Source organism: Adiantum capillus-veneris, chromosome 10, assembly GCF_014529385.1.
Source record: "Adiantum capillus-veneris isolate H3 chromosome 10, ASM1452938v2, whole genome shotgun sequence".
NCBI lineage: Eukaryota > Viridiplantae > Streptophyta > Polypodiopsida > Polypodiales > Pteridaceae > Adiantum > Adiantum capillus-veneris.
In genome coordinates this window covers 105278148-105350236 of record NC_140940.1, presented here as the reverse complement: position 1 = coordinate 105350236, position 72089 = coordinate 105278148, and the positions used below count along the sequence as shown (strand labels likewise).

At 42.2% G+C, this 72089-nt stretch overlaps 2 protein-coding genes and 1 pseudogene across 2 annotated transcripts; 2 read left to right on the top strand and 1 right to left on the bottom strand.

The window, feature by feature from the left end:
* The first annotated feature begins 1098 nt into the window (after window positions 1-1098).
* On the top strand, window positions 1099-1947 carry LOC147449407 (pentatricopeptide repeat-containing protein At2g33680-like; annotated as a pseudogene).
* A 32476-nt stretch (window positions 1948-34423) lies between these two features.
* Window positions 34424-39002, top strand: LOC147449406 (pentatricopeptide repeat-containing protein At2g33680-like). Its single transcript, XM_086521849.1, has one exon. It carries the CDS (start codon window positions 34661-34663, stop codon window positions 36788-36790), a length of 2130 nt encoding a protein of 709 aa, XP_086377975.1. The 5' UTR covers window positions 34424-34660; the 3' UTR covers window positions 36791-39002.
* Window positions 39003-39709: 707 nt separating this feature from the next.
* LOC147449405 (proline-rich receptor-like protein kinase PERK15) lies at window positions 39710-45686 on the bottom strand. The gene is made up of 8 exons (XM_086521850.1): window positions 44566-45686; window positions 42727-43197; window positions 42565-42654; window positions 42277-42347; window positions 42104-42180; window positions 41880-42027; window positions 41026-41187; window positions 39710-40696 (listed from the first exon to the last, which is right to left on the bottom strand). Exons 1-8 carry the CDS (start codon window positions 45227-45229, stop codon window positions 40283-40285), a joined length of 2097 nt encoding a protein of 698 aa, XP_086377976.1. The 5' UTR covers window positions 45230-45686; the 3' UTR covers window positions 39710-40282.
* Window positions 45687-72089: the final 26403 nt, after the last annotated feature.

The following is a 72089-nucleotide window of genomic DNA, read 5'->3' as shown; positions in this document are numbered from 1 at the left end:
CACCTCTAGGAATGCATTGATTGTGGGATGCGTGCAACAAGAGCAAGGCTGTTGAAGAAAGATGTCCTGCTTGGCATTGCCTTGGTCGATGTATATGCCACATGTGTTGCGGTTGAGAAAGCACAATTGTCTTTCTCAATGTGCTCATTGCATGGATTGCTGCTCAACAGCTCTTGGAAACATGTTGTGCTTGCCAATTCTTTGCCTCATATGTATGTTTTGGTGTTCATATGTATGTTGTGGTGCTGTTGGTCAACATGTATGCCAAATGAGGGACGCCATGGAGCCCTGGGCTGTTTCCAACAGATGCAAAGTGAGGGCACCTCTCCAAATGCAATCACCTATGCTTTCATCTTGAAGGCATGTGACACTTCCTTGAAGTCTGGAATGTCGTATCTTCAAGTGCATCTGATTGCGGGATATGCCCAACAGTGAGACAGGACTAGGGAGCTCTAGCTGGCTGGCTATTTTCAAGATGCAAAGCGAAGACATTTCTCTTGATGTAATCACCTATGCTTGCATCTTGAAAGCATGTGGCACTACGTAGGAGCAATGATCACATATGCGAAATGTGTTGTTCTTGGGAAAGCACCAAAGAGAGCTTGAGGAGCTTTCTGTCCTAAATGTCGTCTCTTGGAACACAGTGACTGTGAGATATGCTTAACACAGAACACTTTGGGCTGCTTTCAGCAAAGCGAAGTGAGTGTCTCTCTCTAGATGTGCAATCACCTATGCTTGCATCTTGAAGGCATGTGGCAATTTGGAAGAGGCTAGGATGGACAGAAGAACTCACGACGATATCGTTAGTCAGGGGTTGTTGAACAAAATGTTATGGTTGGCACTGCCTCGGTTGACATGTATGCAATCACCTGCACCTTTATCTTGAAGGCATGTGGCATTACGCAAGACGCTGATATGGGCAAAAGAATTGTTGATGATATTTTTAGTTAAGGGCTGTTGAAAAAAGAAGTCATGCTTGTATGCTTTTCAGCGGTGCTAGGCCATCGTCCTCTGGTTTTCTTCTATTATTACCTTGCGGCTACCTGCACCCACCTTGGAAGTGGGAAGAAAATCACACAAAAAGGACAATTTTCGCGCATGCATTTGTGCTTTGTTGGCTCTAGCTCGGCATGCAGTGTTGCAACTAAAATGATGCATGCTTCCTTTGCAGTTACTTGCCAGTGGGTGGATGGAAGTGGCAGAGGGTCGTTTCCAATCCTTCTTGACCTTGGTAATTGCTTGGATTACCCAGGGCTTCTTAATGAGCTTCAGAGTCAGCTTCAGAGCTGTACAGATGTGCGTAATTACTTAGCTAGAAAAGCACTTCAGAAGTTCATATTACAAAATGATCAGGTCCCAAATATTACATTGGTAAATTTATTGATTTGCATGCATGCGTCCTTTGGGAATATTGCCCAAGCTAATCAAATTTTCAGAAGTTTAGAAAAAATTGCTGCTTCTCCCTAGGGTGACATTATTTCAACCCATCTGTGAACGACCAAGCTATTGCCCTTCATCATGAGATGCTCAGCTCAGGAGTATTGGCAGATGATCTTTATACGTGACAGTTCTTAAAGCATGCTTTACTGCTGGAATCCCTTTAGAGACTGGCATGCAAGTGCATGCTCATATTATCAAGAATGGTTTCGAGTCAAATGGTTTTGTTGGCAGTGCGCTAGTTGACATGTCTCTAATGGCCTAAAAGCTTAATGTTGCCCGGTTGCTCAGTAGATTGCCACACAGAAATATTGTAACATGGACTACACTGATCACTAGGTATGCACATCATGGTCAACCAGACAAAGCACTTCATTGCACAAAGCAAATGGAGTGCGAGGGTCTTCAATTGAATAAGTCACCTTTGTTGCGATGTCAAAGCATGCTCTAGCATTGTAGCTGAAGAGCAAGGCAAATGGGTACATGACCAAGTTATTAGGAGGGGCCTAGGTATCAACCCATTTATTGGCAGCTCCCTTGTTGACATGTACGGCAAGTGCGGCAACATGGAGGTGGCTCGTGCAGTATTTCATAGACTGCCTTACAAAGATCATGTGTCATGGAGTGCCTTGATTTCCGGTTATGCACATAATAGACAGGGTGAGGAGGCTCTTCAACTATTTGAAGGGATGGTGCAGAGAGGAATAGTGTAAGATAGGGTTACATTCATTTCTCTGACAAAGGCTTGTACCAACCTTGTTGCTTTAAAACATGGAGTCAATTCATGAACACGTAACCGACAAAGGGCATGAATGTGATTTCCATATATGTACCACATTTATAAATATGTACCCAAGTTGCAGGAGTCTAGAGGATGCTCACATGCTATTGCAACGGTTGCCAGTGATAAATGTTGTTACCTGGAGTGCAATAATTATTGGATGTGCTCTTATAAGAGGGTAAAGGGCCCCCTACCACAGTAAAAGAGCCCTCTCGGCTCTTCCATACCAAAGCTTGGTGATGCAGCTTCAAGATTTGGAATATCGACTCCGCCTCCACTATCATGTTTGTTCATAGTAATGTGGTCATACGGAAGGTTAAATGCAACTTGCGTGCATCAACGATAATCACACGCTGAGTAAGCATTATCATTTTTTGATTTTTGACATTGAGAACGCAGTTAAGGAACGCATTGAAAATTGCACGCTACCGTGAGAATGGCACGTTCCCTCGTATTATAAAAATTGGGGAAGATTGTGCAAACTCCCCTATGCAAGGAGACTTGCATGTTTGTTTTTTTGGAAACATAAAAATGGAACAACAAACAATAACATTGACATCTTGTACGATCATGAGCATTGAGCTTGACAAAACTCTTAACACTCCTTGTGGTTTTTGGCGAGGTACCCCTCTGAAGCATTACAATCAGTAACCAATTTTTGTGGAGGTACACCATTGAACCACGACGATCGGTATCCCAAACACTCTCAGGTAAAAAAATCTAACACTCTTCATGAAATCTCTCTCTCTCTCTCTCTCTCTCTCTCTCTCTCTCTCTCTCTCTCTCTCTCTCTCTCTCATCGTAGTGTGCAGTGCGTAGGAGCAGATATGAAGATGACATTCTGAAGCAGATTAATACTTCTAGTTTGTGTCTTGACACATTTATTGCGAGAGAGAGAGAGAGAGAGCGTTCCAAGAGATGACATTCTGGACAGCAAGCTCGTCGAGCACTTTTTTGAGCTTCGTAAGTATTTGGCGTACATGTCAACTAAGCCATTTCCAAGCACAACGTGTTTTTTCAATAGCCTTTTCCCATATCAACATCCGCATAATGCCACATGCCTTTAAGATGCAAGTGTAGGTGATTGCACTTGGTGAGATACCATCTCTTTTCATTTGCCAAAAACAGCCCCGAGCTTCTTGGCCCTGGGCATATTCTGCAACAATCAATGCACTCCAAGAGACGACCTTCCGGAAAACAAGAGAAGCTTCCAAAGCAAGTTTTGTGCTTTGTGAAGTACACCACATCATGAATTTTTGTGTCCGTATCAGCATCTTGTGTAGAGCCACATGCTTCAAGATGCACGCATAGTTTATTGCATTACTTGCAGTGGTAGAAATTCTTAGCAAGCAACCGAGCCCGGTAGATTCGGATCTATTCGCACGTGCGCACACACACACTCTCATGCAGGCAGAGAATAGATTTAGTGAATTTATTTGCAGTACTTGCAGTGGTAGAAATTCTTAGCAAGCAACCGAGCCCATCAGGATTGAATGTCTTCGTAGAGGGCTTGCAAGGGTTCTTTACTATCATTTCTCCTATGCTTACACATGAAGACTTATGGCCTAATGCAAGACACTTACATGTGGGAGAATTCACAACAAGGTTGTTGGCTGTGCAAAAAGATGTGATTGGTGATACTATGGTTGACATCATAGACAGACAGAGCGTCAAAAGCGATGAGCTGTCAGAACCAATCCAACAGGACAAAGAGAGCTTCAACAATTTTTGGGGAACACATTTTTGAAATTCGTATGCCAAATCCAGTACCCGAATGAAAGCATGAGAAGTTCTTTTTCTGGAATGTTATCTCTTGGAATGTGTTGATTGCAGGATATCCTCAACATGGATGTGGCAGACTCTTTATCTTTCTTGCTATTTTTAACAGAGGCAAAGACGTGCAGATTTTTGTGAGACAAATGGTGTGATCCATGGAAGCATCAAAGACAAGGATACTCTTTGGAAAGGAAGCTTTAGCTGACATCAACGTGTTGGTTACGACAAATGAATGTAGAAACAGAAGGTATGTAAATACTTTGTATTCTTTATGAGAACACAGTGAAACGAACACAGTGGAAATTGCATGCTGCCGTGGGAATGGCACATTCCCTCGTATTATTAAAATTGGGGAGGACTGTGCAAACTCCCCCATGTTAGAAGATTTGCATGTTTTCTTTTTCTTCCAAACATAAAAAGGGGACAACATCTAAAGATGAACATATTTTAACTTCTAACCCTTCCTATGGTTATTTTGTGAGGTACACGACTCAAAATTGTTGTATCACAATCGTAACGCACTTGAGACAGTACCAATTAAGAAACAAAAAAACTTGGTTTGACGAAAGGTGACAAGCGCTCTCTCTCTCTCTCTCTCTCTCTCTCTCTCTCTCTCTCTCTCTCTCACCCTCCATTTCTTCTCCAAGAATATATACACTTGTTGAATCTTCGAATGACGCAACCATGCTCACACAAATAACAAGAATGCAAAAAATAAAGCGACATTGAATCAAAGAATTAATACAATTTAATAGCTAAGGGCATATTTAGACAAATCAAAATTGAGATACCAAGATCGTGGCATTGTAAACACAAGAAAACAAGAACATAGAAGAGAAAAGCTTGAGAGAGAGAGAGAGAGAGAGAGAGAGAGAGAGAGAGAGAGAGATTGTGCTTTGTTTTCCACAAATCCTATTACCTTAAGGTGACAAACTTCACATCGATTCAATACAAATGCGGCTAACAAAGCACTCTAGTTACATTCACTTAGTACTTATGGGTTGTATAGAGCTCTTCTTTTTCTCATTACTAAAATTGTACAGTATAACAAAACTCTGACATAACATTTTCCAATACGCTTGACAAACCTACTTCGCTCTTTTTAATTGAGAAATCTCTAGAAACATAGGTTTTCTATGATCTCTGCTTAGTATAGGGGAATATTGAGTGTAGGGTTTTTGTATGGCTTGTTTTCACTTTAATGATTGGTTTGCTTTTCTCCCATAAGGATTAGATGGGCTCTCCTATTGGAGCCAGCATGCAAGGAAATAACCTGACTATTACAGTATGCAACAAAGCTCTCATTTACTATTTGTATTGTCATTGGTTCAATCCAAAATTCAATTATTTCTACAAGGTTTGTTAGCATGGGGAGTATTGGTAAGGATACCTACTAAATGCTCTTGGTGATATGCCTTTTGATTTCTTGAAACCTTGGACAAACATGGTTCCTTTTGGATCTTATGGACATTGCAGTATTTGGAATCTTGTTAAGAAAGGAATGCACTTGCTAGAGTTAATATGCTTTTTGCTCTGACTATTGATAGATCTAAGATTTTTGCTTAGTTTTTGACCCAAAAAAACTACTTTGATTTGATTTTTTGACTCACTATATTTCAAAGTTATGGCACCCTTGCATAACGGCTAGCTTGTAATCTCCACTACAAGAGGTTCCGTGCACGTTGTGACGGCTGTAGCGACAAAAATACACGGGATATTGTTTTCCCTTGTGTCACTATAAGCGTCACTAAGAACATCGCTATATTCCTAGCTACAAGTGTCGCTATGAGCGTCTCTATATAGTGACAAATATATAGACTTTGCACTTTCCAATTTAGCGATGCTCATAGAGACACTGCAGGACCTAAAATAGAGACACCTATAGCGGCGCCCAAGAATTAAAAATTTGGGTGGCAGGGCATTCATTGCCTTGCCATCCCATCAACCATATTGAACATAAAGTTTCCACAATAAAGATGCAAAATTGAAAAAGTATATTGATTAAATTGAATTGGCAATAGTAATACACTGACAAAATTATACACATCATAGGCAAAATCACTTGATTGTTAAGCTTTGACCAAAATGTAATAGTTCAACACAATTGTCATTATTGAGAAAATACATCGTTGACCAATAGTTACAAAAATGATGTACACATGTCATCTCATTATACATGCTATGAGAAAATAAAACTAGTGCTATTTGGCTATGGCTAGATTGACGTCGACTAAGTATAAACATATAACTATAAAAGAATCTATTTTTAAGCTTATTATTAAAATACAAAAAATGTAAGAGAGTAAAGTTAAATACTAACCAAGCCGGAGTGAGAACTGAGAATGTCCATAAGGGCGTTTAATCCCTTTCTGTCCGCATACTCGTGCTTGTACGGTGTGGGGTCATGTCTTGTCATCAACCATTGTTCAAAACATACAAAGAAAAATTTACGTTAGAATTTAAAAGTACAGTTATCAAGGGCAATGCAAAAACACTTATAAAGTCGGCCTCAAATGATGCTCATCCGCGGCTCCCCAAGTGGTGTGAGCTCCCTGCCTCTACTCATTCTCTGGATGCCTTTTTTTGTTGCTTCCACTTGTCAAGATTCTCGCATGCTGCTTGCTTTGCATTCTTCCACTCTTCTTTGGCTAGCCAATCTGGAATGTTCCACCCATGCTTTATTGCTTTTTGCACTTCAGAATGCTTGCGCTTGCAGTATTCGCACATCCGCACCTTCATCGGGTCTTCATTGAAGTGCTCATCCCGATTTGACAGGGAAAACTCGTCATGCAGCATGCTAATGACTCTGTCTTCTAATTCATTTAGCACTTCACTTTAGGTGTTTATTATATACTATCGAAACACCGGAGAGCAACGGCCGTATCTGCGCGAGATCACCTTCTTGCCGTCGTCATCCAAGATGATATTGTCGCTTATGTCGACCAAGTATGGCAAACCCTCTCACTTGTGACGTGTTAACCTAGGTGTCTTGGTAGGGTTCTTGAGTGGCGTCTCGATGGGTGTACTAACAACAGGTGTCTCCACTCGAGTCTAAGCCCTGAAGCGAGGAGTGTTGAGTGGGGTGACTCTTGGAATGGATTGTGCCTGTTATTTTCACCTCATCAACGATGAGAACAAGAAGATGTACTTGAATGGTTAGCAATGGTAGTAGGAAAGTGTTTCTTGAACATGCATACAACCTCCGCAGCGTTTAGTTTGGTGGATGGTATGGAACCTACATGGATCTCCTTTTGGGAGATCCATTGCACCAGCTTCGCAAGTTTGTAGATTGTGGTACGGACGCTAGGAGACAAACAACCCTCAATGACCGCTTGTAAAATAAACTGCAAAATACGTCTAGCAATGGTATTAAAGTCCACACACGGATATGCTACACAATTCAAACATAGCTGACACATTTTATGACAGTTGTGTGACTTCAAACCAGTAAGCTTTTCTTCTTTAGTGAAACATGTTCGGAGCGAGTGCATTACGTCAATGGGCATCCGTACAAATCGAATGATCTCTTTTACTTTGCGTTCTTGGCCTCCTCTCAGAATTCATGGTTCTTTACGGAGTTTTATCGATCCATTGGGTGTTGTCTACGGCCAGTATTGCCCCATTCTTGAATATGTGCATTGGATCGAGCAAGTGATTGATCATGAGTCTGGGGTGACCCAAGTAGTATCCAAGCTGAGCCATTTATCTGGCAAAAGACTAACCTTTTGAAAAAAGATTGTTTTAAGTTTTTCAGCAAGATCTTGTAGGATTTGCTGCTCTAGTTGGAGCTTTAAGGCTAAGTCATCCAGACAGTCCAGTAGTGCGGACAGTGTCATTCTAGGATTTAGAGGTTCTATAGGTATGTGATTCAAACCCATACCAAGTAAATCTCAAAGAGAAGAAGTCTTAATAATAGTTAGGTTTGTCGTATAGACATGCACACCAAGTAAACCAAAATCCTTGCAGTAAGCGTTAAAATTATTGCATTTACACTTTAAAATATGTTCGTGTCTCAAAAATTCATTTGAGTCTACAAAACACCTAATAGGGTCAGAATATATCCAACCAAACATCATTTTTTTAATCACAAAAATGATTACCATATATTAAATCAAAGCATTCAACAAAAAATTATTTTGGTGAAAAGAAATCCAAAATTCTATTGGGGAAATGACAATGAATGTAATTTGCACTCCAGTCCCCAGTTTTGCTTGGTAGACAGCGCCTCCCGATCTCATTGACCGCTACCTGCACAATCACATTTCCAAAAGATGTTTAATAGGCAACCCCCGACCCCTTCCTCTTGTAAAGCTTCTAAATTTTTCTCTTCCAAATTTGGAGTCAACAGACGATGAGGGGGTAAGAAAGGAAGTAAACGTGGAGTTTGGAGTTAGCAGTGTGTTGGGTCTTTATTGAGAAGGGCACTCATCATCTTCAAAGTTAGGCTTCAAAAGTCCTAGAATAGTTTTTATCCCTTTGTAAGAACCCAAATAGTAAGGAGCATCCCTGGTTCATTTGCCCCAAGCTCTTGGAGCATGTCAACCATTAATAAGAAAGGAATTAAACGTGTTCATGTGCACAAAACCCACCAAGACACTAGCGAGCACTACAAGAGGTTCTTCATAGTAGCAACGCTAGTAGTGTGACGCTCAAATGTGAAAATTCACGGCGTTGCTATGCAACAAATAATATAGTGATGCTCATACACTCATAGAGACGCTCATAGCGATGCCAACCATGTAAAAAAATAATCCGCGATCACCAAAAACTCAGATCTCATATCGGAGTTTCGGTGCTCTTGCAAAACAGGTATACCCGTCTCTCTCTCTCTCTCTCTCTCTCTCTCTCTCTCTCCCCCCCCCCCCCCCCCCCCCCCCCCCTCCCCACACACACACACACACACAAACACACAAAAGTGTGGATGTGAGAATTTTTTCCTATTTTATAGGCTTGTTTAGCTCACAATTACATTGTCTTATTTCCTTGACCAGCCATGTTCTCTTTTCCTATAGGTCTTTTTTTTGCCTCATTATTAGTAGCATTATTGTATGGCTCTGTAGGGTTAAGGTCAAAACAGGAAACTTCACTTGCTTGCACATGTATGTGCGATAAGCTAGATCTGCAAGTTGTGGATTCTATCCTATTCTAGAGGTCGTCTTCTGGCATTACACATGGCCCCATTTATGACAAATTGTCTTCCAACTAATGTGACTGGCCGAGGATGAACAGTGTAGTTGCATTCAGCAATAGTTTACTCTCAGTCTGATCCATCAATCCTATATAAAGGTGAGGGTCTTCCTCACTTAGCAAGCTTGTGTATACTCTGTTGGTAGCCGTTGTGGTGAGGAAGAGTTGTTTAAGTGAATTTTCTCTGAGTGTGTGACACTATGGCTAAAGGAAAAGAAAATCAACAAGCTTTATGAACAAAGACACTCCTATTTGGATGTGTGGAGCTTTAAAAAATGGGAGTTTAAAACCAGAAGAATGTAATTTAAAAAGGGATTGCACCAACGAAGCCTATGTACCTGAACCCTTTCCATAGCATTCCATTTGAGTGGACTCAAATTTTAGCAACAATGGATGTATGTGTGAATACATCAATGCCTACTCAATTCTGCAATGAGGACGGCTATGACATAATTCCCATCCAAATGATTTCAACCCTCAACATTGAAGATGAAATTGAGGAACCCAAGGACTTGATGAAAGCTCAACAAGTCTTTTCAGACCTCTACTACGATGCAATAGATGAGTTAGACGAACATCAACTACCTCAAAAGATTCGGGGTCAGAAAAAGAACATGTGAGACTAAGCTACTCATAAAAGGAGGGGAGGAAAAGTTTTTTGACTTTAATTTGTAACCAGAAACCAAGAAGACAAAAATGGTATAGACAAAAAAGAGACACCAGCAACGTGAAAGCTAGACCTATGCCACCAGTCTTCAGTAGAACACAGTTCTTGATGCAGATAGATGCACATGATTGTGTCAAGGAAAAAATCACTGAGAGATATCCTTCAAACGAAAATCTAGGAATGTCAAAACAGCGAGAAAAACGAGGAAGGATACTCAAGCAAAACCAAAAAAAACAGGAAAAGGAGTCAACCATGACTCAAGTTGAGCGGAAAAAGAGGTATCAAGAGTTGAAAAAAGCTCTAAATGAGATATATACAACCGAAATGGAAACCACAGGAGAGGATGGTAAAGATGTAATGAGTGTTCTGTCCCATTACAAAAAAATATACTCTCCAACATCAAAAAATCAATGTCGAAAAACCTATTAGAGAACTACAAAAACAGGGCGAGACCTACGAAGGGCCTGAAAACATGAAAAAGATAGATTTGGCTAAACCAGGAGAAGAGCCTAGGCTTGCCTACATTGCAAATGACCTAACAGAAGAAGAAGAAGAGCTTCTGTTAAGCTTGCTAAAATAATACCGAGAGATCTTTGCTTGGTCTTACAAGGATCTCAAGGGTGTTGATCCAAAAATATGTCAACATACTATACCCATGAGAGATGATGCGAAACCAAGTAAACAAAGTCCATACACATATAATGAAACATTTGCTAAGAAGATTAAAGAAGATATTGAAAAATTAAAGGAAGCCAAATTCATTTATGAATATAAACACATAGATTGGGTGTCTTCAATTGTGGTAGTATCCAAAAAAATTGGAAAATTACAAGTGTGTCAATCTCAAGAAAGTGAATGCAGCTACTATTAGAGACAACTTTCCTCTTCCAATCATTGAGCATGTGTTAGAACGAGTTGCGAAAAAAGAAGCTTACAGCTTCTTAGATGGCTTTTCGAGATACAGTCAACTTTTGGTTGACCCAAAAGATCAGCATAAAACTGCTTTTGCAATGGAATGGGATATTTTTGCTTATCGGGTTATGCCTTTTGGGTTAACAAATGCTCCTGCCACTTTCCAAAGATTGATGAGCCACGCTTTTAAAGAATATCTTAGGAAATTCTTGGAAGTATATATGGATGATCTTTGCGTACATTCATCAATTCGGGCTAATCATTTTGAACACCTCAAAAAGGTATTCAAAAAATGTAGACTTTATAGGATTTGTTTAAATCCTGAAAAGTGCACATTCATGGGTAAACAAGGAAAAATTCTTAGACATATAGTGTCAAAAAATGGCATAGATACTGATATGGATAAAATTCATGTTATTGCTAATTTGCCAAGACCAACAACAATCAAGGGGTTGTTTAAGCCTTCATAGAACATTGTGGATATTACAGACGGTTCATTTACATGTACGCTATAATTGCAAAACCCATGTATAGCTTGATTACACACTTTGAATGGACTGAGGCATGTGAAGAATCATTCATGAAGCTTAAGCAAACTCTCACTTCAGCTCCAATATTGAAAGCACCATATTGGAATAAGATATTCCACATACATGTAGATGCTTCCAATTTTGCCATCAAATGTATACTAGCTCAATCGAGAGACGAGAAAATGGATTTTTCTATTTCTTATGCTAGCCGATAGTTGAACATGGCAGAAACGAATTATACCACCACTGAAAGGGAAGGATTAGGAATGATCTATGCCATAAAAAAGTATAGACATTACCTACTAGCAAACAAATTTGTGTTCTTTGTGACCACCAAGCCTTATTGTACTTGATCAATAAGCCATGCAACACAGGAAGAATAGTGAGATGGTTCATCATTCTTCTGGAATTTGATTTCACTGTGGTTGTAAAAAAGGGCACTACTCATCAAAGAGTAGACCATTTGTCTAGAATTTTTTCAGGGGAATCACTTAAAGGGATAGATGATGATCTACCAGATGCCTATTTGTTCTCCGTGGAAATGATACCTCGATGGTCAGAAAATATGGTATCATTGATGACCATCGCTCAAGTGGATTCACAAATATCACTTCCTATTACAATTGGATTAATCGAGCAATCGGATATGTATCAATTACTAGCTGGTAGAATATAGAAAAGAAACCGAGATGAAATATTGCTCTTATGCATTAATCCAGAAGAGAAAAACCAATACTTAAGTCAAGCACATATTACCATAGTAGGACTTCACTTTGCGGAAGCCAAACTATGCAAAGGATCTTGAGACTTGGAGTATTTTGGCCAATTATGAGGAGTGATGTTCGCTCTTTCATAAAGGATTGTCCTCAATGTCAAAAACAAACACCCATATCTCATGTAACATAGTTCCAAATGTCACATGTTCCTAAGTGGAGTAACTATCTAGTTACTTACTTATTAAGCCGAACATTTCCTGAGGATATGAGTAAACGCTGTCAAAGAGCAATCGAAACAAAAGCAAGAGACTATGCTTTTATTGAAAACCAATTGTATCGGAGAGGTAAAGATCAACATTTGCATCTCTATGAAAATGAAGACAATATATTCCGATTATAGAACAAGCACATGCTGGATTAGCTGGAGGTCACTTTTCTATTGAGACCACCGCAAGAGCAATCTTAATGGCAGGCATATGATGGCCAACTCTTTTTGCAGATACCAAAGAATATGTTCGGAGGTGTGATGTTTGTCAACAAGCAAAAGTGCCAACACGAATAGATAGTATGCCCTTAAGACCAATGATGGGAGCTAGAAATGGGGTATAGACTTTGTTGGGCCAATACAACCACCTTCTTATAGAACCCAAGATCACTATATCATTGTAGCTATGGATTATTTGACTAAGTGAGCCGAGGCTAAAGAAACTCAAAAGAATGATGCCAAAACCACTGTCGCATTCTTATATGAGTATGTATTCACAAGATATGGACTACCAATAGAAATTGTCAGTGATAGGAGAACTCATTTCCTCAATGAGGCAATCGAGTATCTGCTTAATGAATTTATGGTCATCCATAACAAATCAGCTCCACCCACGAGCAAACGAACAAGCCGAGCATGCGAATAAGATTCTTAGCTCAGTATTGACTAAAGTGGTTAGTTCAGGAAGGACAGACTAGGAAATGAATCTCCATGCAGCTCTATGGGCTTATCGAGTTTCATTCAAAACAGCTTTAAATGCTACACCCTTTAACCTTGTTTATGGTCTTGATGCCATACTGCCAATAGAGTTTCTATTGCCGACATTAAGGGTAGCAAAGGATCTTGAGTGGACTGGACATGAACTGTCATAAAGACTTGAAGATTTAAAAAACTAGATGAGCAAAGGTTAACTGTTGTAGCTCACATCCATGCACAAAATCAAAAACGAAAACAGTTTTTTGATTTCCATCTAATACCGAAAATCTTCAAAAAAAAAGGGGACTTAGTTCTAGTCTATTCCCTTAAGCAACACATTCCCAAGTTTAAGAAAAAGGAAAACGGACCGTTTATCATTGAAGACGTATCTCCAGGTGGAGCAGTTAAGCTATCCACCCTCGATGGTGAACCAATGGCTAATTGGATTAGTGGATGTTGTTTAAAGAAGTACAATTTGCCGCTAACCAATGAATTGCTGGAAAGAATGCATGTAGCCAAGCAAAGAAATATAAAACGACAGCAGGTTATTGATGAAGCCCAAGAGAAAGCTCGGCTTTGGGTACTCAAAAGGAAAGCTTCTTTCAAGTATCAACAAATACCTATATATTCCCATCAACAACCCTGGAAATAGATGACCGATAATAAGAATTGCCAAAAGATGCAGTGTCAACAAATGATGAATGGTTAGATGGAATGGACCTTCGCATAAAGTACAACTCAACAACCATAGCACAAATGCATTGGTCGACACAAGAGCTAGAGTAAATGCAGTCAGTTAATCCACGTACAAGAAAGCAACAAGTCAGTCTTTGACAACAGAAATAGTGACTATCAAAGGATGCAACAAGAACCCAACACCAACATTGAGAGTAGTCAACTTGAATGTGATAGTACATGGATGTTCATGCCCTCATCATTTTTTATGCTTACCAGATGAACACATGAATGAGACAATGATTCTAGGAATCTCATGGATGCAGACGTACAAGGTAGTACCAGATTGGGATACAAATCAGCTCAAGCTATCACCTAAAGGCGGACAACTCATTGTTCCAATTGCACCAAGCAAGGAGGAATGGAAATGCAAATACCAACAAAGCAAACCACGAAGTAATCAATCTTCTCCATCCTCTCGACAAGCAAATGCTAGAGGTAGCATGCAAGGAGTCGGGCAAATTTGGGTACCGAAAGCAGAGCTTAAGGACAAGCAGATTCAAATATGGGTGTCCAAAACATCATCGACAATACCAAAGACAGTTCCAAAGATCAAAAAACAGAGACGAGTATCTCCGAGAAAGGAACCTAACACAAAATGGGGTTGGAAGAAAAAAGAGCACTTATCTTCTCCGCAATCTAGAAAACCAATCAAGCAATGGAAAGTTAAGTCTCAAGAACCTCAACCACACCACTCCACACCAAGCAAATCAAGGTATCGATGGCTAATAAAAGCTCAACAACAGTCAAAAGTGATACCAACAGCTCAGAAAATCAGTGTGCTAAAGCATCCTGATGGCACTATCAAGCAAAGAGCACACAAGCTACAAGATTTTCTCTTTGGAAGATAGTATCAAAAAGCCTCAACATCAGAAACCCTTGAGTTAATTACTCAAGACCCAACTCTTGCACAGCATAATGGTTTGAACTGCATTGATCTTCAAAGCATGGTAGAGCCAACCAAGGCTATGCATAGACACGATTGTTCAACCCATGCACACAGTCGTCCCGGAGTACGCCATCTAGGAGGCGTGGAAGGGTACTAGGTAATTAAGGGCAATGTTTGAAGAGGGAGGAAAAAAGTTTGATGTTAACGTGTGACTTTTTGCAAAATTACCTTATAATGCCCTTATAATTCATCAACAAGGGAAATTTAACTGATAATATCTTCTCGATGAGTGTAATAGTGTATATACTATCAGAAAATCATCAAATAATAGTCCATTTGGTTATTTTTCATCATTTTTCTTGATATTGAGACTTAAAAATAGAGAAATAAAAAAAAACAATAAAGCTGTGTTTTTCAATGGATTTTCTTGATTATTGGATTTTCACTTTTCTTTTTTAGTGCATTTTGTTATTTCTTTGATTTTTCCAATAAACAGGTCAAAAATTACTAATAAATAGCAAAGGAGCTCATATGGAAAAACTGAAGACACGGTGGTGATCAGAAAGACAAGGCGAACAGGCTCAAAAATTTTCAATGAAAATCAAAATGTGGAAGAGGGAAGCCTAAATTAGGCGGCCATACCCACTTTTGCAGAATTCTTACGGAATGAGCTACAGGAATCCAATTGGAGAAATTTCTGAGTCTAACATACATTTCACGGCCTAGTAGGACTAACGGGGGAATCTGGAGAAAAATGGTTCGGCAAGGTAGGCTAAAATCACCTCATTTCCATTTGTTGCCTTTGGAGAGAGAGCCTTTCGACTTCCTTCGCGCGTAATTTCCGGAGTCCATAGTCACCTGTTTTCAGTGTCGTCTCACACGAGACATGAGAGATAAGTTCTTTAATCATCAATGATCCATTTTGTACAGCTGGTAGCTAGTCTAAACCCCTAAAAAAAACCCTAGAATCTGAGCAGTGCACGAAGGCCTATGACCAAAAAACGACCATAGCAGCCCGTCAGCTCAACCAAATCGGATGAGATTTGTATTAAAAGCAGTTCTGAAGGTCTGGGATCTGTAGTCTTTGAAGCCTCCTATAAATGGGATTTGGTAGATACCCTAATGTGTGAGAAGAATTTTGAGGAATTAGAATGGCTGATACATCTCTTGACCACGACTAATCCCTACTTAGTAGAGAATGTCTCTCCGATTGCACAAGCTTACCCTTTTGACCAAGATGACTATACACGCCTAGTGACATTCTTAGTGAACATATGTGCATCTAATAATGAGGAATATTTACATAATTACACGGATGATGACTTTATTTTTCTTGACGATGACAAGGATAGGGGTTTAGACTTAGGGCTATCCGCCCATCTCTACAATATCCTATTCCCTTGACCCTCTAGGGGGGTGCAAATAATTAGGTTAGGGTTCCTTATGTTGTTTTGATTGTGTTCAATAAAGGTTGGTGCCTCTTCCCAGTGATGTGCCCCCTAGAGGTATTCCTTGTGTTTTCTAGTTTGTATAGGAACGCATTGCAATAGTTAGGATCTTGACCTTCATGCAATCTTTGTCTAGTTCACTCTTCGGATTGAGCACGATTCTTAACACGAACAGGTGTTTCTTAAACATTATCATTGCCTCTTGTATTTTTAGCATCCATGTTTGTCTGCTTTAACTGTGATTGGTAGCAAAATATTCAGCCACATTATAAATTCAATATAACTTTATGTCATAGTCCCTTGTCTAGGTTTATGAATCAAGCAGTCTGACTAAGCTAGTTTGACCAAGATAAATATTAGAGATCTTCTCTTAATACCATGGGAAATGTGCTCTTAATTGTCAATGGTTATTAGGTTCTTAATCCGATACTATGAAGCATTGTGTGTAATGTACAAGTGCTTTCTAGTGGGCTTAATCTCTCTTGACCTTTAGCTTAGGTATTATAAAGGGAGTTTACTATAGTGATGAGCCTAGAGAGGGTAACAGTGTCAATACAACCCCCAAAGTTACAAAATTGAAATGCAATGAAAAACAAACAAACAAAAAAACAAAAGTATCAATAATATAAAATCTTAATTTGGTACTTCACTCACATATATTGCCTACGGTACTAGAGCCCTAGAGGTTCCCAGGGTGGGCGCTTTTTCTTGAAAAACAAAAAGCCCAAGGCATACAAAATAAGCACACACGTCCAAAAAAAAAACTTTGGGGGTCAAACAAAGGGATTAGTTCAGGCGATGATTTCATCTGCAATTCCTTTTATCGTAGCTTAACTAGAAGGTCTTCTAGGTATAGCCTCTAGTCAGTCCTCAGACATGAAATACTTTACTCTCGCAATTAAACAGCTTAATTGACCAGAGAGAATTGAGAATAGTTGACCTCTAGTGCCTTTCGACCGTTAAATTAGCCACCCTAGATTTATTTATTTTTTGACCTTTACAAGTGCTTATGCGTTTGATTATATTACATTTTAATGTATACTGCTCGAAAATTGTTTAATATTTTTTTACCAATCAATCTCTGTGCCTATTCACTAAATATGCTTTTTAATTATAAATGTTCTATGCGAATGCAATTATTGTGCCATTTTTTATTAATTTTGCAGTGTTTGAAGAAAGCTAAAAACTATAAACTCAAATGCTCTTCCACATCGACGAACAGGCTTCACTTCACTAGCTTCCGAGGACGGAATCTACATCAAGAAGGGGTTATGTTAACCACTTACGGATACCCTATCACCTTTGATGGACGCCTTATCACTTATTTGAGTCATGGACCGGGCTTGTCACTCCTATAGGTGCGTAGGTGATCGTCGATGAGAGGCGCACCACTTATCTTATTTTTATAGTATTTTTGCTATGAGTGGCCACTGTGGGCGCCCATGTGTGAATGGGACAAATTCATATAAAAGGTCCATTTTGACCTAAAATCCTCATTCTTTGAGGTGCATGCTAAAGAAGTGCTCTTGCTCTACCTCTACCTTCTTCTCCATCGTGTGCTCATAGGTGTGTGTGTGTGTGTGTGTGTGTGTGTTTGAGAGAGAGAGAGAGTGTGTGTGTGTGTATGTGTGTGTGTGTGTCACAGATTGAGCATTGTGGTGGCATCAACGGCGGCGAGGCGGTTGAGCGCGTTGGCGACGGCTCCTTCTTCTTCGCGGCACAGGATCCTTCACAACTGAAAGCATTGAGTGGTGAGTGTAACACCATTGCCCCTTTGAGCTTGTTAGGATAGTCTAGTTGTGTGCTTGCACACATTGTTTGGCAAGCTCCCAGCCTCCGATACATGTGGTAAAAGCGCACATCGTTCTTATTCCCGATGTAATGCTTCAATCCTGGTCGGATTTGGCATTCTTGTTCTACTCTCATCTTTGTATTATTGATGGAGTGGTGGTTTTGGTGGTGCTTCTAGCTCTTACACGGCCTGATATCCACCTCTTTTCACGTTTAGGTTTGGTGTTGCAAACTGCTCAAGACATGCTTGAAATGATAGTGGTGAGGTTTGTGAGTTCTGAGGGTTGGGCAATGGCTGTCTATTTGATTGCGATGTGGTGCTGTAATCATCTGAGAAGGGATTTGTAGATTTGCTAGGGGTTTCTATGAGCTTTTGCTTCTCTTTAGAAGTCTGTGCCAACAGTTCTGGCATTATCACTCTCCCTATATCTTTAGGATGAATTCCTCGTATTTTCGTCCGTACTTACCGACGAAAATGATTTGGGTTCCAATTGCAGATTCATAAAAAAACAAGTACAGGACTTTGTCTTTGCTTAATTCATCACATGGGGTTCCATGCACCGGTAGTAAGAGGTGACTCTCCCCTCCCCGTGCTTATAAATCCCAATATTTTTGTGAATTGTAGCCACTCTCTCGCGTGTCATGAATGTAGAAGGCTCCAGGAAGAGTGAGTTTAGGAGGCAATTCTTGGGTCCCCATGACCATATTCCCTTTTTCTACGTTGTCTCCATACCAATTGTAATTTTTCGGGTCTTTGACAATGAGATAGTGTTTTTCCTCCTCGTCGCAAAGTCTATCACCATCGTCATTTACCATGATTATTGCCAATCCTCTCGATGGTCTTTCTTCAATACAGATGCATTGACGTCCTCGAACATCCACATACACTAGGGCTCCATAGGTGTTTGTTCCCTTTAGGAAGATTGTCGTGTATTTTGGTATGTTTATGGGTTTTCGAGAGGTGCTACCCCCCTTAGTCCCTTGATGTTGGAAACCTCTAAGTTGTTGGTTAGCCATCCAATGGTATGACTCATCGGAAGAGGTGTTAGTATCACTATCCTCTTCTATAATTGGTGCTAGCAGATCTATGCTTGCTTGGTTTACACTCTCTTCTCTTGACACTAAGCTAATCTGATCTCCTCCCACTCGTCGGTCTCTTTGAAGACACTACCAGATCTCAAATTCATCAAATCTTCACACGAACAACTATCAACCCAAACCTCTTACCTTAGAAGTCTGCTTGCAGTTGCTCTTTGCTCTGATTTTCCTTCAAACGACTTTCTCAACTTGTAAAGTAATTTGCACTCCAAAATGATCACCGATTTGCAGGATCCTTGGTTCTGGCTATTTGTACAAAACTTTCAACTCTGCAATTCTTTGTCAACATAGTGATTCTCACTTTTAAATGCTCTACAATATTGATCAGTATAACTAGAGGGTTAATCCCCAAACAACTGTATATAAGGACTTGATTCCCTATGTGAGCTCTAAGCATTGATCAAAAGAGACGAATGGGATCTTAGGATCACAAGAAAAGCTCTCGGACAGTCAAAATCACTTTTTGTGCCCTAAATTGATCTTCTAGACTTCATACGCATATGATGTTCAAGTGCTCAAAATTAGCCCAAACTTGAAATTTAGACTCTCCTTGATGTGTTATGTCCAATTCCAGTCCTCCTTTGTGCTTCCAACATCTGTAGGCATGTCAAACTCTCGCTGTTAACCCTCACGGCTCACGGACACCCCATCACCTACGACGGACGTGTATTATGTATTTGGTAGAGTCAGGTACCGGGCTTGTCGGACCAATAGGAAAAGGGTAAGAGTGATCGCCGATGAGAGGCGCACTCTAACTGGGACATTCAAGGGATTAGTTGGCTAAGCATGGGCGCCCAAGTGTGAATGGGGTGAGCTCATATAAAAGCCAACTAAACCTAAAATTCACTCATTCTCTCATTTGTGCAATAGAAGAGTGCTCTTGCTCCATTTCCATCTCCATCTCCATCTTCTTCTTCTTCACCTCCTTGTGTGTGTGTGTATGTGAGAGAGAGAGAGAGAGAGAGCGCGATCGAGCATTGCGGCGGCACGACGGCGGTTAAGCGGTTGAGCGCGACGTAGCGGCATCTCCTTCTTCTTCGCAGCGAGGAATCCTCCACAGCAGGAGCATAGAGCGGTGAGTGACACACCATTGCCCTCTTTTGAGCTTACTAGTTAAGCTAGTTGTGTGCTTGGAGCCGTCTATGGCTCGCACACAGTGTTAGGCAAGGCCCTTGCTTCGACAGTGCGGCAAGGAGCGCACATTTTTGGCGCCGCTGCCGGGGAATCGCCCTACACTAAGCCCAAGAGGCACTTTGTGCTTCTCCTATGAGTTGTTTGTAGTAGGAAAGAAGAGGAAGAGGAAGAGGAATGAGTTGTTTTTCTGCAAGTTGTTAATTTCTGTATTGTCTGCAAGTTCTGTGATTTCTGCATAATGTTGTGTTTTCTGTTTGCACACAGTCTTTGCACAATTAGTAGTCGTTAGCTTGTTTGCAGTGAATGAATAAGTAGGAAGGTCGTTAGCAATTTCTGTTTGCACACAGCCCGTACACAGTTTTCTGTCAAGTTTTGCCTGCACACAGTCTTTGCACAGTAAGGTAGTGAGAGAGGAAGTAGGTGGACAGTTAGTTAGCTCATTGTCAGTAAGCAGTTAACAGATTAGTTAGTAGATTAGTTAGTGGTTAGCAGCACTGTTAGTAAGTAGATAAGGTAGTGAGCTGTGTGTGAGCTGTTGACAGAGAGGATAGGTAGGTGTTGACAGGGTGTGTGGCCAAGAAAGGGTCACCTAAACTGCGCGCGATCGTCGCCTCAATATATATATATATATATATATATAATTATTTAAAAAACCGAAAATATTTAAGCGTGAGTGATTGGGGGGCTACACTAAAATTTTGATCGGGATCGGGATCACAGGCGCAGGCCCAGGCCCAGGCCCAAGCCCAGGCCTCAGTCCTCAATCTTATGATATATACTAGAGTCACTCTTATATATATACCCTACCCCCTCAAGAGGGAATGAGAGCATGTGGGGCAAGTCCTCCACTCTCCTCCCTTCTCTTCCCACTTGCACCCTTAGACTTTCTAATTTGGGCCTAGTTCCCTACTAGAAATTGACGGTTTTAGGGATTCCGAGGGCATAAACTGACCAAACGGAGGGCTGTAAAGCACGGCACGTCCCTCTGACCGAGACGCTCGTTTTGAGCTATCATACGTTCTATCCTATAGCTGGGTCAGAAAAAAAGGACCAAAAAATCAACAAAAAAAAAAAGAAAAGACTTGGGTTGCAAAACACCCAAAAATACTAGGTGAGCAGCCTTCACGGGCACTCACTGACACTTCTAGGGGATCCAAGTCATATGAACCTACGCTCTGGATGAGTGTTAGAGCACGAGCATATTGGTAGTGCCTCCATTTACGCGGGCACCCATTATTCCTCCACCCTAGGTTCTGGACCTTCGGCCGGGACTCAAGGTAGCGCGACCCAAGATCCTCATATCGCGTTTAGTGATTCTTCCTCTGACTACGAAGTCATGGAGGGGTATCCTACACCAAACCCTGATAGTTCAAGTCAAGACATGCATGCCATGGGCCCACGGCCGGGTCCAGCGTGTTTAGCCGCTTAAAAGAGACCCTTAGTAGAGCTACTCGCTCCGAACATGCGGTTAATGAAATAAATGAAGGGAGTGGGGAAGTAAATTCGTCATTCATGCCTAAAATAGACCCTATGCTTCTTGAGAGTGTGCATGTGAATGTTCCATCCACTGCACCTCCTGATCCTTTAGGACTATCTCCCTCTGAGGTTTTACTACCCGATGGTAGGAGTTTTGCCGAAGTACAAGAGATCGAACGCTATATGCAAGCAACAAGGGAGAGGGAAATTGAGAACCTACGAAGGCTAGAACAAAGTCGAGCCCTGAAAGCAAAGGCTCCTATGACAACAATCATGCCAGCCGAGCAACCGAGTGCTCCCAAGGTAGCAGTCACGGAGGGGCAAGCGATGGGGAGCAATAATGCTTCCACTTCGAGGGAAACCTCCAGCACGCCGGGCCTAGATGGGATATTCCTAAACAAAAATTGGGAGTATGACCTATAGGCAGAAGCTTTAACTGATCGGTACACAGGACACACCTATCATGTGGGTTGGTTAGATGTTCTACAATCCACATCGGGTGCTACTAGCATAGATGAGCAACAACAGAAAGTCTGTGATGTCCTCCATAGGATTGTCGAGTTAGAAAGACAGAACACAGGGATCAACATGCCTTCAACAGGCCTAATGAGATTCTTGGATACGGGAAAGGCCAACCAACCAACCCTATCACAAATGGAGACTCCCTCAATGAGCCCCATTGCTCCTCCATATGTTGTTTCGCCAGGAGCCTCAGTACAATCTGAGCCCACAAGTGGCAGCTTTACCTTCCCAGATCTAGCTCATCTTTCTCTTAATGACACTACGGCTACCATGCATATCCCAGTGGTGAGCATGACAAGAAGTACACCATGGAGTTCATTTGTTAACATTGCGCCGATGCCTAGTAGCACAGTGCCCCCAACTATACCTACATGTATGTATCAATCATGTGCACCTGTCGTACCTCAGCCTCATGTAGCTCCTACACCTCCGATTATTCCAAGAGCTTACAATCCACAATGGAATTATCCAAGCTCTTATACAAGTGGAGCCATGCCATTTAATAATAACATGCCATATCAGGCACCCCCTATGCCTAGGGCCACGCGTGTAAACTTTGGACCACCGTCTGGTACACCACCATACGAAATATGGGACCCAAGAGCCGCGCGTATGCCAAGGCCAAGGCCAACTCCCATCTCACATGTGGTTCCAGGAGCACATACACCCATTATACCTGCTCAAATAGGAGATTTGGCAGCATTTTCTTAAACTATCGGTCGCTCTATTGCGGAAAACATGCGTAGTGCACCTGATAGAGATCCTAGGAGCAAGGCAGTTCAAGTAGCTAAGCTCACACAGAAATTCAGTAGAGACGGAGATGCTAGAAAGCATATGGAAGTCTTTGAACATGTGTGCGATTCCTTGGAAGAGCACAATGAGCTACATAAGTGTAAGGCTTTGAGTTTGACCCTAAGCGGAAAGGCTGGAGATTGGTATAGAACCTTAAGAGTAGAAGAGAAAACGATCTACTCTACTCTTAGGAGACTGTTCTTAAAAGAATACATACGAGAGGGAGTACTTTGGGGTGTAGCCTCTCAGCTCCAGAAAGCCCAACGAGAAGAAGGTGAATCCGTGAGAGACTTCATTAGTCGCCTAAAGAATTTGAATTCTCGATGCAATCCAAACGAGCGATTCAACAACAACCAATTGCTCGATAGATTCATTAGGGGACTACGACATGAAAGTATCTATAATGGCCTAGTCATTAGAGGTATCACTACTTGGGAAGCAGTCACCATGAATGCAATCCAATTGGAGGATAATTTAATGATTGCAGGAGAAAGAGTGTCTGCCGAGCCGAAGTCTAGTAGCTCGCAAGCATCAGGGCATGAGCCAATGAAGATAAAGCCAATCGTGAAAGAGCAAACGATATCTGAGATGACTTTGGCAGATCTCACCAAGGCCATCCAAGAAAGCCTTAGGGGTAATCGTGCTCCACAAAACACTCATATGTATCCAAGAAGGGAGCAACAATGGTGCTCAATTTGCTTGGGCCCACATACTACGAGTGAATGCCCTACTTTCAGAGTAAAGTTTAACGGGACTTGTAACGCGTGTGGTAGGTATGGCCATCAAGCGAAGGATTGCCTAATGCTTAAACGCATCATGGAAAATAGACCGCCTATAGCTTGGGCAGACTCACCTCGAGTTCTTGCATTGATGCCTACCCCACCCATGGAGCAACAGTTGCCATTACAGCACATGGTCCCTAGAACCAGAAATGTGGTCCAAACCACACCGTTTCCACCTCCAGTGCTAGGACCGCAACCCCCTCATCCAAGAGTTACACGTATGAACCAAATAGGTTGCGAGTCATCTAGTACTTATGTAGATTGCGAAGAGGACATAGACTCTAGTATCACCTATGGAGTCGACATGCTTGAGGAGTGTCCCATGTACTATATGGAAGACCATTGGGGACAAATCAAACCGGTATATCAAGCTACTGCGCTAGCAGCAAGAGGCCAAAACATTAATAGTTTTGCCAGGAGACCACCTCTTCAGTGATACGAATGTGGTGGACCACATCGAGTAGCTGAGTGCCCCATTAGAATGCAAAAGAATGCCGCACTAATGCAAACAAGTCAAGGGAGTGCATTGGCAATGCCAATACTCACTTGTAATCGTTGTGGCATAGATCATTTGATCGCACAGTGTCCTAACAATCCAAACGCACCGAAAATCACACCATTGAACATAATAGAGATTGTTGATGGGACACCACCAACTATAAACATAGCACCAGTGAATGCACTCACACAGTCGATGCTCCAAAAGCAAAATTACATCCTCGAAGAGAGAGATGCTGCATCCATTGGCCGAGCGAGAAAGAAGAAAACACGAAGAAAGAAATCCCTTAATGCTGCTAGCTCAAAACCTAGTTCAAAGACTAACATAGGGACAGGAGAGGATCTCGTGTATATGAATGACCCTGAGGATGACTCAGATTCGATAGAGACCACGGAGACCAAAACTGTTACTACAAAGGAAAAAGCCAGTGAGGAGGATCACGAGAGGGAATTACGACGAACACCAAAAGAGTATTCAAAGTTAAACCACCCAGTTGCGAACCCCCAAGATAATCCACGAGAGACAAAAAATGAGGATTGCAAGAGAAAGATTGGAACCTATCCAAACCCAACAGTGGAAATTGAACGAGTCCAACAACTGAGGGGTTTGGTGGAAGAAACTCAACGAACATTAGAACCTGAACCCAAACATATCCAGATGTCGGACACAGTGTTTCCCACACAAGTTCAACCTCACAAGAACTACAGGCCGTTAGCTATACCCAGTATCATTCGGGAAGAGAGTGAGGGTAGGACATCTGAAAGTGGACACACACCTTTCCTACTAGAGAGAATGTTTGGTGAGGGAATGCCCGGCCCCCTTGAGGAAGTGGAGATTCCATCTTCACCATTCTCTTGTCAGGGTCCTACGTACCACAAGATGCCATTAAATGTTGCCAAATTGATGGATTTCATGTCTTCAGAAGTTAGAACCACCATCATGTCCAAACTATATAAAGACCCCGAGCTAGTCTCAGCTCTTCGAGCCTTCCTCAATGGAGAATTACAGGCCGGATTACCACAGTTTGCACATATGAACAAACCTGACTCGGTAATGAATGATGAGGAACATTTAGCACCACCATCTGACCTAGCGGGACATGAATCTGTAATTGAAGAACCCGTTAACAAGTTGGGGCAATACTTTGAAGGTGATGAATCTAATGCTACTCTACCAATCACTACTAAAGGATTAACTGTAAAGGGGGTCCTTGACGGTGGTGCGGGAGTCAGCATGGTGACAAAGAGTTGTTAGGAGTCTATGGGGCGACCTCACCTTGAAGCCACAAGCGTAGTGGTAAAAATGGCTAATGGATCTATTGTTACGCCTATTGGAATGCTAAAGGATCTCAGGATCAAGGTCTTGGGACACAAGGTAAGGCAGAATTTCATTGTTATGGATTTTTCCAAGCATCCTATGTCATTTGAGATGATCTTAGGGCGTCCATTCATGAGGGAAGCAAAAATGGTGCATGACTGGTCCAAAAACCACGTCTACTTACAGTTCCAAGACTGTGTCATTTGAGTTGATCTTTTAAGTGGTCGAACGCATCCTCTAGGAAATAAATTCAAAATTGATAATCGATCAGACACAACAATTCACTCAGCTCCATTACAGTATTGTTACACATGTAACGAAGACACGGATATTGGGGAGAACTCTCCTTATATGGATATCCTACCCGGAATGGCTGAGTCAAACAATGTCGATTGGGTACACCTAGCGGCAACCATAGACACTTGGGGAAATAGGGGGACGACCTAGGTAACACCTGAGGGGGATGAAATGCATGTACCCTTAAATATGCTACAAGCAATGCATATAGCTTCTGACAAGACTCATCCTAATGTAACGAAGAAAACATACAAGTGGGTCCCTAAAGCTTCTTTAGTGACCATAGCTAGTGCTAAAAAACAGAAGCCTTGTAAGAAACGTACCACTCGCTCCAAGAAAAGTAAGAAAATGTTGCGATGGATCCCTAAACGACTATTGGAAGCCCAAGGCTACTATCAAGGAAATGATCAAATCTGGGTGCCAAAACGTAGATTGTGCTCTTACCTATCACCTGACCCATGTGAGCCCAATCCCGTAGCTCCAAAACGAATCAATGATCGTGGAAAGAAAAAAATCACAGAATGCTACACACCCGCTCCCGAGCTAGTTTGGGTACCAAAGAAAGAACGATTTGTTCCACCTAGCTCAGGAAGGGAGGAGTCCCATGAAGCTTCTAGCTCCTCATGTAATGCATCCGTAGAGGTAAAAGCTTCTCCACAGCCTCCACCTACAATAGTGGACCTCCATAAAGCTACAAAGGAATCCACACCTCCTAGTGTTCAAGAATCACCTGATGAACTACTTCAAGTTCGATCTTGGGAGAGTACCTTACCACCCTTGCAACTTGACGAGGCGCCTAAGGTAATAGAAAACTACTGGCAAAAATCTCCACCTATTACCAACTGGAACAATTGGTTTCAAAGGGTGACAAGCTCATTTCAAACGGTATGATCTACCCAAGGAAGGGGGGAGTGTTTGCTGACAGTCATCATTCATTTGTTTCCCTCTCAACCTTTTTCCCTGACCTCTCAATCACCAATCTTAGGGAATGTACATATAAAGATTTATACTCACAAAAAACAAAAAATAAAAGAGCAAGAGAAATTAGCAAACGAGTATGCACAATAAAAGTCAAAACATTGACCCAGACCTACACATTTACATCCGGTACACTGAAACAAAAACCTATGTCATTAAACACCTTTGATCCTCATCACTCGCGTGATGGAGGGTAGGTAAGATTAGTACAATAGGAGTGTTTTTGTTTTAGAGTTGAGTGATTAGCAAAGTTCCTTCTTCCCACTGATGTGCCTCCTAGAGGTATTCTTTGTGTTTCTTAGTGTGTACAGGAACGTGTTGTTGTGGCTAGGATTTGGACCTGCATAGAATCTTTCTCTCATTCACACTTCAAATCAAGCGCGACCATCAACATAAACAGGTGTTTCTTGTCCATTAGCATTGCCCCTTATCTTTTTTGCATCTATGATTTTCTGCTTTAATTGTGATTGGTAGCCTAATATTCACCGCATTTGCTTAGTATCAAACATTTAATTCAATGTAATTTTTTGTCCTAATCACTTGTCTAGGTTTAAAAATCAAGCAGTCCGACTAAGCTAGTTTGACCAAGTTAGGTGTTAGAGATCTTCTCTTAATACCATGGGGAATGCCTTCCTAATAATCAATGGTTACTTAGGTTCTTAATCTGATTTAGGCAGCATTGTGTGAAATGTACTAGGGCTTTCTAGTGGGCTTGACCCTATTGACCTTTAGCTTAAGTATTATAAAGGGAGTTTACTAGTGTGATGAGCCTGGGGAGGTGTATCAATTTTTATGACCCCCCAAAGTTACAAAATTAAAATGCTGAAAATGAACAAACAAAAAATCAAAGTGCCACATTGTAAAATCTTAAGCTGGAAGGGAAATCTCAGCTTGATTGGGTACTTCACTCACATGTATCGCCTATGGTACTAGAGCCCTAGAGGTTCCCAGTATGGGCGCTTTTTCTTGAAAAGCAAAAAACCCAAGGCATACAAAATAAGCACACACATCAAAATTGAATCACTGTGAAAACACTTTGGGGGGTCAAAGAAAAAGTAATCAGTCAGGCAATGATTTCATGAGAAATTCCTTTTATGGTAGCTTAACTACAAGGTCTTCTAGATATAGCCTCTAGTCAGCCCTCGAACATGAATCTTTGGCTCTCGCGATTAAACAACTTAATTGACCACAGAAAATTAAGAAGCTTACCCATGGTATTATATTCGATCTCTAGTGCCTTTCGATCGTCAAATTAGCGACCCCAGACTTGTTTAATTTTTTACCTTTACATCTGTTTATGCATTTGATTACATTGCAATTTAATGTTCATTGCTGACAAATTGTTTGAAATTCTTTTACCAATCAATTTGTCTACCTAAAACTGCATATGCTTTTTAATCACTTATGAGAATGCAATTACTGTGCCAATGTTGTTTGATTTTGCAGTGACTGAAGAAGGCTAAGGACATTCATCTCAAATGCTCTTCCACCTCGGCGAACGAGCTTCAACTCAATAGCTTCCGAGGACGGAATCTACATCAGGAAGGGGGGCATGTTAACCCTCACGGCTCACGGACACCCCATCACCTACGACGGACGTGTATTATGTATTTGGTAGAGTCAGGTACCGGGCTTGTCGGACCAATAGGAAAAGGGTAAGAGTGATCGCCGATGAGAGGCGCACTCTAACTGGGACATTCAAGGGATTAGTTGGCTAAGCATGGGCGCCCAAGTGTGAATGGGGTGAGCTCGTATAAAAGCCAACTAAACCTAAAATTCACTCATTCTTTCATTTGTGCAATAGAAGAGTGCTCTTGCTCCATCTCCATCTCCATCTTCTTCTTCTTCACATCCTTGTGTGTGTGTGTATGTGAGAGAGAGAGAGAGAGAGAGAGAGAGAGAGAGAGCACGATCGAGCATTGCTGCGGCACGACGGCGGTGAAGCGGTTGAGCGCGATGTAGCGGCATCTCCTTCTTCTTCGCGGCGAGGAATCCTCCACGGCAGGAGCATAGAGCGGTGAGTGACACACCATTGCCCTCTTTTGAGCTTACTAGTTAAGCTAGTTGTGTGCTTGGAGCCGTCTATGGCTCGCACACAGTGTTAGGCAAGGCCCTTGCTTCGACAGTGCGGCAAGGAGCGCACACTCGCAATTATGTCTTAGTTGCTATGAGCTTCCTTAGGAGGTCTTCTGCGTCAAAGATTATCCAAATTGAATGAGACTTGGTCTCTAAGCTTGTTTTGTGGTGCTAAACACCCTGGTCATCCTTGATGTCGGCTCTAGTCTCTAAAAATGCATTTCAGACATCATATGCATATGATGTCTAGCTGGTCAAAATAAGATGAAACTCACTCAAGAGGTCTTCCATCAGACAAGTAACTCACATCAGCTTTCAAAAGTCAATTTCAACACTTTTAGTGCTAGATATGATGAAGTCAAGCATTCACTGGTCTAGATCCGTCTCTTGCCTTTACAAGCCCAAAAATGCTTCGAATTCAATGGGATTTTGCCTATTTTCTTCTTAACTACTCTAGATCACAAGGGTGTACTCAAAAGTGTCCTTTGACCCAAATCTGGACTCTAGGACATCATACGCATATGATGTCTATCTTTAGATTGAAATTTTGTTTCTATCGCAGGTGCTCCTTGATGTGTACAGCATGCACATGTGCTCACATCAAATTTTGGAAGTCAAACTTGCACAAAATCGCCACTTTTTCACAAGGAATTTCCCGAAAATATTAAAATTCTCTCAATACTTAATCTACATGTCGAAATGAAATGGAACTTGGTGTATGTGCTCTACAAAACATGAGAAATATGGGTGTAAAGTCAAAAAGTCAGTTTGGAAGCCAAAATTGCTCCTCAGACATCATACACATATGATGTCTGCTGATGAGATTTCGCCTAGAACTTATCCACAAGCATCTAGAAGTCTCTAGCACTGGTTTTCAAGCACTTTTACGAATTTTCATGCAAAGATATGCTTAGAATCACAAGTTTCTCTTTTTCTCATTTCTGACACTCCGTCTTTTGTCTTGGGTACTAATTGTTGGTCAAAACTTTAGTCTCAAGATGTCCTTAAGATAAAACACCCTTTTTAAACACTCTGGGACAGTCTGTTTTGTCAAATATGGCCTTTTGCTAGCCCTTAGGACAACATACGAGTATGATGTCCAAAGTTGTAGAATTACAAATTTTCTCAACAAATCTCTTGCATATGCTTTCTTACATGCTCAGAATCATTCAATCATGCACAAATATCCCCAAAAGATTGTTTGTTGCATTTTTACCCTAAAGATCAAACTTTTCTAGGATTTTAGATGCAAACAAGCACACAATCAAATAAATCTTTGATGAACAGCTATAGATCATAATTAACATGTCCTTCCTAAAACTACTCCTACACATCATATAGGGTGTTGCATGTATGACTAGAAAAACACTTCACTGTCTCACACGGACTAGCTATCATTTTTATCATCTCAAGAATCAAGCACTCACCATCTACGCTAAAACACGACTAATACAACCTATGGCAAAAAATTTAAGCGAGTGACATGCTCCCTAGCACCTCTCCTAGATCTCAAGAGTCCAACTCCCAGATCCTACCTAAAATAAAATAACAAGGTTCTGGCAAACCAGAGGGACTTCTACCTCATAGGACTAGTCTAAGGTCTTCTACCTAGGGCTCTCGTCCCCGACAGCGGTGCCAATGTTGTTTAATATGCCGTGAGAAAATGCTAGCTCGATCCACAGGCACGTAGAAGCAAATAGATGGTTTTCAGTCACCTACTTGACCTTCTAAGACAATCTCTACTTGAGAAAATCAAACCCAAACATCCTATGTGCTTGTGATTGCAAAACAACCTACGAAGCTCATGCTGCCAAAATCAAGACCAAAAGTCCTTGAACCACCTCAAAACTCACAGGGGATACCTCTACTTACCTAGAGGTCACTACCCCATGGACTTTGACCACATATCCTACCCGTAACCACTTGGTGCAATAAACGCATATGAAGACATACAGTCTATTATTTCAAGTCGTTGCAATTCTCAACATGCATGATCCTAATGTGTAGATCTTCTCTCGATATGGAGAACTCACAAAACAGACTCACAGTTTGCAAGATAACTCACTCAGAAGCTCGTTGGGGCTCGCCTCGCGACGGAACCGAAACTTCGCAAGCTTGGCGTTGGTGCGTAGCCCTCGCCGTTGCTAACTCATTGGTGGTGTCGACTTTGCAATGGCTGCTCTGTAGCGCACGTAGCGAAGAGATAAGACCTCTCTCTCTCTCTCTCTCTCTCTCTCTCTCTCTCTCTCTCTCTCTCTCACACACACACACACACACACACACACACACACACACACACACGCGCGCGCGCGCAGCACATAGTAAACGCATCAATTGATTAATTCAAAAAAAAGTCTCCTTAGGGTTACAAAACTCTGGCTTATATACATTCCTCTTGAGAGACACATTCTCATCAAAAATAATCTCTCCCATCTATCATAATTAAATATTAAAAATGGGTGATCCTTCTTAGTGTTCCATAAGTCAACAATGATTCATAATGTATGTTTTGAACAATGGAGTCACTATTGTATGTCGTAGATGGTGGGTGGACACCCTCAAGAAAAGCTCACGGTGGTTGTACCCCGAGTGTCATAAAATCTAATATCTAACCAACCCAAATGATTTTCTCATATTAAAGTGATCATTTAATGTGGGAAAATAAATGGGAACAAGGGTTAGAATATAAACATGTGCTTATGGATCTATCTCAACACGTCGCCAAAGTTAAAGGGGTCCAAATGAGAGATTGTCTGTCAAAGAGCAATGCTAGCTAATGGAGTTTAAATACCTTAGGGTTAGCTTCATTAAAGACCTCCAAAGGTTAGTGTTAAAAGTCCTCAGACCTTAGGCAAGCTAGGGATGTGCTTGAGGTGGGAACCCAGCCCAAGCTTGAGGTGCTTGTCGTGCTTGCTGACTAAGGTGCTTGAGATACTTGAGGTTCTTTATAACTAAGGTTCTTAAGGTGATCCATGACTAAGGTGCTTGAGGGGCTTAAGGTGTTCCCAAAGTCAACCAAGATCCCTACTCATGGAAGGGCGAGCCCTAATTGTAGGGGCATGAGAGAGAACACACACACCCTCACACAAGGCAAGCCTAGTGTAAAGAAGCAACAAGGACCCATGTCAAGTTCCCCTTTCCATAATTAAATTAATTGTTTAAGCATTTATCAAGTCCTCTCTCTCAAAGGGGAAAGGAGGACACTTGTCCAAGGACCACCCCTATTGCTTGAATGGACCCAGGCTTGTGATTGGCTAGGCTCGAGAGAGCCAATGAGCTTCATGCATGAGCTAGAAGAGGGGGTCGACCCAAGCAAGGAGGGGGCTTGCTTGCAAGGTATACTCTCTCCCACACACGCACACACACGCACACGCACGTGCACACACATACACACACTCATTGGGTGGAGTGCCAAGTGCAAGAACTCCATCTCCTTCTCCAAGCTTGTTGAGAAGTTGAGAGCCTGCACCAACACTCCTGGCTATGGAATGCAAATCCAACCAAGAACCATGCTTCAATGCTTAAGCTTGCCATCTTCTTCATCATCATTATTATGCTATTATGCTATGCTATGCAAGAAGAGTGATGATAAGTGAGGAACTATCTCTTTCTCGTATGTTCCTTATTCTTCCTCTTCCCGACCCTCATTCCCCGCTAGCTCTCTCCACCTTCGAAGGTGTTTGAGGCCTTGGGAATGAGGGTGGGGATGGTTAATGCTTTTTACAAGTTTATGTTATGCTCCTGATGCATGAAGCTTCCCATCTTCATTGCATCACCTAGGTCACAAGGAACACAAAGATTGTAATGTACCAAGTCTCACTTTATAAGAGAATCTATAATACAAAAGCCTATTGGAGGGGGGACCGGCTCCACATAAATCGGTCCTCAACTGTTGTCATGTTCTCTAATTCTCTCTCTTGCAAAAGTATTGTTCATGCCAAGTTAATTAAGTATAATGGTTATGTTGCTAACGCTAATTAAGTTCACCCTCTATGTTCTCAAAGTAGTCTCATAAAAATGCTCACTATAGTTCTCTTATTTCCGCTATTCTCAAAGTTCATAGGCCATTTCCATACACACAGCATCCTAGTGATGCATGAGTGGAGTTAGAGAAAGGAGAGTGGAATCTATCTCAACAAATGGATAGACAAGCTTCATGGTAAGGATGTGTAAAGAGGCTATTCATGGTTCTTGGACTATGTCGATGGCGAGTTTTTCAAAGACAAATCAGAAGCATACAACGGTAAGTTCTATCCTTTTTATGTAAAGAATGTGATACTTGTTGGTGTTTATGTCCTCACTATTGATTTGACTTGCAACCCTACATAAAAAGGTAAGGCAAAAGAGCAAGAGCGCAAGCGTCACCATCAATCAGTCTCCCAATGCTCTTTCTCTTAGCATGGCCAAGGGACATCCAAGTTCAAACACAATGGCAAAAGGACCATCTAGTGGAAAGGAGAGAGTTCGAGTAATCATTGAAGAATAGAAGGAGTCATCAAAAGAGCAACAGATTGAAAGGAGAGAACAACAATGCAATAGGGTCCATCGTGGGATTCAAGATCTAGGGGCTCGATACGCACCACCTCAATGGCAACTAGACAAAGCAAGAACAACCACTCTCCTTTAGATCATCCTGTAAGGCCTTCAAATACACTTGGTTCCTTTCCACACAATAAGAAATACAAATGAAGGACAATGCATGATGTTTAAATCAAAGTGGTTTTCAATAATTGATTACAGTTTTCAAGTAACAATGTGTTAACCCATGATACCATTATTATTCTTTTTTCATATTTTTAGTCATGGGTCGAGCTTGTTGGTCCCGTAGGTTTATGGTCAAAGGGTTGGTGCTCACCGATGAGAGGCACACGAGACTTATTTAGTGCTGACTAGCTGAAGGTGGACGTCCATGTGTGAAAGGAACGGACCCATAGATGAGGATTGTAAACCTAGTTTTTCTTCATTCTGAAGGTACTAAGATTTGCTCTTGCCTTATCCTCTTGGGCTGTCTGTCTATGAGCATGAGAAGAGAGAGAGAGAGAGAGAGAGAGAGAGAGAGAGAGAGAAGGCGGAGGTGATCGAGCAACGGCGAGTACTGTGCAAGCAAGGAGAATGGGCAGCAATAGCGGCTTCTTCCTCTCGGTGCGCGAGAGATTCCCTAAGCGACAGCAATGCAAGAGGTGAGTGACACATTGTCTATGGTTGTAAGAAAATATGTACTTCAATAGTAGTCAATTTATCAAGTGTATACCACCCACAACACTATATCGCACGAGGTCTTAAATGCCCTGGGGCAGTGGGATCAACAGTAATGGGTTCAGCACGGGATTTCGAGGCAGATGGACGGGCAAAAAAAAGCCAAGGGCAATGCTCGCTAGGTGACTCGGACCCATGACCTACCCCTTGGCAGGCAAGTATCCTAACCACATGGGCACATAGCTTTTGATGCCATCCATAGCAGAACACACCTTGATATAGTAAACACCCACACGCAAAAGTAAGCTTGGACAACAAAAAATAGACTCAGTGTGCACCAGTTTTGTTGCCCGCCATCGATCCCACCACTCCCACTTCCATTAATACCGTGTGTGATGTGTAGTCATTTGAAAACCTCCATATGCAATATCATGGGCTCTTAGGGCCGATTAGAAGGAAGCACCTCATGCGAGAAGGGCAACAACAATCTCGCATTAATTATCACAAATGAGGGCTACAAGCAAGGAGCGCAGGAGGTCTTCATGTTCGCAAAGCAGATGGGGAGCGAAAAAGTTAAGTTTTTGAGACCGGGTTCGATTCCCCGATGCTACGGTTATTCGAACATGGGAATGGTAGAATAAGTGAACCAGCAAGGTGAGCTTCATGTCCGCAGGCATTGAGCATGAAATTATTACAGAGTCTTTATGGATGAGTTGTTGGTGTACTCCATTTGGGATCCAACAAGACCTCGGCAGAAGTGAATTGTGGCTTTCAAGCAGAGAGCTATGTCTAAGAAGGGACATCGATTCTTCTTTTGAGAGCTTGTCTCTGAAAATTCCTGATGAGGTTACTGCATTTGTGGTTTTACTGAGGTCTTGTACCAAGACCAAAGACTTGTACCAAGGCACTTGCTTGCACAACAACATTCTCAAGCGTGGCTTGCTCAAAGAGTGCTCAGATGCTCTCATAATCATGTATGCAAAGTGTGGTGAGCTTTTGAAAGCTCAAGAGTTGCTAGATGTGCATAAGAGCAGGGATGTGATTCCTTGGACTGCCTTGATCGCAGGATATGCCCGAGATGGCTGTGGGCATATTGCTTTAGATTGTTTCGATAGCATGCTGCATGAGGGTATCTGCCCAAATTCAGTCACTTACATATGCATCTTGAAAGCCTGTGCCACAATCAAATGTCTAGAGAGAGGAATAAGAATCCATGATGAAATAGAGAAGCAGGGCTTGTTAGAGAATAATACTGTTTTGGGCACTGCTCTCTTGAACATGTATGCTAAATGTGGTGCTCTTTCAAGGGCACAGGGTGTGCTTGAGAAACTCTCTTCTCCAGATGTGGTCTCTTGGAGCGCATTGATTGCAGGATATGCACAAGAGGGTCAAGGTGAGCAAGCATTAGACTGCTTTGAACGTATGAAGCGTGAGGGCATCCCTCCAAACACAGTAACCTACCTCGCTGCATTGAAAGCGTGTGCCACTCTTCGAGCTGCACGAAAAGGGAAACACATCCATGATGAAATTGCAAGGCAAGGACTCTTGCAAAACCATGTTACACTCGGCAATGCTCTTGTGGACATGTATTCCAAGTGTGGTGCTCTTTCAAAGGCACAGGACGTGCTCGAGAAACTCCCTATCCGAAATGTTGTCACATGGAGTGCGCTTATTACAGGATTTGTGCAAGAAGGTCAATGTGAGGAAGCACTGAGCTGCTTTGAACTTATGAGGCATGAAGGTATCTCTCCTGATGTAGTGACCTACCTCTGCATTTTGAAGGCTTGTGCTACTACAATAGCCCTTAACAAGGGAAAACAAATTCATGATGAGATTGTACTTCAGGGCCTACTGCAGCATAATGCTGAACTTGGCAGTGCTCTCGTTGACATGTATGCTAAGTGTGGTGCTGTTTTGAAGGCACGAGATGTGCTTGAGAAGCTTCCTTTTTGTAATGTTTTTGCCTGGAGCGCAATAATTGAAGGTTATGCACAGGAGGGTCAAGGTGAGCAAGCCCTGGAATGCTTTGAACATATGCAGCGAAAGGGCCTTCATCCAGATGCAGTGACCTACCTCTCGGTCTTGAAAGCTTGTGCCTTTGTTCGATCCATTGATAAGGGTAAAGAAGTTCATGAAGAGATTGTGAGGAAAGGGCTTCTTCAAGATAACGTTGTACTTGGCAATGCTCTTGTGGACATGTACGTCAAGTGCGGGGCACTTTCAAAGTCACAAGCTGTGCTTGAGAAGCTCTCTTCTCGGGATGCTATCACCTGGAGCACAATAATCACAGGATATGCACAAGAGGGTCAAGGTGAGCAAGTACTGACCTGCTTTGAACGTATGCAGCATGAGGGCATCTCTCCAAACGCAGTGACTTTTGTTTCTGTTCTTAATGCTTGTAGTCACCTAGGTCTTTTAGAGAAAGGCTATGCAATCTTTGTAGACATGGCCATCAAACATGGTATTATAGACCCAAAGTTGGAATGTTACATGTGTATGGTTGACCTTTATGGGCGTGCCGGGCACCTAGAGAAGGCGGTACAGCTCATTCAGGAGATGCCTTCTTCTGATTATCCTTCAGTTTGGCTTGCCTTGTTGGGTGCTTGTCGCAAGTGGGGAGATGTAGATGTTGGAAGATGGGCTTTTGAACAGGCAAGACAGGCAGATGAAAGCAACTCTCCAGCTTATGTCCTTATGGCAGATATTTATGCAGCAGCTGACATGCAAGATAATGCAAATCACATCCAAGCTTTAGGAATCATGAATCAAACAGAGTCAGGGTGTACTTGGTGAATTAAGTTATCTACAATTGGGGAAGGAGGGGACTGCCATGTGGCAGCATGTGCCCCTTCCAATCATCCCTTCCTCCGCTCCTTGTCTCTATAGGCAGGGCATTTGCCCCCTCCAATGACCGCTTCTACAGGGTCAGGGATGTACACACACAAAACACTCGTTCTTAACAGTGGTAGCACAAATTACTGATCACTGAAAATTCAAATGTACATAGAAGGTAGGTAAATGTTGGTTCTAAATTTTGGAAGTCATTCATGCTGGCAAAAGAGATTTTGCCCACTTACTCCCTCACCCCAGCAACTGTCCACTACTGAGGCCTTCACCTCAAGGTTCTGCAGCTACATGGTGGACAATACGACCTCACTCTCTTGCATGTGGCTGCTCCGACCTCATCCCCATGCACCTGCTTGCTGCCATTCAGTACAGAGAATGATCAGGAGAAGAAGTGCCACTGGGAGGCAGATGAACTATGCATGCCAAAACTGACGAACTGGGGTGCAGGAATTTTTGCATGCAAATCAATGGTTGTCAGGCTGTCAAGTATGTGATTTCTCTCTCCTCTTGAGTCTTCTTTTCAGTCATTATTTTGAATTTAGTTTGGGTATGCATTTCTAGTGCTTTTTAAGTGTGTAATTGCCACTTTGTAGGGGTAAGAAACTTCTCTTACAACCAACTGCCAGCTCTGAGAGAAGAAACAATAATGATTTTTCTTTTTCATGGGTTGTGAGCACGCTCCTTGGGTTTGCCTACAAATCTCGTCAAGGTTGGTCTTGATGATCGATAATAGTACTAGAATTGCATGACACAATCATCATTCCCAATGCTCTGGGTATAGGAATGGGTTTGAATTCCATGTTTGTGGATCATTCACATACAAAAACTATGTTGGCTACCATGTTTTTGGCAGCTGGAGCCTTCTTTCTTGTAGGTCTTAAATATTGTGCAGGTTTTGCGAAAAGCCACAAACTGAGGGGGCTGCCTTAGGAGGCTTGCTATATTTTTTGGTTCACTACCTTTGAAGATTGCAGTGCATAGCTACTAACCACAAATGAGTATGCAGCTGTTGCAAGGAAAAACGAGAACTCAGGTGAACTCATGTACTATACATGCTAAAAACTGGTGAAACTTCACAAGGGTGCAGAGGAAATCATATTGCCCTTTCGTTTCCAAATGTAACAATGCGTTCATGGACTTTATACAGCTTGATAACTTGAATCGCGTGTAGGGCAGAGGAAAATAATCTCAGCTGTAGCGAATCACCATTTGCTACCCAGCTTTGACACCCGTGTCAAGCATTTCCGCCACTTCTTCTGAAGCAGCCCTTAGCCTCCTATGAATTGGAGTAGAAAGAGAGGAGCCATGGTCCGAGCCTTGCTGGAAGTCTCTTCAGACTTCAGCAGGTAGGCTAGCAAGGCAACATAACATTGGTCAACGATGTGCAAAGTGAGGGACACTCTGCAAATGTGATGGCTTGTGCTTCCATCTTTAAGGCATGCTGACATCATGCAAGATGTTGGCGTGGCAAACATGTAGATCAGTTTTCTTAGTCAATGGATGTTGACAAGCAATGTCATGCTTGGCAATGATTAGATTGATATGCATGCCCAATGTGGTGTACAAGAGTTACTGTTCTTAGGAACAAGCTTCCTCATGGCAACTGCCAACAATCTTGATGTTTAGCCATTGGTAACTGCCACATGCAAATATTTTATCTAGTGTATGGCTGCTGGAGGAACTACAGTGATTTTGGTGCACTATGTTGGCTTTCGTCATAGGATTGGTTGATGAGGACTTTTGACAGAATCTCTTTTGCATACAAATTTTCTCTAGCATGTGTAGATTTGATTAGAAAGAGACAATTGTACATCAACAAAGCCGAAGGGGCTCGTGGATGGAGATACAAAAGTGAGGGATATGATAGCGATGAGGTAAGTGCCTCCAAGAATGGAGGCAAGAAATTAGTGGTCAGGATCATCAGAAGAGTCCATACTTACCTCAAAGAATGGAGGCAAGAAATTACTGGTCAGGATCATCAGAAGAGTCCAGGAAGGCCAAGCCTATATAGTTGCCCTACAAAAAGTGCTTAACTGTCCTCCCAAGCCAATAAAGCATCTGTTATGTTGTGACTGATCAATCCCCCAACCTAGGTGCCAAAACAGCTAGATGGTATCACATGGGCCTGACAAAGAGTATATTACGTTGTGATTGGTCATCCCCCCTATCTAGGTGCTGTTAGTTTAATAACGATGTTGTGTACTGTAACCATGCTCAGGATATTGTTAGAAAGTTCTGGGATATCCAAAGTGAGCCGAGGCATTGATGTGGACAAATACCAGTCCCAGGTTACCTCTGCAGCTTGGCAACCTTGACAAAACTCATTGGGCAATACACTTGTTGCATCTTTTAGATCGAGAACTGTGAAGAATGTTCAGACCATTGGTGATGATGAACATGGCTGCGAACAATATGATACCAAGGAACTGGCGGTCATGTTCATACTATTGGTGATGAACAAGGCTGTGAACAATACAATACCAAACAAAGAATTGAAGGTCATGAGCATGATAAGATGGGGTCCTGCTGCTTACTAGCAGCACCTACTGAAGATTTGGTCCATCAGTTTGGCAAGATGAGGTGCTACTGGTCTGAAGGTGTTCTGTCGAAGTCAGTCACCAAGCCCTATTCTATTTTAAGAGGGGAGAGAGAAGAAGAAAGCAAGCTTTTTACCGTCTATGTGAGGCCGAAGTCGACCTGTGAGACAAATCAAGTGTACATGTGGTCTTCTATCTACCGGAAAAGACAATACTTCAGACTGGTACAAAATAAAAGAGAGAGAGAGAGAGAGAGAGAGAGGTTTTGTCCTACAGTTACCAATATATCAAAAGGGTGATCTGCAAGACTGATATTGACCTTCCAATGTAAAGAGCATTTTTGAATTAAAGCTAATACTCGTAACACATGTGACAAAGTAAGACAACTGAACAAATATATATGTTCTCACACCCTTCCTAGGGTTCATGGATGTAACTTCTGATCTTTTCTAAATATACTCCCCCCCCCCCTAGTTAATGGGTTTTTTTCAAAAAGACAACTGAACATCTTTGTGATGGTTCTGCCACCACAACTACTTTCCCTGGACAGGATCCAAATATACAGATGAATTCCTTGTTAGACATTATGCTTATTGCGGGTGCTTGATTAGGTCAGCAAAGTCTGCTATTCAGGCAGACAGAGCAAACTTGAGGAACTCTGCTAATCTTCCCCAGCCAAACCATGCCCCATAACACTAAAACTGTCGAAAAATGAACCCTTCACCAAAAGCAGGGTCCCCTTTCAAGTTCCAAGGGAACCATTGCCCCACGCTCCTCTCCACCTTAGTAATGAAAGAATAAGGGAATGCATGAATGCTGGACCTCAAAATTTTGAGCTCTCTGCTTGGAGAAAGGGAAAGAATGGGCGAAGAGAAGACAATTGCTTCTCATAAGTGACCCTTCAACTACCAAGCCTAAAGTCCTGTGTATTGTATGTCAGTATGTTTGCCTTCATACTCATTGGCTTTGGGGGCCGTTGTTGCTGGCTAACACTCCGAGCCACCATCTCCCTGCTTGCACCTCGATCCACCATCATCTCTCTGCTCGCACCTCGATCCGCCATCTCCCGGCTCATGCGATACTCGCCACTCGATATTGACCCATTTAACCCATAGTCACTGGTAGCCCCACTGCATTCACTCCCAAATTCTTGCGTATTGTCAAGTGCCACTCGCATATATTTTCGCATATCTGCCGAATAGCTTCCATTTTCATACTCTGTGTTTGCAAAAGACCCAAAGACACCGCTCTGGCCTGGCTTGAATCCTTTATTTAAATCTGAGAGCGAGCTGTCATCCTCTAATGCTCTTACCACCTACAGAACAAAACATATAGCATTGTTAGGATGTGAATTTGCATGACACATGCTCATTTGTAGGTAAGAGGCATATACACTCACTACTGACTTTACTCAGATGTTTACATCACACAATCTGGCTACCCAAGTTCCAAATTTGTTGATGTCAATATTGTGGATACCCCGGCCATGCACACACGTGCATGTGTATGTGGGTGGGTGGGTGTGTGTGCCCGCACGCACGGGCACGTGTCTTATGTGTGTGTGTGCGCACGCGCTGCATGCTCGCACGCGCGCATGCAAGCGCGCACCCCCTTCAAATAGGTGCAGAAAGAGCAACAACACACCTGTCCCATCCTCGGCCGTTTGTTGGAGGAGTGTCTCACACATGCTGCAGCAGCCTCGAGCATTCGCATCAATTCTCTAGGATCAAAGTTTCCCTCCATAGTAGGATCTGCAATTGCTAGCAAATCCTCCTCACCTGTTACTTGTGCAAGGACTGGTCGAGCCTGCAACAGACAAAGTAGCAGATTCAAGGCTGAAGGTGGCCTTACTGGTTAGACTAGCAACATGATTGAAATAGACTAGACGCGCAGTAGCCTGTAACTAAACATGCCACATCTGATATGATCATTTTATTTTTTACATGACACAACCCTTGCACCAATGAATTAGGTTAAAGATGAAGAAGATGATGCTCTAGGTGCTACACCGCTTAGTGTTGTTGCAAATTTGTCTTATGTTGATGCATGGAGTTTTCCTACTTTTGCACAATAATTTGTGAAAGGGTAGACACTGGCTCCTTGATGAACTAAGACCCCCTTCATTGCCCAGCATATACACATTAAAAAATGATTGCAGATCCTCTCCTATAGTGTCATTGCATATGTGGTGAAGCCTTCATAAAAGGATAACCCACAAAGGCAGAGATCGCTTTAAAGGGTGGGAAGGGTCTCATTCTCCATAACCCAAACTTAAAAAATATGCAACATACAGATAACTTGAGTGAGCCACCACATCAGAAGTGGATACTTGATAGGGGACTGTTGCATGAGCAAGTATTACCCACCATGGTGGAAATCTTACCTGAAACCATGCATCTAAGCTGGAGGCTAGAGACGAGGCTAGAGACATCATTCAACATTTTACATTAAAACCCCACATGTTATATGCATCCATAATAATAGTTGAATTTTCTTACCCATTCTACCAAGCTCTCCTCTCCTGGCGGTTGTGAAGGATCAACAGGCTTACGCCCCGTCAAAAGCTCAAGGAGAACAACACCAAATGAGAAGACATCCGATTTGTCTGTGAGCTTTCCACTTGAAGCATATTCAGGGGCAAGATACCTATAAAAGCACACATAGACTTGAGTCCCATGATCATCTTCCCATACTTGCAATCAAGGACTTTCATGGACAGTACCCAAATGTTCCCATCACCCTAGTTGTTACGTGTGTGTTTGTATCAGATGTCAGCTTCGCTAAACCAAAATCAGAAACCTGTTTCAAAAAAACACAATGAGCATTCACTTTAACACTTTAATAATCACAAGATGTAAACATATAAGGTTTAATCCAAATTTTGATGCAAAATACCTGTGCATCAAAATTGTCATCCAGAAGAATATTTGAAGACTTGATGTCACGATGAATGATGCGAGGATGACCTAATCAAAGAGAATCTTCAAACTTAGTGAGATTACACAGTGTCAAAGAGCTTGCTGAAGGTGGATATGCAAAAGTCGTCATACTAATCTAGCAGTTCTGAATGTAAAGATAGCAAGGTCCACAATCTTTTGTGAATTGAAAGCATGATGCGATCACAATTAAGTTCTTATAGACACAAATATTGCGCCCTTTTGCCTTAATACTAAGAATACTTACAATCTTCATGGAGATATGCCAGCCCACGAGCAGCCCCACATGCAATTTTGAGGCGCGTAGGCCAATCCATAATAGGTCCATCATTCTTTTCTGCAAAAAGCACTGGCTAAGTCTGGCAGAGATATTAAGAGGTCAGCAATGGTAAGGGACAAGAGGACGCACTGTGTAAATGATATTCCAGTGTGCCGTTTGGTACATAATCATACACAAGAAGCCTTTGTCTGTCGGCAATACAGTAACCTACAAGTGAAACAAGGTGTCGATGGTGGACGCGACTAATGATTTCCACTTCTGCGCGAAATTCCTTCTCTCCTTGGGAGGCTCCAACCTTCAGCTGTTTAACAGCTACAAGCTGACCACTGGACAAAGTCCCCTTGTAAACACGTCCAAAACCACCTTCACCCAAAGCATTTGCTTCTGCAAATCCACCTGTTGCAGTGGCCAAATCTTGGTATGTAAACCATGCTTTCGAGTTCCCGAGACCAGGAGACCCTCCCTTTGGCGGTGGGGGTATTGGATCATACCCATTACTTGGAGGTAGGGGTCCAGTGGCTGGAGGCATCTTGATAAGAGCGTCGGAAGAAGGCGAGCACCACTCCTGTTGGTGTCTCATGTCTACACCATAATAGGGGTCTGTACAAGTGAAAGAACAAAGGGACTCCATTATGACAAACCAAATAAAGTGAAGGTGATTCAATATGGCATCTCTGAAGTTACAATCAAGTCTTTTTGCATTCCATAAGTTGATGAATTACATGCCAAATCGGCAACGGTTCAATTATTTGAGTACATAGTACTTTCCTCTGCGCATCTGTTCTTCTAGTCCCCCTCTCCCCCCCTTCGTGCGCGGTGTGTGAATCACATATGAACATAAAGCAAGTCCAAACATCATAGTTTTGTTCCCTGTGAGACATTGTGAAGCTTCATTTGTAATGTTGACTGCATGAAAGAGAACAAAACTCATCCACACCAAAACCTTAAAAGCCATGACGTCCTGTTGTAGCTCGCATTCTTTGCTTGGGCAGAATTGACCACGATGTCCTCTTCACATATAAAGATTAAGATGCTCACGGATTTGCTACAGTGCTTAAGTTACTATCTAATACTTTGCATAATGATCCAGTCAAATTTTCCATAGTTAAAGCAATCGCAGGAGCTTTCTTTCAACAATTGTCATAACTAGTCCTCACGTGGCAATACCAGTAACGGGACTCTAAACAGTTCAATTTCAAGGGTGAGTTTATTCCATGAACAAAGTTACCAAAAACTTCGAGACTTGACAGGATTTACACTACAATGCCTAAATTTTGACCTTGAATTCAACTCAAATATTAGTAATGTGACCAAGATTATCCTTTTTCCACGAGGAATTGAGGAATTTTAAACCACAAACCGGATGAGATATGTGAGCACTGAGAACACTAGCAATGACATATTCATAACGAGATCAATTGCAGTTTCTCCTTTCATGCCCCACTGTATGTATGTATGTATGTACGTGTGCATGCACACATACATCAGTACATACGTTTGTGCTCGTGCACGCACATGGGTTCAGACATTTCAGTTAAGGGCCTCCATGTAAGGCTGACAAAACTAGATGCAACGAACCCACATTGTTTGATATGCCAGAGCATGGGTTCACTCTTAACTATTCAACTTGAGCCCTGGAAGAATGTCAGAATGCCAAATCATGGGCTCTGACGTTCTCGATCCTCATTATTGAAGTTGAGGCCTGGAGGTTCGACAAATGTCAAAACTAGACCTCATGAAAAAAACCTACATTGTTCCTGATGAGGAAGAAGCTTGCATAATAAACTGAAAAAAACATTCCATTACCAGATCCAACCCCTAACATTCGCACACACACACAAGCACATAGAACTCTAATCAGAGAGAATATACTACTAATCACCCCTAGAGTCGCAAATCAGTTTTAGGCAAAGTAAACATGATGGAATCAAGAAAGTAGCTGACGAGCTACCCCAGGAAAAGTAGTACCTTTGAACTTCTGAGAGGGGCCTCCATGTGGATGGTAGTAGTCTCCTGGGTAATACCTCTTCTTCCTTCTGCAGAGACAGTAAAACAAGACAGAAAGTACCAAGAAAGCAAGGACTCCTGCAATGCCAATGCCCACAAGTGATCCACCAGAGATGGTCGACGAAGAAGAGGAAGGTGGCGATGGAGACGGGGTGTTTGCTGAAGAGAGGGAAGATTTGGATGTAGGCGGTGGAGGAGAATAATGAGCAGATGGTGGAGGCGGAGAATGAAACGTTCCAGACGGAGGAGGTGGCGATCGAGGGGGGGGAGGGGAAGAACTTCGACTGGAATTTGACTGCAATGGAGGTGGAGGAGGAGAATGTGTTGTTTTCGAAGAGGGAGGTGGAGGAGAACGCCCTGCTGTTGAAGAATTAGGGGAAGGTGCAGATGCAGAATCTGGGGAAGTCCCAGAGGCCGGCGGAGGCGGTGAAGAGAGCGAAGGGGGTGAGCGTGAGGAAGCAGGGGGTGGAGGAGAGTCTCTTGAAGACGGAAGGGGTGCAGGGGGGGAGTCCAATTCCAGCACTGCTGAGGGAGCAGGGGAGGTAAGCAGGGGATCAGGGACTATGTCTGACAAAGGCGATGGAGCACCAGCATCTCCCGAAGGAGCCTCTGCTGGAAAAGACATGGATGAGCTTCTTCAAACAAAGTGTCCTCGATCGCTACTGCTCAACATTGTCCATGCACGAGAGAGAGAGAGAGAGAGAGAGAGAGAGAGAGATCAGAGATTGCTCGCAGGTGGATGATCGTCAGCTGCTGCTCAGAGGAATTCCTCATTTGTCGTGTCTCACCGTGGCCCCGACTATGTTCGAGAGCGTGTGTACGAGCCTACGAGAGAGAGAGAGAGAGAGAGAGAGAGAGAGAATGTGGCTGTGTGCCAGCTCCGATGCTGCATGAAATTGCTCCTCACAAAAGGGAGCCCTGCACGAAAATGCATTATAGCCTACCTGGTCACATGAGGGAGACAATGTGAGCTCTCGCTAGGTTATCTCCATTAGCGAAAACAGAACAGGTCGGTCGAAGAGTGCAGACGAAGAGGAAGGGAGGGCCACCTCATTTGAAAGCAGCTCTGCACGTCGTCCCTGCTAACTATAAAAGTTTCACGCGATCCAAAAGTTTACATAAAGGACACTTAATTCTCTTATTAACACCCTCAACCCTCCTCTGGTAACTTTTAGAACTAAAGGAATGCACAACGAGAATTACTACTTATTAGTCACTTGGGCCGGTTCACACGATCTCGAATTTGTGGCGGCAAAAACCCGCAGGCAAACAGCGATAGCATAGCCTAGTGGTTGTTTTGAAGCCTCGCGTTCATGCAATTTGGGATCAATCTGCATTGCCCACAATTTTTTGTTGAAAAGTGCTTGTGCACGTAGTGGTGGGTCCGAAAATGTGTGTGTAGTTGTTTTACTTTAATAAATAAACACAAATGAATATTCAAGTTCAAAGGACAACCAGCTAAACTCTCACTATACGCACAATAAAGGGAGAGAGGATCAAGATGTTAGAGCCCTAAGCTTGCTTAGCGATGGCGTAGGTTGTCTAAGCCTCCCCCATGCTTGCCCAGACAAGGCAGGATGTTCGCCTCTTCATCATTCCAGCACCGCCCTCCATTCCATTCGCACGCATCTTCTTCAAGCGCCTGGGACGCCGCAAACCCTCTCCCCCATCGTGCCACTCTGTTGCTCCCGAATGTCCAATCCAACTAGCTGGCCCCAAAGGGCCTCCTCAAGTCCTTTCGAACTCCGACCTGCTTATTGCTAAAGTGCTTCCACCTGAGTTCACCGAAAAGCTATTACAAGCTCTTTCTACTCGTCATTAGTAACTGTTGCAAGGCAAGTCTCCTCTTCCTATTGGCGTAGACGCTTTTCGACAGCCGACAGACGAAGATAAAGCACCTCTTGGAAATGCTCCCGAAGTCAACCTATGCCTCCCCCCCCCCCCAAGGCCCGAAGCTTCAACCTGGAGGCTGCACAGGAGATGCTCAACCTGGCAAAGGGCAAACTTGCGAAGGTAAGCCTTCAGTCATTCTGCCTTTCGTCCAAGTCAAAAAAGTTGAAAGGGACTTGGAGAGTAGAGCCATTATTATTGGCCTCTTGGTTGGTCCTCGTCCTCCAATTGACCTGTTGAAGGCTTAGGTGAAACAACAGTGGTCGTCTAGAAGCCTTGAGGTGGAATCCATTCAATGTCTTCCAAAAAAACACTTTCTCTTCGTTTTTTGAGAACCCGGGATGGGGTCTTCCAAGCCCTTAGCTATGGGCAATGGATGATTCATAGTTTGCCGCTTTTTCCTATTTAGATGGAACAGGTCCTTTAACCCATAGGTTTTTGCATCTAGGAACTATCCGATCTAGGTAGAATTCCCTAATCTTACGATGCACCTTTACAACCACCTTGGCCCCATTGCAGGGTCTATAGGGAAAGTGCTTGGTGACAGCAGAAACAGGACTTCTACAATCCCGCGTGGCACCCTCAAGTCCTTGTGGAAATGGATATCTCCAACCTAGACAAGATTCCTTCCTCTATAGAAATTTGTATAGATTATGGTGAGGTGTTTGAACAACCCATCGAATATAAGTCCATGCCCGACACTTGTTTCCTCTGTGGAAGCGAGTCATTTTGTGAGGGAATGCTCTCTCAAGTCACCCCCTCATGGGGGCCCGCCCTCCCCTCAAACTCGTGCTTCCCCTGACTCTAAAGACTCTGATGTAGTGCAGCCTGAAGGCTTGCTGAACAAGCCCAAATGTAAGACTAACCAGCCCAATAACAAGGCCTCTTCAACCAAGAAGAGACCCTAAGGGCAAGTCTTCCCACCCTAATAGATTTGCTATTTTAGCTCGTGTACAGGAGTATGTCGACTCTGACTCAGAGGAATCAGGTGAGTACATTCCACCTACCCAAGAATAGAAACAGCCTCCAATGTCTAGATTGGAAGCCGAGGTTAACTCAATGGATAATCAGGTACTTCCGGATCTCAATAAAGAGAACATGCCTGTTGGTGACACTACCCTGGCACTAATCTCTTCTGCACCATGCCAGTGTGGCTCAGACCCCTCGTAGGCCAGCAAGCAAAAATAAAAGAGTTACTACATGAAAGTTCTATCATGGAATCTGAAGGTCCTTTCTGACCCCAACAAAGTGAAGAAGATCACCTCCTAGCTCCACCACAACCCACTTGACTTCCTGATTCTTCAGGAAGTGAAAGCCTCTCGTTCCGAGCTAACCAAAACCCTCGAAAGTATCTCGAAGAACCAATTTTGGCTCCAAAGATATTCATCTGCATGGTTTGGGGGGGGGGGGGGGGGGGGGGGGGGGGGGGGTGTCTTAGATACTCCTGAGGAGTTCAAGCACAGTATCCTTTCTCCTCAAGTTGGTCACAAATGGTGCTATGTAGTCCTCCCACATCCCTTCGATGTCAGACTTGTAGGAGTCTATGTTGGAGGCTCCGTAGAGCAGATCGCACCAATATCTGGAAAGATGTAGCCACCTTCCAAGAACTGATTATTCTAATTGGGGATTTCAACATGGTGGAGGTCCTAGACGAATCTATCTAAAGGCAGAGAAAGAGACCTGGGAGGTTCTCATGCACACTCACCAATTGTGGGATGCAGGAACGATAGGTGAGTTTACTTGGTATAATTATGGATGAGGAGATTTAGCAAGGAAGGCTCTATTGGATAGGTGTTATGTCAGTGTTCCTATAGCCAACTCCTTCTCGAGAGTCAAGGCCAAGCCTTGTTACAACACCGGCATCTTTGATCACTACCCCCTGGTTTTAACCATGGACGACAAAGAATCCAAAGTTAGGAATAGTTGGTTTCATACGGACCCAACTTTGTTCAAGTTACTTGTAGTACAAGAAGCCATCCATAATATATGGGCTCATGCCTTTAGAGTCAATCGCTCTCCTGCAAGAGCTTGGAGCAGAGCAGCATAGGAAACTCAAAGACACTTAATTATGTTCAGAAAGGAGGTCACTTTAATCCGTAGGAAGAGAAGAGATAGATTATACGAAGATCTTGCTAACCTAAAAGTTTCTCTCCCGTCTACTGAAAACTAGAACCTTATCTATGCTTTGCGTAGTCAAATTCGTCAGGAAGAGGATGTTATTCTTCAACACTCCTCTGCCTTTTTCAAACAATGGTGGGCGGGAAAAGTGGACACGCCTACCAAAGAAATGTTTAAATCTCTTCAAAAAAAAAAAGGAAAAGAACGGATTCCCTTCTCCAAAGCCGCATCACCCATTGAGTCTGACTCCCTGAATCTCGAACTTGTCATGGGCCACTTTGCCTCTTTGCTTAGTCCTCCCGAATCCCTCTCCTTGGAGGCAACAGAATCCCACATAGAAACCCTTGCATGCAGACTAAAGTTATCCCTGCTCAAGAGGTTGCAGATGTTGAGGCCCTGTTATTAGTCTCCGACATCTATAATCCCTGAAGCATGAGGCTCTCCCTTGTGCTATTAACATAGGAGTCATTAAGCTGCTACACAAAAGAGGATCCAAAGACGACTTGTCTAACTGGAGACCATTGACTATGCTCAACACAGTCTACAAGGTGTTGGCCAAGGCCGTAGCTAATCGGATTTGTATTTTGCTCATGCAATGGATCTCCAAGGAGAAAAAGGTTTTGTTGAGGCATTTATCTCGCTGTGGGAAGGATTTGAACATGCAAAAGAGTCCGGACAAAAGTTTGTCTTTGTTAAAATCAATTTTGATAAAGCTTATGATAGGTTGGAATGTTCCTTTATCCTCAGATGTTTGGAAGCTATGGGTTTTGGGGATAAGATGGTTCTTTTTATTAAAACACTCATGGGTAATGCAAGAGCGAGAGTGTTTTTAAATGGTGGCTTGTCATGCAACCTTAATTGTCTGGTCAAAGATAGGATGGCAAGGGGTCTGATTAAAGGGATCTCTCTATCGGAGTCCCAATCCCAGCAGTGTCTCTCTCAGTTTGCAGATGAAACCAACGCCTTACTAGCCAGTGAGGATTCCACTCCCTCCAAATTCTTTGCAGTAATGAAAATCTTTTGCTTATCTTCTGGCTCCCAGGTGAACCATAGCAAAATAGGAGTGTTTTCTCTTCACCCCCTCACGGATTGGATCTCCTAGACATGCTGTAAATTCATCAAAGAAGTGGAAATTTTTATACTGTTGGGTATCCCAATGGGCTTTGGAGTCTCACGAATGGCTCGTTGGGATTGGGTTTGTAACAAGTTCCAATCCAAAATCAACTGATGGATTGGATTTCAGCACTCTCCGGCCGGTAGAGTATTAGTCATCAATCACTTTTTGAATGCATATGTTTTATTCTTCTTTGGCTGTTGAAGACGTGCTAATTGCCGTCTTCAGAGGATTTCCAAGATCTGTTGTAACTTCCTTTGGACAGGTGATCCATTTTCCAAAAAGAATGCCAAAGTCTCCTGGGATATTTGTACCCTTCCCAAAGATAAAGGGGGGCTAGGAATTTAGAACCTCAATCCCATTGCACACAAGATGGGGGTCAAACTATTAGTCTCTGCTCTCCAACAACCCAAGGAGGAATGGGCCTTGCTCCTCTTTAGGAATTTATCTAAAAGTCAAAAGGTTGGAACCATCTCCCCCTCACGGTTATATTTTCTGGGAGGCAAATCATCTTCCCTGCAGTTTCTGACCTCTCAAGATCTTTCATGTAGGCTTGGAATAGGCACCGAGACATCCTTCAGCTCAACCTCCTCTCCAAACATTTGTTATGAGTACCTCTAAATGACTCTATCTAGTAATCTGGGTTGGGCATTTCCCCCATCCCCTCTATTGGTTATAGGAGAGCCCTCATTCTCCACAAGAAAGTCCTTAAAACTTGGTCTTTCCTATGGGACCCTGAGAGCCCAAGACTGGAAAAGTGACATTGATCTTTTTCTTCAGTATAGGGTGAAGGCTTGGGATTTGCATCTTATCCGGACCATAATCAGGCTCTTTACCCATGGATTGGTCTCAACCCTGTAGTCTCCTTTTCAGTTGGATATCAGAGCCTCCACCTGGGTGGGAAGGTTCAAGCTTCACAACCCAGTTTGGCACATGAACCATGCATCTCTAGCCATCCCTTCAATCCTCAACACACGTTGGAAAGTCAATTACTCTCCCAAGCAGTGGGAATTTGATTTCAAAAAATGTATGGTTCTCTGCCATAGAAGCGAAAAAATATGTCCTTCTTTAGTTGTTTCTCCATAAGGCTTTGTGGACTGGGAAGAAGGCCCTTTGAGCTCAGGTCAGCTCATGAATTTGCTATAGGTGTAAGCAGGTGGTGGAGGATATTGGCCACCTTTTCCTTGCTTGTCCTTATAATAAGAAAAATCTCTTTCCTTTGGTCAACACACTGGGCTTCTCCCCCTCATGGAAACCACTTCCTCTAGGAGATTATTCTAGAGTGTTGTCTACCTTCTGGAACAAATTCAGATCTGAGTTCTTATGGATTATCTGGCGTCAACAAAATTGTATAATGTATGAAGCAGCTTACCAAATTCCAAATCTGAAAATCCTCCTTTCTTCTATTAATGTGCATGAACTTTAGATCACCAAGGATCAAATCACCCACTATCGGACCAAGAAGGACATCCTAAAGGACTCCAAGTACTTTTATGATCGGGCTCGATATTGAGGAACCGGTGGTCATGACCTGGAAGAAAAGACATGCACTCAGGATGACTGGGAAAAAGAGCTGATAGTGAGATTGCATACCTGGAGGACAAGATCAACAAAGGCTATTACTATCTGGAAAGGCTACAAGAAGAATTAGATAAATGTGTTGGATGGCCGTAGTTTTTCATTATCTTCTGGTTCTAAATTTGGCTCTGTTGTATAAGGGATGGTCTTTTTTGGGTAGTTGTCTTTTTGTTAACAGTTTGTCAAGGCGCCACTTCTATAGCTACCCCATTGTAATTTTCTTGCTCTTCTAATATTATTCCTCGCGCTTATGGTTTTTTCTTTTAAAGGACAACTGGATTTAGGCAAGTGATAATGATAAGCACAGAAACAACTCAGAATTATTTTTTGTACATTGCTATGAGAACGAGGTCTCATTCTAGTGTAAATGTACAAAGGAAAATTTATGTCGTCAGTTTCATGAAGTGGTAAGAGTTTGGTATATCAAGGATGGACACCAACTTTAAGCCAAAAAAAGTCCAAGAAAGGATAGAGTCCTCACTGGCATCCATTCAAAGAAGTCAACAACTATGTTAGCCTTGAATGCATTTTACAAGTGTCAATGGACTATATCAGTTGTTACCCATGTCCATCTTACAACCTTCTCAACTTAAAACATCACCCAAAGTAATCATGAACTCTAGTTTTTCCAAGTATAAGGTGTGTGTCTTTTTTGTTCCTTTTAAGTTCATTCTTGTAATACAAAAGGTCATCACTCCTTTCAAATACAAGTGAATTCATGTAGTTTTTATAGATAAGGTAATTATAAAGCCCGTTTATTAAGACCTTAAATAGATATTTACATACAGATCATTCTAATCAGAAGGATACTACCCCTCCCGATCCAAGTGTCTTACTCCCAAGTTCAATCCCAAATTGTTTTGTACCCTTTATACCAGTCCTTCTATATGGCATTTTTGCACTTTTAGGTTTATAAAAAAGGCCAAATGTTGCTATGAATTTTCAAAACATAGCATAACCAGTCTAAGAAATTATTAAGACTAGGAAGATGATTGAGGTATCAATCCAACCCCCTCCCCCCAAATTTTTAAAGAGAAAATTGAAAGTAACACAATAGCTCTTTAGACGGAACAAAAAATTACGATGTTATACATTAAAAGTTCCTTTTATCTCCTATTTGGCATAGGCAGAAACATAGTTAAGTGCATCAAAAAATACATAGGCAAAAACATAGTTAAGTGCATCAAAAAATACAGAGAGAAGAGTCCATTGTTTTCCCAAAAAAAAAAAGGGGAATAACATGTTTTTCTCTTAACCCCCCTCGAGCAACATCTCTTTCATAAAAAATGGTATCAAGACAGAAGTATTGCAAAAAAATAGTTTTAAAACCCTAGTGGTCAATAGTACAAAATAGTCTGCACAAGGGAACTATCAAAAATGACTTCGCCTACATAAATAAATTGCTCATTGATATCCTTGACACTAGCAAGGAAAGTTCATATCATCTTCCTCATGCATAATCTTCAACTCCAGCTCTTTATGAAGCAATGCAGATTTTGCCTCATTGTGACTTGCATAAAGACCAGCCAGAATATCCCAAGCCTGTTTTGCAAATTTTGCTGAATGAATGTGAGGAGTAATAGTGCACTTCACAAACAATGCAATCAATCCATGAGCATGCACATCTTTTTCATCCCAACGAGCTTGCTCAGTCGTAGGCAAAACAACTCCGATATCATCAATCCTACCACCAAATCCTGCAACATCCTCAACATCGCCTACATCCTCAGAACCAAGACGCACATCAATGGCATGCACAATATTCCAGACACTCTTTGACACAAGGACATGTTGCATCATATAAGCCCACATAGGGTAATTGTCTCTATCCAATCTATCCTCAACAACGAACATCTTGAACACATCTTTATTGTTGTCAGCCATGGCAAATGCTGCACCTAATGTGAAAACTGCTCGAAAAGAGGAGAAACAAAGCAGGAACAACACGTGCTATATAGCACAAACCGTAGAAGACTGTAAGGGACATGTTATGCAAAAAACAACACTAACAGAAATTTTGCACAAAATGATGAAATTGCATGTGCAGCACTGTTTGTAGTGAAAACAGAGGTTGAAATCAACCCAAATGAAAATATGAGCTCACCCAAAGTAATTTTTGACTAGCTGACACTCGCCAAAGCTCACAAAAATTGAAGAAAGTGAGCAGACGTGTGCTGGAGCTATTGGAGACTAAGCTCGGGAGGACGCGACTTGCTCCGATACCAATTGTTGGAATTAGGGTAAAACACACACAGCTTGGAGAAGACAAAGGAAGCTCAAGGCACACCGTAGAGAGTGTGTTACTCAGTGTGCAATGGAAAGATGGATAGCCCTAGAGTGATGGGCATATATAGTATGCAATGGGGGGGGGGGACCTCCTAGTGAGGGGAAAAATGCCCCAAGGGGTCATGTGGGCTTCTGCTGCACGTATCAAAGCAAGGGACTTGCCTAACACTGTGTGCAAGCCACAGATGGCTCCAAGCATGCAACTAGCCTAAACTAGTAAGCTCAAAGATGACAATGGTGTGTCACTCACCGCTCTATACTTGCTGTCGTGGAGGATTCCTCATTGCGAAGAAGAGGGATCCGTCGCTGCACCGTGCTCAACCGCCTCGTTGTCGCCGTGCCACTGTAATGCTCTCTCTCTCTCTCTCTCTCTCACTCTCACTCTTTTGACTATAACTCGCTCATTTGAACTCCGATTTAGGTGATCTATAGCTTCAATCGAAGAGCACGAAGCCCTCTATGCATTGATGTAAAGACATGATTTTTATGTGTAATGGAAGGCTTTCCTGTAATAGCATCTCAGAACTGAAAAAACTGTCAAAACTTTTCGTTTTTGTTGCCGACTTGAAGGCAATGTCAGACAAAACTCACAAGGGTGGAAAATCCACACTCGCCATGGAGAGTGATGCAAAATCTCCAAGGAATTTGGATGCTAATCCAACCACATCGCCTACAACAACGGAAGCAATGATCGTGGCTTACTTGATCTCATTACAAGAAACCGTCAACAAGCAAGGTGAAGAGTTGCGCGCACTTGCAATGGAGAATGGCACTTTAAGAGTTCTCGTTGTGGAGAATGAGCACCTCAAGAAGGTTCTTGAAATGCAAACAACACGCTTGATGCATCTTGATAATGAAGTTCAAGAATGTAAACGCTCTCTTGTTGACATGAATGTATTGAAAGAGCGCTTGAGCAAAGTTGAGAGTGATCATGTATTAAAAGAGGAAACGATAGATACAATACGACATGATGTATGTGAGATGAAAAATGTATCCAAATCATGGGCTGATATATGTAAGGATAATGTGGTTTCTACATCTCCTATCATGCAAGCCGTTGTCCAAGCAAAGAATGTAGAGAATGTGGATAGTCAAGAATTGCAAGAACGGCAAAAACGCTCAAAGAACATCGTCATTCGTGGAATCAAGGAGGAAAGCATGGAAACACCCCAATCTCTTGCGGTTTCTATTGACGATTTTTTTGCTACACACTTTGGCATGTTTAGAATCGTGGCTTATGGAGCACATCGAGTTGGAAAACAAGGAGTCCCTCGCTCGGGAGGAAAGACTATTGTATGTACCATGGCTGATAAGGCAAAGAGAAAGATCATCCTTGATAATAGTTGGATCTACCTCAAAGGAACGGGTTGTAATGTATATGAGGATCGCACTCTTATGCAACAAAATGTACATCGCAAAGCATATGAGGAAAGAAGCAAGAAGGTTAAGGTGTCATCTCAAGAAGAAAATCCACCTGAGGAGGATGCAAGTCCACCCAACAAATAGGGACACATGATCTATGAGACCAACTCACGCTTGCGGATAAGCTTTTGGAATTGTAACGGGTATCCATGGAATGCGGGAATTGGCATTGATGATCTTACCAATGACTCCAATGTGATACTTCTTGTCGAAACATGGGAGCATGATGCGCAACGACTTCTTGGATTTGACAAATACGATGTGCATTCTTTGATGTGGGCCAAAAATGCAAAACAACGAAGAGGCCAAGGAGACGTACCATGTATGACCAAAAAGGGTTTGAAAGATGTTTCCATTGTCAAAGAAGATAAGTATAAACGCTACTTATGGCTGAAAATCAACCCACCAAATGGTCAAGTCATGTTTGTGGTTAGTTGCTACATTCCTCACTATGACTCCAACTTTTATGCTCGCTTGGATATGGATAGTGATCAGCCCTTTGTTGAACTAGAGGAAGGCATTGCTCATTATAAGGATCAAGGTGAAGTCATTGTTTTTGGAGACATGAATGCTTGCACAAATACGTTACAACACGACACACAACAAGTCGACATGCCGCATGTCTCAAGAAGAATGGATGACTCATACATGTATAATTGAAGTTCTAATGATGCAAAAGTACCTGGATCACTATGAAAAGTCACTTCTACATATGTGCAATAGTACCGGAATGCTCATTGCAAATGGTGTATCTCTATGGCAAGGCACCAATGACTTTACATGTAGAAAGCACAATGGTGATAGCGTGATTGACTATATGTTGTTCTCGGATGCCACTCTAGAATGCATACAAAGCTTTACATTTGGTGAATGGAATCCGGAATCGGATCATAGGATGTTATGTATTGACCTCAAGTGTGGTAAACGGCCCGAGCATGTAGCCTCCAATCTTGATGTGAATCATTCCTACCTACGTCTAAACTTCAAACGAATACTTATATATGCTGATATGGTGGACCAAATGTTAAGCATGATAGAGCATCAAGAGAGCCCAACATTAGAATGCAAGTGGAAAGTTTTCAAAAAAGTAATTTGCTCTTGTGCGACGGAATGCTTTTCAGTGAAACACATGTCTTGCAAAAGGTCTAAGAAGGGTAGCACCAAGAAGAAATGGTTTGACATGGAATGTAGTCAATCTCGAAAACACTTGCTAAGATTGGATGCAAGCAAAGACAAGGAAGTTTACTTGGAATGTCATACACATACAAAGAACTTGTTCAAAAGAAGAGGAGAAGGTGGGAAGTAAAAAAACAACTTCTTTTAGCACAAGAGAAAGCACATGCATGTGGCAAGTTTTGGCAAAATCTAAAAGGCAAGCGCGTTGAGAGCTTTGGTGGCTTGACTCTTGAGGCTATGTATATGCATTGCAAGAACCTCTATGAGCAACCCAATGTTGATAAGATGGAGCATTATGAAAAAATTAGACTCATAAAGGGGCTTCCTCTCTAATGTCCAAAACGGGCGTGCGGAAATTTTTTGTTTTGTTTGGGCAAATCAACTCTAAACTTGGCAGAGATTTGACAGTTAGAATCTACTCTTCAAGCTCTTTCTACTGTCAGTAGAAAGAGCTTGAAGAGTAGATTCTAACTGTCAAATCTCTGCCAAGTTTAGAGTTGATTTACAAAAAACTTACCGCACGCCCATTTTGGACATGAGAGAGGAAGTCAAACTCCTTACAAGGCTCCTTTGTGAGTCCAAATTTTCCCTAATGTGTTGTAGCTCCCTTCCATTTATGTCTCCCTTCTTTACCATTGAAGATGTATGCCGCGCACTTGAGAAACTTGCTACTTGCAAGGTAGGGGACCTTCAAGGTGTCAAGGCTGAAATGATTAAATGGACAAGCAAGAAAACACGATATTGGATATGCGATATGTTTAACCTTGCACTTCAGCATGGCATGCCTCATGATTGGAGTGCAAATTGGATCAAACCTTTGCATAAAGGAGGAGATGTATATAATGTGAACAACTATCGCACTATAATGGTTGGTTCTTTGATGGCAAAGTTATTTGGATGTATCATGGAGATGAAGATAAGTGAATGGGCTGAAAAGAATGGCAAATGTGCGCTTGGCCAAGCAGGTTTTCGAAAGCATCATAGCACTATTGATCACCTTGTCACTCTTTGAGTTCTTATAAAAACGTCACGATTGAAAGGAAAAAAGTTGTATTGTTGCTTTGTAGATTTCAAAAAAGCTTTTGACATGGTACTGCGAGGAAATCTTTGGAGACGTATGCAAAGCCTTCAAGTAGTGCCGGTAGAATTTATGCATGCAGTCTTTCGCATCTTCTAAAAAGTGATATGTCGATTACGTATGGGAGATGGAATTTTAGAATTTTTTGCAACCACCATTGGTGTCAAACAAGGATTCCCACTTTCCCCAACCCTCTTTGGGCTACTCATTAATGAATTGGAATGCATGGTTCTTGATTTTATGCAGCAAGAAGGCATAGAAGAGGTTAAGATCGAAAATGCGGTGATCATGTTTTTGCTTTATGCCGATGATGTAGTGCTCTTGCCACATACCTTAGAAGATGAACAAAAGCTTATGAGTGTCTTGGAACGCTTTTGCCTACATAGCGGGCTAATCATGAATGGATCCAAAACCAAGGTTATGCTTGTAAAGACCCTCAATGACGAAAATCCATGCATTGTATACAACAATGAGCAACTTGAAGTGGTAGATCACTTCAAGTACCTTGGCCTTGCAGTTCCATCCAATCATAAATGGAAGGATTGTGCAATGCGTCGCTTGGAAGCCGGAAAGAGGGCTTATTATGCATTTGAGAACATGTGCAATGCTGGAGAGATCAATTGTTGGTCTCTCAAAAAGTACCTCTTTGACACATTGGTGACACCGGTGCTTCTTTATGGAGTGGAGGCGTGGGGTGGAAGCATCGGGAAGTCTACTTGGAAAGAGTTTAAGAATGTTCAAAAGCGTTTTCTCACCAACTTTCTCCAAGTCAAGACACAAACACCCTACATGCTCTTACTTCTTGAGTCCGGATTGCTTCCCATTGAGGTCTTGGGCATGCAAAGGGTTGTGGAGTACATGCTTAAGACACAACGTATCCCTTTGCATCGACTTCCTAGAATCACATATAAAGCAAGTCAAAAGGTCCAAAAGACATGCAAGAGCAAAATACTAAGTTTGGGGTGGATGCTTGACATCAAGAAATAGTTTGGAAGATGGGATGCATGTCACTTGGTCAGGGATGCAACGATCGACGACTCCCAAGTTAATGAGGCCTTCTTACAACGCCAATGTATCACGACTTGGGAGAAATCCGGAGGTTCTCGCTTCAGCCATTACATCACACACATTGCCCCAAACTACAAATCTCTCTTCTTCTCCAAACGAGGTAACTGAACCCATCCTTACATCCTTGAGCCCATCCCATTGAGTGCGATCCGCACCATTGCCTCCATTCGTCTTAGCTCCCATTCTCTACGCTGTGAGACAGGACGCTGGGGCACTAACAAGGAGTCTCATCGACTTTGCACCTTATGCCCTCGTCAAGTGCGAGAGAGTGAGTACCACACACTACTTGAGTGCTCATCTTTGACCACATTAGGTCCTCTTTTCCCCATATATTCAGCCATGAGCTCTACCTACATACCTTCCTCTCCCAACCACAATGTGGACTCTCTATTGCGACGCTCATTTCAAGCATTTTTAGGCATCGAGAGTCACTTATGACCTCCACTCACACCACATGACATGTTCATTTGGTCCCACATCTCATATTTGACCTTCGAGAACGATAATAGAACTATCTATCTATCTATCTATCTCTCTCAAGCGCGCGCGCGCACACACACACACACACACACACACACACACACACACACACACACACACACACACACACACACACACACACACACACACACACACACACACTCTAGTACACAAAGGAGACGGAGAAGGAGATGGAGAAAGAGCACTCTTCTTGCATTGCACAAATGAGAGAATAAGGTATTCTAGGTTTAGATTGACCTTTATATGGGCTTGCCCGTTCACATTTGGGCGCCCACAAGCCCGACCAATAACATAATACACTACTAGCGCGTCCGACAAGCCCGACCCATGGCTACATAAAAGGTGGTTGCTTGGTGGTAACATGCCCCCCTTCCTGATGTGATTCTGCCCTCGGAAGCTAGTGAGAGAAAGCCCGTTTTGTCCATGTTGTCGAGCATCTTGAATCCGCAAGGCAAAGTCACTGTTTTATGCAAGCAGGATTATATGGCAATAAATCATGAGAGGAATGTAAAGTACATGTGGAAATGAGTAAATTCAAGATTTATGAAATACTAGACTGCCATTAAGGATAAATAAATTGCACTTTGATGAAATTAATAAATCAAGAGTTTTGGGCTTATGGGTGAGTTTATCAATTAGTTAGCTATGACTAAGGTTAAAACAACTACTGTAGTACTAGCTAAGCTAAGAAGATGATCTAAATGCAAGATTCTCTAATCGTGCTTTTTAGCTTTGATTAGCCAACTAGCTCACAACTCCAAACAAAAGCTTGAAATTTTAACTGTAAGCTCGAGCGAAGTCTTTTAAATGTATTTTTTTCTTTTTTCTTTTACTTTGGTTCTCAATCATTTGACGTGTGTGTTTATTTTGTATGTCTGTGGCTTTTTGCTTCTCAAGGAAAGCGCCCACACTGGGAACCTCTAGGGCTCTAGTACCATAGACAATACATGTGAGTGAAGTACCAAATCAAGCCTGAATTTCTCTTCCAGGGTAAGATTTTTCATTTGTGGCACTTATGTTTTTTGCTTCCATTTCCTTGGTATTCTCACTAGTGTCTTTTGTTGTTTAAGTGAGCAAGCTTCTCTATGTCTAAAATATTCCTAAGGTCTCAAACACTCAGATAATTTTATCAACTAGGACTAGTGGTCAAGTAAATGAGTTAACCTAAAGTCACGGTCTCCTAATCTTAAGGCTCATCTATAAGATTAAACTCTAGTTCAATCAACTTAAGCAAAGACAAATTTATACATCTACAATGGCAGATAACAAACATAACTATTGCACTCAAATAAACCATGAAAAACCACACTTAACAATTATACATATCCACCAGCATGAATCATGGAAAGTCGTACACCTGGAGGTATGGAGTTGCTCATTTCGTTGAAGCAGATGTCCTCTGCCATGTGGATGGAAATCAATTTAAGTCCTACATAACAATATAAAACAAAAAGGCACTATACCTCTAGGAGGCATGTCAGTGTGAAAAAATTAAAACTCATAGAAAACAAACTCAAAACACGATCCAGACCCCTAACCTACCTATCTGTCATCCCTTTTAGAATCAAGGAAAGAGGATATTATATAAACCGGGTGGCATCCCTAAGACTAGGCCTCTATCCTCATCATCTAGATAAACAAAATTATTTTCTGTGAGGCCATAGTCTTCCTCGGTCTCTATTATTTCTTCTTCATCATCCTCTTGCGCAAGCATGTTAATCAAGAACCTCGCTATGCGTGGATACTCATGTTTTGCAAAAGAATAAGCATGTGCCACTGGAGAAACATTCGCTACTGGGTAGGGATCACTAGTTATCCATAGATGTATCAGCCATTCTAACTCCTCAAAATTTATCTCTCGTGCAAGTCTCTCTACCAAATCCCATTCGCAAGAAAGTACAGGGTAGCAGATGTGAAACACTTGAGAAAAATAAAAAGGGTACCTTTCAGAAAAATAGAAGCGCATGCCTCTGGTGAACTAGCCATCTCTGAGAATACAGATAGATTTAGTTAGGTCTTTAAAACATAAGAGTTGTTTTCCTGTGTTGCTTGATGTGACATGGTGAATTTGGACATATGTGTAGGATCTGATAGGGTGCTCTCTCGTTGCTAGTTGCTTTTGCTCTTTTACTATTTGTTTTTTTCTTTTCTTATAACTAGTATAAGGCTATGTATATACATCCCCTTAATTTGTAGAGTTCAGATGTCAGGAAAGAAAATTTAAGAGGATGGGGATCCAAGATATTGACATGAGTGAGGACTCCCCCCTTCCTTGGGTAGTTCATAATGTTTGAAATGTGCTCGTCACCCTTTGAAACCAATTGTTCCAGTTGGTAATAGGTGAGGATTTTTGCAAGTATTAATCTATTACCTTAGGTGCCTCATCGAGTTGCAAGGGTGGTAAGGTACTCTCTCAGGATCGAACTTGAAGTGGTTCATCAGGTGATTGTTGAACACTGGGAGGTGTGGATTCCTTTGTAGCTTCATGGAGGTCCACTATTGTAGGTGGAGATTGTGGAGAAGCTTTTACCTCTATGGATGCATTACATGAGGAGCTAGAAGCTTCATGGGACTCCCCCAATCTTGAGCTAGGTGGAATAATTTGGTTTTGCCTTGGCATCCAAACTAGCTCTGGAATAGGTGAGTAGCATTCTATGATCTTTCCCTTTCCATGGTCTACCATTGGCTTTGGAGTTACACAGATTGACTCACATGGTTTTGTGAGGTGATAGGGAAAGACACATTTTACGTTTAGGTACCCAAATTTGATCATTTCAATCATAGTAGCCTTGGGCTTCTAATAGTCGTTTTGGAATTCATCGTGATTTGGTCTTGAGTCTCCTAGAGCCCGCTCTTGATTTTCTATGAGAAGTTTTTCTTAAAATGGATGGAAGGGTTGAGGTATTTGGAAGTAAGGCCTTGGGGACCCATTGATATGTACTCTTAGGTCGTGCAGGTTGAGTACTTGCAATACTATTGCTTTTGCTGCAACTACAAGTGTTGAAGTGCTAGGTTCATGGGCAACCGACAAGGACGAGTTAACCACTTTGGTTTGTGAATCTTGGCTATCCTGCAACTTCACTAGAGTCTGCAACTTAGGTGACTCCGCTTCAATGATAGGGGTAAGAGTCTATGGTCGCGTCATGACACTACCAGTACCCCAATCAATAGTGCATTTGGTTTCCAACATCCACGTGCGTCCAAGGTTTATGTTGCCCTCTATAGTTTTAACAGGCATGACCAAAAAGTCTTGAGCTACAACCCAAATGTCATAACTGATAGAAGTGTGCCAGATACCAAAAATTGTGGTTTTTTTCTTGTTGACACCCTTGACTTGGATAATACTCTCAGATAGAGATGGATTTCCTAACTGACACCACACCCCATACAATAGCAGATTATACTTAGCCCTTGTGTCTAGTAAGGCATTATATAGTACTTTTCCATAGGTGCTGTTTAGCTCAATAGGGTATCGTAGAGGTGTGTCAGAGTCCAACCAATCCTCGTCGATTTCAACGTGGAATGCATGTGTAACTCCAAGGTTAGCCTTTCGTTGGCGTCTTATGCGTTGTTGTCGCTCCTTAGTCTTGTTGGGATTAAAGCCCAAGTGGCCTCTTATGCGGATATGGCCGGCCGCCCGCCTAACTCACTTACCTCTAACTCTTTGTATATACTAACATATTCTTTGTGAATACTAAGGAATTGGGAGATAACCCTTCTAACAGTTTTCTGCGTACTGTACTGTGTAAGCTCACTGTGTGTGTGTGTGAGAGAGTCGACCCACGCTCCGCTCCGCGACTTCAATTGGTATCAGAGCCTTGGTTCAGTGCGGATTTGCGCAATCGCGCGCGCGCGCACTTTTCCGGCAGATTCTGGATCCGGAGTTCGAAAATTGACACTCGGCGTTCCGAGAGCGTTTCCACCAGGTGACTTGGGGTTTGACCCCCCTTTCGAAGCCGTTTATGCCCTCAGAATTTCGTTCTGAGCACTACAGCAGAAGATAGATTTCAGCCGCAAAGAAATCCGTCTTGTGTAGATTGGCAAGCAGGAGGTGGCCGACATCAATATCGGCATCGACATACATCACTTATTCGTCTTCAGAGCATCATCTATAGACCAGGTACACATATATATCATCAGATATATATATTGCAGTTTGCATTGCTACTTCTTGTGCTTGCCAGGTTCCAGGGGAGGTGTGGCCATACGACGGCTTGACACCACTGGCATGTATTGCAGATTGATGTACTGTGATTGTGGGTCTTCTAGTTGTGAGTCACGCTAGCAGACAGACCGCCGCAGCGGTCATAGGACAGTGATTGGTCTGATATAGGATGTATGCTAGTTCTGGGCAGTTTGCTGAGCCATCTGAGAGGGTCGTGTGTGAGGTTTTTTGAAGCCAAGCACTGGGGGCTGGGTTACCCAGTGTGAGGTGGATTAGGTTGCTGGAGTTCCCCTCTACACGCATCCTCTTCGGCGACTTTTATCCCTTAGGATGTATGACTTTGTGTAGACACTGGATTGCATCTTATGCGTCAGGCCGTTGAGGCATTGTTCAGGGTTCAGTCTTGAGACAGATACAGGTTCTGTCATCGCCCAGAGAGGAGACAATGTATGCTTACAGGATTTGTCACTGGTCAGCTATTTATGATTGTTTTTGAGCTATCTTTTGGTTCCCAGAGCTCAGTTTACAGGGGAGACTCTGTCAAAAATTTTCAAAATACTGATAGTTCCTGAGGAGAGGTGTTCAGCTTGTTGATTACAGCTTGTTTACTGTGTACAGAGGCCAGTTTACAGGGGAAACTCTGCCGGATTTTTCTCAGGAGTAAACAGTTTGGCAGATATGGCATCTTCTCAAAGTGAGACTCTTTACAACATAAAGAAGCTGGATGGCACAAACTTTCCATTCTGGAAGAAGCAGATTTGGCAGGTTTTGGTGCAGAAAAAACAAGTGAAGCCACTGAAGCTCAAAGGGGAGAGACCAGAAGGTATGGCTGAAGATGAGTGGGAAGAGCTTGACGAGTTAGCTTGTTCCACAATCATGCTGACACTGGCAGAAAATGTTTACTTCAACGTAGCAGAAGAGACTACAGCGTATGGCGTATGGCAAAAGCTATGTGGTATGTACGAGAAACAAAGTGCTGCTTCTCAGATTTACTGGCTCAAAAAATTGGTGGATTTGAAGATGAAGGAAGGGACAGCCATGTCAAATCATCTGAATGAATTTCACACAATTTTCAGCCAGTTAACAGTACAGGAGATAGTCTTTCCAGATTCAGTGAAGGCTATGTTTCTCTTAATCACTTTGCCAGACAGTTGGGATACTTTTCGTACAGCGTTAAGTAATTCTGTCGCGCCAGAAGGTCTTACAAGTGCCAATGTAGAAGGCAGCTTGCTCACAGAGGAAGTGAACAGGAAGAACATTGACAAAGGCAAAGGCAATAGTGCTTTGGTCGTTCGAGGGAGACAACAGTTTAAAGAGAAGAAGGGTAAGAAGGCACAAAACCGAAGTAAGTCTCGTGATTCGAAGTCAAAGGATGACATAGAATGCTACCATTGTGGCAAGAAGGGTCACATGAAGCGAGACTGTACGAAATGGAAACAAGAAAAAGGAAAAACAAAGAGTTCTGAGCAAGATGAAAAGAAGAGTTCAGTGAAGATTGAAGAGGTGAATGTCACAGGATCTGGTTCAGACAGTGATTCTGGTATAGCAACTGGTGACATCTTCCTTACAAGCAATCTTGATTCTGTTTTCTTGACTGCAGAGGATGGACATGCTATGAGTGATTGGATTATCGACTCAGGGGCATCTTTACATGTTTCTCCGCACAAAGAGTGGTTTACATCATATGTGGCTACTAAAGATTATGTCAGACTTGGCAATGAGCAGGTTTGTGACATACTTGGAGTGGGAGATGTGCAGTTGAAGTTTCAGAATGGCTCTTATTTATGGCTCAAGAATGTCAGACATGTTCCAGCAATCCGAAAGAGCTTGATTAGTACAGGGAAGTTGGATGATGCGGGTTATGTGACAGTTTTTGGGAACAGTGCTTGGAAGATCTCCAAAGGTTCGATGACTGTAGCACATGGCAGCAAGTCAGGAACTCTGTACACTTTACATGTTTCAGAGGTTAAAAACCATGTAATTAATGTGATTGAGCAGCCAAGTGTTTCACTGTGGCATCGTAGGTTGGGACATATGTCAAAAAGAGGAATGGAAATACTTTCTCATTATGGTTATTTGCCTGGCTTTTCATTTCAAGATTTCGAGTTTTGTGAGCATTGTGTTTATGGTAAGCAAACACAGGAACTGCACAGATCAAAGAGGAATCGTAGGGACGAATGGTTAGCTCTTGTACACAGTGATCTATGCGGACCAATGCCTAGTTTGTCACTAGGGGGAGCAGCGTACTTTTGTACATTCATAGATGACTATTCTCGCAAAGTATGGGTTTACTTCTTGAAGCACAAGGATGAGGTGCTCAAGGTCTTTAAGACATTCTTGCAGCTGGTGGAGAATCAGAGTGGTCAGAAGCTGAAGTGCTTGAGAACTGACAATGGTGGAGAGTACGTTTCCAAAGCTTTTCAAGACTTTTGTGAAGCAAAAGGGATTAAGCGGGAACTTACTGCACCATATAATCCTTCACAGAATGGGGTTGCAGAACGTATGAATAGGACCATACAAGAGAAGGTCAGAAGCATGTTGTCAAATGCTGAGTTGCCTGATGGATTTTGGGCGGAAGCAGTGGCTACAGCAGTCCATTTGATCAACAGGTCTCCTAGTAGGGTTCTGGATAAGAGTGCAGTGGCCGAGATGCTATGGACAGGCAAGGCACCTTCGTATAAGCATCTCAGAGTCTTTGGTTGTGAATCTTATAGCCATATTCCTAAGGAGTTCAGAAATAAGTTAGAACCAAAGAGCAAGAAGTGTATATTTCTTGGCTACGGAGAATCGGGCGAGATGGGTTACCGGCTTTGGGATCCTGAGTCCAGAAAGCTTATTCGTAGCAATGATGTGCATTTCAATGAAGCCAAGTTTCACGCTAAGCCAGAGAAGACAGAGGAGATCAGAAGAGTTGTCTTCAGGGAAGATGGACCTAGTGCTAGCACATCAAGACAGCATGGTCAGGCTCACGAACAGCCTATAGTGGCTAGAGAGGCAGAATCAATTGTGGTGAGACGTTCTGAGCGTGTCTCCAAACCACCTGATCGTTATGTGCCATCTCTAAATTATGTCATGCTCACAGATTGCGGAGAACCATCTTGTTACAAGGAAGCATTACAAGTGGTTGACTCGAAAAAATGGCAGTTGGCCATGCAGTCAGAGATGAAAGCTCTGCATAAAAACCAGACATGGAAGTTGGTTAAATTACCACAGGGCAAAAAGGCTCTACCTTGTAAATGGGTTTACAGGTATAAGATCACCGCTCATGATAGTCAGCCAAAGTACAAAGCAAGGCTTGTTGCCAAGGGCTTTAAGCAAGAACAAGGCATTGACTTTGATGAAGTCTTCTCTCCAGTGGTCAAGATGACTACATTGAGATGCTTTCTTGCATTGGTTGCTATATTGGATTTGGTGTTGCACCAAATGGATGTCAAGATAGCGTTCTTGCATGGTGATTTAGATGTGGAAATTTACATGCAGCAGCCAGAAGGGTTTGTTGAGAAAGGCATGGAACATTTGGTATGCCAGTTGTTAAAGAGTCTTTATGGCTTAAAACAATCACCGAGGGCATGGTACCATAAGTTCCACCAGTTTATGCTTTCTCAAGGCTACAAACGTAGTGAGTTCGATCACTGTCTATATACAAAGAAGGCTAAGGATGGCAGTTGGCTGATCCTTATTTTGTATGTGGATGACATGTTGATTGCTGGCAAACACTTGGAAGAAATTTCAGCTTTGAAGTCAAAGATGGCAAAATCGTTTGACATGAAAGACATGGGTGAGGCAAGTCATATACTTGGTATGCGCATTGAGAGAGACAGATCAAAGAAGTTGATTTGGTTATCTCAAACAGAGTATATTGACAAGGTTTTGCAACGTTTCAATATGGAGAAGGGAAAGGCATTGAGTGTTCCATTGCCACCATATGTGAAACTTAGCAAACAAGATTGTCCTGTGTCTGAGGAAGAAAAGGCTGAAATGGATAAGATTCCATATGCGTCTGCAGTGGGTAGTTTGATGTATGCAATGATTGCTACACGTCCGGATATTGCATTTGCAGTGGGAGTGGTTAGCAGATATATGTCAAATCCCGGCAAGAAACATTGGGAGGCAGTGAAAGGTATCATGAGATACTTAAAACATACAAAGAGTATGCGCATATGCTATGGTAGTCAGGATTTGAGTGTCAGAGGATACACTGACTCAGATTATGCAGGAGACTTGGATAAGAGGAGATCTACATCAGGCTATGTCTTTACATTGGCTGGTGGTGCCATATCATGGCGATCTCGATTACAAGATTGTGTTACGCAGTCTACTACAGAAGCTGAGTATGTTGCAGCAAATGAGGCATGCAAAGAAGCTATTTGGCTTGGTAGATTGGTTGCAGACTTGGGAATCAAAGTAGATATGCCAGAGTTATATTGTGATAGTCAAAGTGCTATACAATTGGCAAAGAATCCAGTGTTCCATTCGAAGACTAAGCATATTGATGTCAAATATCACTTCATTAGGGAAGTACTTGAAGACAAGCAGATACAATTGCTGAAGATCCACACCAAGGACAATCCTGCTGATCTACTCACAAAGGGACTTCCAGGAGAGGGCTTTGTGCATTGTCGTGAGTTATTGGGCATTGGATAGATGGCAGCCATGTAAATCTTTGTACATTTATGTTCATAGATTTACAGTTACTTAAAGTGCCACATTGGACTTTAAGTGGGAGGTTGTTGGGATTAAAGCCCAAGTGGCCTCTTATGCGGATATGGCCGGCCGCCCGCCTAACTCACTTACCTCTAACTCTTTGTATATACTAACATATTCTTTGTGAATACTAAGGAATTGGGAGATAACCCTTCTAACAGTTCTCTGCGTACTGTACTGTGTAAGCTCACTGTGTGTGTGTGTGAGAGAGTCGACCCACGCTCCACTCCGCGACTTCAAGTCTCAGCTTGAGCTTGTATCTTCTTCAATTCTGTTTGCGCCTTGGCTGCCTTTTTTTTAATGGATGGCACGTAGTTCCTCTTGGCTTAAAGGATCATAGTATCTTTTAAATTTTCTCCCATTGAGGAATCCAATGGTTTCAACTCCATCAAGAGTCTCCACATGAATGGTCCCTTGTGGGGTAATTTCACATACTCTATATGGTCCTTTTCCCGCATATTTCAACTTGTTCTTTTCGTTACGCACTCCATACATAAGGACTTTATCACAAACATTGATATCCTTGTTCTTTAGATGACAGTCAAACCATTTCTTCCTCCTATCTTTCTCCACAAGTGCCTTTTGCACAACCAATTGCCTTTCTTCATCTAACCTTTCAAGGATATATAAGCACTCAACTAAAGAGTTACCATCCCAACCTTCTTGTGAAGCTACATGCAGACTAGGAATTACAAACTCCCATGGCATAACTGCTTCTTGTCCATATACCATTTTGAATGGTGTACAATTAATAGCCACTTTGTAAGAAGTACGATAAGCCCATAGGGTTGAAGTCAGCTTCAAATCCCAATCTGTGCGATGAGCTTCCACCATTTTGGTCAAGATAGAGATTAAGGTCTTGTTGCTGCTCTCAGCTTGGCCATTTGCTTGTGGATAATAAGGTGTGGACTTATGGTGAGCTATCATGAAGTTGGTAGTGAGTTCTTTTATCACTCCATTTATAAAATGAGTGCCATTGTCACTCACAATCTCAAAGGGACAACCAAATCTTGTAATAATGTTCTCAAAGAGAAACTTGGCAGTTGACCTTGCATCAATCTTACGTGTTGCCCTAGCTTCCACCCACTTTGTCACATAGTCAGTGGCAACGATAATATACCGAGATTGAGTGCTACGAGCTGCCAGACTAATTGGGCCTACAATGTCCAACCCCCATTTTTCAATGGTTAAGTCACTTTAACAGGATGTAAGGGCATCTTATCCTTTTGTTGTGTGATCTTGTATAACGTTGGCATTCATCACATCCTTTTGGAAAAAGTGATGCATCTTTGAATAAGATAGGCCACCAATAGCCTGATTGCAACACCTTTCTAACTGTTAGTTTCCTTAAGAAAGTTCCTTCGGCTATACCCATGCAGGCTTCTTGCAGTATGAATAAATACTCATCCTCACGCACTCAACGTCTAAGAATATCATCCTTCCCTAGCCTGTAGAGAGTTCCTGCAATGAGAGAATAGGGTTCACATTCTTTTAAAGTTTTTGAGCTATGTGCTTACGAAGTTCTTTGGGTGGAAAACCATTAACTAAAAAGTTGACAATCTTCTCAATCCATTCAGGTATGGTTTCGACTAGGAATAGAGAAGTATCGGGCAATTCATCATTGACTCTAGTAGGGGCTTCACCATTGGATATGCGAGACAAATGATCTGCCATGACATGTCTTTTACCAGGTCTCACCACAATGATAAAATCAAATTCAAGGAGAATTAACAACCATTGTGTAATTCTTCCCGTGGAACAAGGTTTATTTACTAGATACAACAAGGCTTGATGATCCACATAGAAAACAAACTTGTAGGCAAGAAGGTAGTAGCAAAATTTCTTCACTGCAAAAATCATAGCTAAACCTTCTTGCTTCGTAGTGGTATAGTTTCTCTCGGCATCATTCAATTGACGACTTGCAAAGCTAATGGGGTAGTCCAATTTATGTTCTCCTGGTTGAGCTAGAACACACCCAATAGCAAAGTTTGATGCATCAATATGCACAAAGAAAATTATATTCCAATCTAGCACTCGTAAAATGCTTGTCATGGTCTTTTTCAATGACTCATAAGCATGGTCACACTCCGTGGTCTAGTGGAACTCAATAAGAAGCGTGTACAAAGGACGAGCTATCTCGGCAAAGTTTAAAATAAACCGTCGGTAATAACCAACATGGCCCATGAACCTTTGAACTCCTTTATAGTTTGTAGGTGGTGACAATTCAGCAGTGGCTTTTAATTTTGCTCTCATTTGTGGAAATCCTATTTTTGGACACTATATGCTCTAAAATGACTCCATGTTTAACCCAAAATTGGCATTTGAAAGGGTTTAAGGAGATGCGATACAATCTGCACTTCTCAAACACTTTTCATAAGCATGATAGATGTTCTTTCCAAGAGGAATAAACACAAAAGTCATCTAAGAAAGCTTCGCAACTCAAATATTCTCTGAAAGCAGTGTTTATTAATATTTGAAAGGTAGCAGGGGCATTGGTTAAGCCAAAAGTCATAACACAAAATGCAAACACTCCAAATTCGGTTATAAATGCTATTTTAGCTTGGTCTTCTAGCACAATTGTGATTTGATTGTATCCAGAGTACCCATCTAAAAAGCTAGCTATAAGCTTCCTTTCCTGCAACTCTTTCAAGCACATGTTCTGAATATTGCAAGGGGTAATGGTCCCTCCTAGTGGTGGCATTGACCTTCTTGAGATCCACGCACACTCTGAGTTTCCCATTCTTTTTCAGTACAATCACTACTGGAGACACCCATTCTGAGTGCTCAATAGGGTATATGAATCCGCATTTCACAAGCTTTTCAATCTCTTCTTCAACGATCTTTGCATATTTAGGATTCATTGGGTAGGGTCGTTGCTAAACTGGTTTAGCCATGATATTCATGGGGATTGTGTGTTGCACCATGGAAGGTGGAACACCTTTCATATCATGATATATCCAAGAAAATATATCCCTAAATTCCTTGAGAAGTTCTTTAAGTACACACTCCTCAATCTCTGTCAGATCTTGGGCAATGAAGATAGGTTTGAACTCTTCTCCTGGGTCTGCTAACTCTATTTCCTTAACTATTGTGGGACCGTCATAAACTCCATTTCTTCCATTGATAGGTTTTCTTTGAGCCTTTGTATACACAACTGGCTCCTTTGTGGTGTAGGATTTGAAATGTTCAGGTGCAGAGTGTAAGTCTGTGGGGTTTTGTTGTTTTGTGTAATGTGATTTCACTTTTGATTCCTATTGTTGTTGAGCTAACTCTTGATTTTGTCGTCTCCTTACGGTACGGTTCAACTTTGGCTTCTCTGTAGCCTTTATTTGTGTGATGTCAATGGGTTGTGGACTACACCACATAACGCTTTGAAGGTATTCACCCCAGTTATCTACCAATTTCCGATGAGCATCACATGCCCCTATATAATTAAGCCATTTTGCGGTAGATTTCTTTTCATTTATTCTAGCATGCACATTTGCTCGATATTGTCACCTCTTATATCTCTTACTCTTCTTGTCTAATTTGCAATTACGGCCGATCTCTAGTGAAGACTCACTAGATGAATCACTATTTGTGTCTTTTGCTCCCTTGGATAGATTGTCATCTAGGGTACCACTGGGCCCTAAATTGTTTGTCCCCACATTTGCACTAAGATTTAACTCAGATTCTTTGTCCTCAGAGTCAATTTCATCTAGTGACTCTTCATCTAGTGAAGAGTCACTAGATGAATCACTATTTGTGTCTTTTGCTCCTTTGGATAGATTGTCATCTAGGGTACCACTAGGCCTTAAATGGTTTGTCCCCACATTTGCACTAAGATTTAACTCAGATTCTTTGTCCTCAGAGTCAATTTCAATTGATGATTCTGACCCCAAATCATGTGGGCTATAGTCTTGTGAGACGCTACTGGTTCCAATGCCAGTCAGACCTTCATCTTGTAGGTCATCAGAAGCTACATGCATTGCTTCTAGCATATTTAAGGGTATGAGTGGTGGCATTTCATCCCCCTCAGGTGTTACCCAGGTCATCCCCCTGTTTCCCCAAGTGTCTATGGTTGCTGCTAAGTGGACCCAATCCACATTGTCCGACTTAGTTATCCCAGGTAGTACATCCATATAAGGAGAATCTTCCCCACCATCAGTGTCCGCTTTACACGTGTAACAAAACTGCAATGGGGCCGAGTGAACTGTGGTGTAAGATCTATGATCAATTATAAACCTGTTTTCTAGAGGATGTGATCGATCAATTACCAGATCCACTCGAATGACAGAATCTTGGAACTGCAAGTAGACATGGTTTTTAGACCAGTCATGCACCATTTTTGCTTCCCTCATGAAAGGACGTCCTAAGATAATCTCAGATGCCATAGTGTGCTTGGA

What these genes read in the sequence shown, in the direction of transcription:
- LOC147449405 (XM_086521850.1), bottom strand. Translation starts at nt 45,229, where the DNA reads ATGTCTTTTCCAGCAGAGGCTCCTTCGGGAGATGCTGGTGCTCCATCG. An exon ending in ACTGGAATATCATTTACACA is followed by an intron (nt 42,655 to 42,726) that starts GTGCGTCCTCTT and finishes TGCTTTTTGCAG; the next exon opens with AAAAGAATGATGGACCTATT. An exon ending in AGGAGAGCTTGGTAGAATGG is followed by an intron (nt 41,188 to 41,879) that starts GTAAGAAAATTC and finishes TGTCTGTTGCAG; the next exon opens with GCTCGACCAGTCCTTGCACA.
- LOC147449406 (XM_086521849.1), top strand. Translation starts at nt 34,661, where the DNA reads ATGTCCGCAGGCATTGAGCATGAAATTATTACAGAGTCTTTATGGATG.